Below are 72,089 nucleotides of genomic sequence, written 5' to 3' on the forward strand. Positions count from 1 at the left end.
AACAAAAGCAAAAATTGACAAATGGGATCTCATTAAACTAAAGAGCTTCTGCACAGCAAAACAAACTACCATCAGAGTGAACAGGCAACCTACAGAATGGGAGAAAATTTTTGCAATCTTCTCATCTGACAAAGGGCTAATATCCAGAATCTACAAAGAACTCAAACAAATTTACAAGAAAAAAACAAACAACCCCATCAAAAAGTGGGCAAAGGATATGAACAGACATTTCTCAAAAGAAGACATTCATACAGCCAACAGACACATGAAAAAATGCTCATCATCACTGGCCATCAGAGAAATGCAAATCAAAACCACAATGAGATACCATCTCACACCAGTTAGAATGGCAATCATTAAAAAGTCAGGAAACAACAGGTGCTGGAGAGGATGTGGAGAAATAGGAACACTTTTACACTGTTGGTGGGATTGTAAACTAGTTCAACCATTGTGGAAAACAGTATGGCGATTCCTCAAGGATCTAGAACTAGATGTACCATATGACCCAGCCATCCCACTACTGGGTATATACCCAAAGGATTATAAATCATGTTGCTATAAAGACACATGCACACGTATGTTTATTGCGGCACTATTCACAATAGCAAAGACTTGGAATCAACCCAAATGTCCATCTGTGACAGACTGGATTAAGAAAATGTGGCCCAGCTACTCGGGAGGCTGAGGCAGGAGAATGGCGTACACCTGGGAGGCGGAGCTTGCAGTGAGCTGAGATCCGGCCACTGCACTCCAGCCTGGGCAACAGAGTGAGACTCCGTCTAAAAAAAAAAAAAAAAAGAAAGAAAATGTGGCACATATACACCATGGAATATTATGCAGCCATAAATACGGATGAGTTTGCGTCCTTTGTAGGGACATGGATGCAGCTGGAAACCATCATTCTTAGCAAACTATCACAAGAACAGAAAACCAAACACCACATGTTCTCACTCATAGGTGGGAACTGAACAATGAGATCACTTGGACTCGGGAAGGGGAACATCACACATCGGGGCCTATCATGGGGAGAGGGGAGGGGGGAGGGATTGCATTGGGAGTTATACCTGATATAAATGACGAATTGATGGGTGCTGATGAGTTGATGGGTGCAGCACACCAACATGGCACAAGTATACATATGTAACAAACCTGCACGTTATGCATATGTACCCTAGAACTTAAGGTATAATAAAAAAAAAAAGAAGAAGAAGAAAAAATAAAATTAAAAAAATAAAATAAATTATTTTTGCTATGTACTTAAGTGTGTGTGCTTTTGTGGTAGCAGGTATTGTTCTTTCATTTCTTTTTTGAACTCTCATAATGATCCCTTATAAGGCTAGTCTAATGGTAGCAAATTCCCTTAGTGATTGTTGGGAAAACATATTTCTCTTTCACGTATGAAAATTATTTTGGTGGGTTATGAAATTATTGGTTGGACTTTCTTTAAGAATGTTGAGGCCATTCATAGTGACTTACACCTGTAATCCTAACACTTTGGGAGGTTGAGGTGAGACGGTCTCAAGGCCAGGAGTAAAGGACCAATCTGGGTAATATGGTGGGACCCTATCTCTCCAAAAAATTTTAAAAATTAGCCTTGTGTGGTGGTACTCACCTGTGATCCTAGCAGGAGGCTGAGGTGGGAGGATCACTGGAGCCTAAGAGGTCAAGGTTGCATTGAGTCATGATGTGGCACTGTACTACAGCCGAGGTAACAGAGCAAGATTCTGTCTGTAAAAGAAAATATAGAGGCCTGCAATCTCTTCTGGCCTGTGAAATTTCTGCTAAGAAGTCTGCTGTTAGCCTGGTGGACTTCTTTTTGAGTGATCTGACCCTTTTCTATAGCTGCCTTTAAAATCTTTTCTTTGCATTGACCTTGGGCACTCTAGTGACTATGTGCCTTGGTCATATTAATCTTCTATAATATCTCACAGATGTTCTCTGGATTTTTTGTATCTGAATATCTACCTCTCTAGCAAGATTAAGGAAATTTTCTTGCATTATTCTCTCAAATCTTTTTCAGGTGGATTACTTTCTCTCTTTCTCTCTCAGAAATGCCAATAATTTGTAGGCTTTGTTGTTTAACATAATCCTATATTTCTCAAAGAGTTTGTTCATTTTTTAAAATTCTTTTTTCTTTAGTTTAGTCTGACTAGGCTAGTTCAAAAGAGAGATCTTCAAGCTCTAAAATTCTTTCTTCTCCTTGGTTTTGTCTTTTGATAGAGCTTTCATTTGTATCTTGAAATATCTTAAGTGAGTTTTTCAATTTCAGAAGCTCTGTTGATTTTTTTTTAAAGATGTTTATCTCCACCTTGACTTCCTAGGTTTCTTTAGTAGTTTCTTTGTGTTGATTTTCAACCCTATGTTGGATTTTATTAAGCTTCCTTGCAATTAATGTATTTAATTCTTTATCTATCATTTCTGAGTTTCTATTTTGCTTAGGTTCCATTGTTAGAGTACTAGTGTAATTTTTGTGGTGGTGTCATAAGATTCAGATTTTTCATGATGGCAGAATTCTTATGCTGATTTCCTCTCATCTGGAGAGTCTGGTACTTCTAACTTTTATAATTATTTTCATGCAGATATGATTTCCTTTTCTTTCCTTATATATATATTTTATTTACCTTTACCTCCCCTCTCTAGGAAGTGTGACTGTAGAGTATGTTGGGCAGGATTCTTTGGTTTTGCTGCTACAGCCCTGTCCACTTCTGTCCACAGGTTTTATATTGGGCTGTGGGGTTCCACCTATAGGCTAGTGGTTGGCACTTGCTCATAAGAGCCAGTTGTGGCACAAGCAGACGAATCCATATCTGATCTTTGCTTACTGTGAGGTTCTCTGTTGTCTCAGGTGTTGACTGGGACAGTGGAGTGGCCAGTGCCCTGAGCTCTTGTTCCTTGGCGATGGGGGAACACCTCTGGCCTGAGCTGCAGCCCCAGGCTTGCCCACGAACATACCAATGGTGAGCACAGACACCAGTCCTGACAAGGGTGGCTGGGAGGCGCTCCTGGTGAAAGGCACTGAGGTCTCTGCCACAGCATGAAGTCATTGCACTGACTCCCCATCCTAGATAGGAAGTAGCATAATCTGTTTTCCGTCGCACCCCAGTTCCGTATGACTCCTCATTCAGATGCACATTGTAGTCTACCTCTGGACCCCAGTGTGGATGAGAGCCACAGAAAACGCTGTTGTGTGACTATCCATGGGAGTGGTTTTAGGGCAGAACCTTGTCAGTCAGTCTAATACAGATACCTTTATAGCTCTCTTGTTTTCTGATGTGGAAGGCTGCTGTTTCATGTAAAAGGGAGCGAGGGAGGTATCAGTTGTGCTGTCAGTTGCTTGGGTCAGCCTGACCTCAGGCTCTGTTGGAAGTGGTCAGGTGCCAGAAGAGTTGGAATAGGGTATGTACTTTTCCAGTCTCCAGGCCCCTCGATTACCCACTGGACAGTATGTATGAGTGCTGAAGGGGCTGGACCAGGTTTGGGCTAGCCCAGAGTTCAGGTGCTGGCTGTGATGAGGAGGGGCAGGCTTGTTCCTGAGTCACCAGCTGAAATCTCAGGCAGGCAGAAGGTTTATGTAGTGGGAGCCTAAAAGAAGGTCGCAGACCTGTAGGGTAGGGTTTTTAGAAGGGCTTAGACTTCAGCTGAATTGCTCAGGTCGGGGTAGGGTGTTGGAGGTGTGCGAAAGCCTTCAGCTTCTCTGTTCCCTTCCTAGCCTGAGGACAATGGTGGCAGGGGCCTTCCACAGTCACAGCTGCACTGCCCCAAAGAGTTCAGGCAGGGGTGGGGCGGGCACACTGGGAGTCCAAGCCAGTGGGCCCTGCCTGGTGAGGAGCAGGGGTCACACCATCTGTAGTCCATCTGCTCCCCAGCACCCAGCTGCAGCCTCTGACCTAGGGGTGTGTGAAAGATCTAGTCCTCTCTTGTTGGCAGGTATACGGCAGCTGGTACTGGGCTGCTCAGGGATCCAGGGCCTGTGGGGCTTCACGTGGGCTTGAGCGGTGCCTCTGCACAGACTCCAGGTGGTTCTTGGTGTTACTCTGGAGGCCTGGGGGTGTCAGGGGTGTTCTTCTGAACCCGGCATTGCAAACGTTTGTGGCAGAAGTATGGGCCCCAAGGACTTTCATGCACTCAACCATTCCCCATGTTACAGAGATTCCCCTGGCTCCACAGCAGTCCCAGGAGGGTGGCTGTCTGGTTTCATTGTGCTCTATTCTCCATAAGTCCTATCACTTCCTTGGTGAATACCAACGTGATCGCCTAGAAAGTCCACTTTAAAAGCTAGCGTTTATTCTCCACTTTGTTTCCTCTCCATGAGAGCCTGATGCCCTGCCTACTTCTAGTCAGCCATCTTGAACCAGAACCTCTGTTTCTTTGTTTGTTTGTTTTTTTTGTTGTTGTTGTTGTTGTTTTCAGCCATCATGAGGAATTGTCTCAAATTCATTGCTAAAATCAAGGGGAACTATCCATCCATTGGTGATATTTAGTATTAGTAATATTACTTATGGTATGATTTCAAGGGAGCTCCTAGAAAGTAACAGTTCCTTTAAATATTTTTTGTAATATCATTTTATTTTATTACACTTTCTAGAATATTGTTGAAAATTGATATTGTTATCACTTGGTTGTTTCTGTAATTTTTAAATTTTCAACCTCAAGTTTCACTTAAACAAACCTCAGTCTGCTTACTTTCAACTGTTAATGTTAGAGGTACATTTTTAGAAACAACGAAGTATTTGCCCATTCCAAGTTAGATGGGACTGAAAGGAGGGACTGTCCAATTCTGAACATTAGAATATATGCTTATCTTTATGCTACCTTCGCTCCCTTTCCCTCCATGAAGTCCCAGAGATTTATGATGATCTGTAATTAATTAAAGTGGCATTGACTTGATTTGAGAGATTTGAATTTAGAGACAATAATCCTCTTTTACTACTCTCCTTAACTTCATCACGTTTCATTTTTTTCTGTTAACTGCGTTTATTTTACCGTTTTTAATTTTAAGATAATTATTTTGAATTAAAAAGTTCTGAACAAAACATAGTCAAATAATGTTCTACATCTGTCCTTTATTAAAAATGCAACTCACACCACAGCAGTACATTTTTCAGGCTTTTGATGAGGCCAAACCAGCTGCTTTCCTTTGTCCTTCACTTTCCTCAGAAGTTTTCTTTAATTCTGGGCTTTAACCTTCCTGACTACACATACTCTCTGCTTCTCTTTCAATTATTATACACTCCTCTAAGTCAATCTTCAATTTATAACATTGTGCCCTTCATGGTTAGATCAGTTTAAATATCCAAGTAAAACATGTAAAGTGTTCAATTTGAATACATAAAACAATGCAGCAGTAGTTAAAAGCACATGTACCATATAAAAACTATGAGCCTTAAAGTATCACCCCATTAGGAAAGACCAATTAAAAAGTATGGCGCTTTCACTCTTCCCTGACGGTCATTAGAGCAAAGGTTTGACAGATTGAAAATTTGGTCTGAATTACTTATATTGAATATTTCTTAAAGAACTCTGGTTCTTTTTAATCACACTACAACATTCAAACTGATTTTTAAACTATTATTTAAATTTTTATAATTATATAGTCATATACTTACTAATCAAAAATCAAGAAAGGAATCTACACTTTCTATTAGTCCATTCTCATGCACTATAAAGAACTGCCCAAGACTGGGTAATTTATAAAGATAAGAGGATTGATTGACTGACAGTTCCACAATCCTGGGAAGGCCTCAGGAAACTTACAATCATAGTGGAAGACAAAGGAGAAGCAGGTACCTTCTTCACAGGTGACAGGATGGAGTGAGTGCAAGTAGGGGAAATGCCAGATGCTTATACAACCATCAGATCTTGTGAGACTCCCTTGCTATCACAAGAATAGCATGGGGTAAACTGTTCCCATGATCTGAGTATCACCACCTGGTCTTGTCCTTAACATGTGGGGATTATGGGGATTACAATTCAAGATGAGATTTTGGGTGGGGACACAGCCAAACCATATAAGTCAGCAACTGGCCCCTTCCAAATCTCATGTCCTCACATTTCAAAACACGATCATGCCCTTCCAACAGTCCTCCAAATTCTTACCTCATTCCAACATTAACCCAAATGTCCAAGTCCAATGTCTTATTTGAGACAAGACAATTCCTTTTGCCTGCTGACCTGTAAAATCAAAAGCAAGTTAGTTACTTTCTAGATAAGATGTGGTTACAGACCTTGGGTATGTAAATATAACCATTCCAAGTAGGAGAAACTGGCCAAAACAAAGGGGCTACAGGCCCCATACAAGTCAGAAATCCAGTAGGGCAGTCATTAAAACTTAAAGTTCCAAAATAATCTTTTTTGACGACATGTCTCACATCCAGGTTATGCTGTTGCAAGAGGTGGGCTCCCACAGCTTTGGGCAGCTCTGCCCCGTGGTTTACCGGAGTACAGTCCCCCTCCTGGCTGCTTTCATGGGCTGGCATTTAGTGCCTGTGGCTCTTCCAGATGTGCAGTGCAAGCCATCGGTGGATCTACCATTCTGGGGTCTGGAGGATGGTGGCTCTCTTCTCACAGCTCCCCTAGACCCCAGTGGGGACTCTGTGTGGAGGCTCCAACCCCAGATTTCTCTTCCACACTGCCCTGGCAAAGATTCTCCATGGGGCCTTTGTCCCTGCAGCAAACTTCTACCTGGACACACAGGCATTTCCACAAGTCCTCTTAAATCTAGGCTGAGGTTCTCAAACCTCAGTTCTTGACTCCTCTGTACCTGCAGGCTCAACACCATGTGAAAGCTGCCAAGGCTTGAGGCTTGCATCCTCTGAAGCAACAGCCCAAGCTGTACGTTATCCCCTTTTAGGCACAGGTGGAACTGAAGCAGCTGGGATGCAGGGCACCATGTCCCGAGGCTGCATATAGCAGGGGGGCCCTGGGCCAGGTCCATGAAACCATTTTTATCTCCTAGGCCTCTGGGCTTGTGATGGGAGGAGCTCCCATGAAGGTCTTCAACATACCCTGGAGACATTTTTCCCACTGTCTTGACGATTAACATTCGTATGCAAATTTTTGTGGCTTGCTTGAATTTCTTCCCCAGAAAATGGGATTTTTTTTCTGTCACATTTTCAGGCTGCAAATTTTCTAAGCTTTTATGCTCTGCTTCCTCTTGAACAATTCACTGCTTAACATTTTCTTTTGCCAGATACCATAAATCTTCTCTGTCAAGTTCAAAGTTCCACAAATATCTAGGGCAGGGACAAAATGCTGCCAGACTCTTTGCTAAAGCATAGCAAGAATCATCTTTGCTCCAGTTCCCAACAAGTTCCTCATTTCTATCAGAGACCACTTCAGCCCAGACTTCATTGCCCATATCACTGTCAGCATTTTAGTCAAAACCATTCAAGTCTCTAGGAAGTTCCAAACGTTTCCACATCTTCCTATCTTCCTCCGAGCCCTCCAAACTGTTCCAACTTCTCTCTGTTACCTAGTTCCAAAGTCATTTCCCCATTTTTTGGGTATTTTTGCAGCAGAACCCCACTACCTCAGTACCAATTTACTGTATTAGTCCATTCTCACATTGCTATAGAGAACTGCCCGAGACTAGGTAATTTATAAAGGAAAGGTGTTTAATTGACTTATGGTTCTGCATGTCTGGGGAGCCCTCAGGAAACTTACAATCACGGTGAAAGGCAAAGGAGAAGCAGGCACTTTCTTCACAGGGTGGCAGGATGGAGTGAGCGCAAGCTGAGGAAATGCCAGACACTTATAAAATCATCAGATCTGGTGAGATTCACTCACTGTCAAGAGAACAGCATGGGAGAACCTGCCCTCATGCTCTGATTACCTCCACCTGGTCCTGCCCTTGATACGTGGGGATTATTGGGATTATATTTCAAAATGAGATTTTGGGTGGGGACACAGCCAAACCATATCACACTTCTCTGTGTATGTATCTTCGGAATGCTTAGATTTGCAGCAGCAGCTCTTCCCAGGCCATAGCTTTCTCTTCTTGTTTCCACAAATCCCACCATCAACTTTCCAAAATGAATAGATATTCTCCTTCCAGGCTAGACTCTGTCAGACTGTCATGACTGCTTTCAGAAACAACTGTGCTTCTGGTTTTGGAAGCAGACTTTTCTGTGTTTTGATGGAGGATGTTTATATCATGAAGGTTAACTTATAGGGACTGCAGAAACATCACACAGCATAATGGAAGAAAGAGAAACTGGATGAAGACTGAACTGGAATCTATAAATAAGGGTAGCTGCTTTTATTCTATTTACAAGGCAACAAGAAAAGGCAGGACAAAAAAAAAATGAAGGAAGAATAGATGAAGTCGGAATTAAAATTTAACTTTTTGCCAAATGGAGTTCTTAAGGAGAATGAAGCAAAGATGATTAAAACTTTAATGTTTTCAAATCTCTCAGTTTTGCCTAAATCCCATTTCTTACATAGACACTAGATTCTAGCATAGGTGTCCAATCTTTTGACTTCCCTGGACCACATTGGAAGAAGAATAATTGTCTTGGCCACACATTAAATACACTAACACTAATGACAGCGGATGACCTAAAAAAAATTACAAAGAAAAGCCCTATAAAGTTTTAAGAATGGTCCATGGGCAATGGGGTTGGACAAGCTTGTTCTAGACTTGAGAATGGTATTGCCTATCAGCAAAGTTCAAATGATATAAATGCTAAACTTGAATCTTTTTAGAAACTCTGTACAATAAGTTGATGTAACTGATATTTAGCACAGGTATCACATCCCGTCCATTTCATAATGCCTTTAAAAATTATTTTATGTATGGCTTTTTTGTGTGTAATGGAGTTTCACTCTTATCCCTGAGGCTGCCGTGCAATGGTGCGACCTCAGCTCACTGCAACCTCTGTCTCCTGGGTTCAAGCAATTCTCCTGCCTCAGCCTCCTGAGTAGCTGGGATTACAGGCGTCCACCACCATGCCCAGCTAATTTTTTGTATTTTTGTAGAGACAGGGTTTCACCATGTTGGGCAGGCTGGTCTCGAAGTCCTGACTTCAGGTGATCCACCCACCACAGCCTCCGAAAGTTCTGGGATTACAGGTGTGAGCCACCACACCTGGTCTTAAAAATTATTTTAAATAACAGCTAAGTTGTGCCTTTGTATAAATTCGAGTGATTGTTACTTTCCTGGGTGCCAGGAAAATCAAAATTGGCTGGTTGACTTTCAGAACCTTAAGAAAAGTCTTTCACTTACATGTTCCACTTGAAGTGAATATCGAAGACATTTGCTTAGCAATAATTATGTTGTTTAAGTTTGATCCAGTTTATGATTATTTGTGCTTATAACCATTTCCTGATTTAGTTTCATTAAATTCCTTTCACAACTTTCATCCTTTCAACAATCAGCTGCCATACAAACAGGTATGTCTAAAAGGCAGTTTCCTCAGAAGCCGACCCTGTGGGAGAGATCCTTATATAAGCGATCTTCAGGGGTTACTGGCAGGAGAAACCTACAGGGCAGTGAAAGATACATAAACAGGGAAGAGAGCCTACGCTAAGATATGGACTCAGGTGAAGGGTAGCCTCATCTGAGCTCATGAGTAGCTCTGGAGCATAAACTCCAATATCAGATTTTCCCAAATATTAGGGAACTGAGCTCAGTAATTGTCTAGAAGCTGCCCTAAGAACTAGAGAAGGGTATAGCATCCCAGGCATTACCCAAGAAGATTCCTATTGGCTATGGGCAATTTTTGATGAAGAATGCAATTATGAGTTGCTAGTTTCTAACACTTGCAGCAGCCAATGGTGAGAGTCATAGCCTGGTTAAAAAAAAAAAAAATCTGGGTGGAACATCATCAATATTGGCTACAAGGAAGAACAGAAGCAATGAGCAGTAAATTAAGTTGAGAAAGTCTTCAGAGTCATTTTCCTTAAAGATCGTAATTACTCTAGTGAGCAGTTGAATCTTTGAATTTATAGAAGCAATAATTTGCCACTACAAAAACCCCCAGATGGATTGAACCAAGCATTCCCAGAATCTTGTTTCAAATGATGATTTTTTTTTTACATTCATTCATGACATTCCCTTTATCCTGCATCATATAATATCATGTAAATGTCAGACAAACAAATCATGCTGTAATTTCTCCATAGAACTAGGGGGAAAATGAACAGGGCCAGCTTGTTTCAAATGATGTTTTTTTATTACATTCATTCATGACATTCCCTTTATCCTGCATCATATAATATCATGTAAATGTCAAACAAACAAATCATGCTGTAATTTCTTCATAGAACTAGGGGAAAAATGAACAGGGCCAGCCTTAGTTATCTAATTACATCTTAATCACCGAAGAAGATAGTAAATACCTTGCAAGGCAAAAGGCAATGCCATGGACTGCAGAGGAAAAAAAAGAAAGAGAAATGCAAATCAAGTTAAATTTGAAATATACTCTGGTATTACCTGCCCCTTAAGTTGGAGATAAAGTCATTACTAAATATTCTTCCTTAACCTTAAACAATAATCTATATGCCTTATATATATGGTAATTGTCTTCCAAGAAACCGATTATGTAATAACTGCATGTATTCAAACCTTTACTAATAACTCAGAAAACGAAGTATATAGTCACTTTAGTATAATGAAAAATATACATCAGTATTCAATACAGATAATATATGTAAATGCTAAATTTAGACAAAATATTTATAGACAACACATGAAAAGTAACTAACAGTAGAATAATAATTTTTTGTTGTTTAAGTTCTTCTGGGGAAAGTATAGACTATTTTAAGCATGAATCAACAATGAAGTTCATATTTCATTTAAATTTATATACACGACACATGCATGTATGCATATATATATATACATACACATACATACGGTTTTTGTTTTTTGTTTGCTTTGTTTTGTTTTGTTTTTGAGATGGAGTCTCACTCTGTTGCCCAGGCTAGAGTGAAGTGGTGCAATCTTGACTCACTGCAACCTCCACCTTCTGGGTTCAAGCAATTCTCCTGCCTCAGCCTCCCGAGTAGCTGGGATTACAGGCGCATGCCACCATTCCTGGCTAATTTTTGTATTTTTAGTAAAGAAAAGGTTTCACCATGTTGGCCAGGCTGGTCTCAAACTCCTGACCCCAAGCGATCCGTCCACCTCAGCCTCCCAAAGTACTGGGATTACAGGTGTGATCCACCGCGTCCGGCCGTATGTATACATATAGTTTTAAAAGCTGATTTAATCATGTCCCTTCTGTCAAGAGAATGGAATAAATAGACTATGTGTGGAATGTGTTCATGGTATACTTTATTGCTTTGAGGCTGGTTACACTTCTTATGTTATTACTGCTCATTCTTGAATGGGCAATTAATCAGAGGTTTTTAAAATAAAAGAACACAGCGAAGGTTCTGCATATAGAGTTTTCCCAGTTTCACAACATGGAGCTATTTAGCATAGGTGTTTCTATAACTGTTATAACACTGCCAGCTTTTGATTTTGTTTATAGTGCCGTGGGGATCCACTGCAGCCTGTGGCATCACAGGCAAGGCAGCATCTGGCGCCGTGAGATGGGAGAGGAGAATTCTACTTGTAGAGTACTAAAACATTTGCTAGCACAAATCTGCTCAGGATTTCCTTTTCTCCCTCCCCATGGTAATTTTGTTTTTCTCCATTTATACAAATTGTAAATAGATCAAAAAGCCATTTATTGAAGAATCACAAACAGCAAAATGAGAAATCTAACTTAAATGAATAAGCCCATTCTTTGCCCAAACACAATAATTTCCCCTAAAGTGTGTTTAGGGGAAATCATTTTTTTGTGTGTGTTCTTTTTTTTTAATCCATGCAGTTTGGCATTATCTAACGTTTCGTTTTTCCTTCATTATACTGAGAAACATTTTAGTAATCTTATATAGTTCTCTGATAATTTCCTTCTTTCTTTTTTTTTTTTTTTTTGAGACGGAGTCTCGCTCTGTCGCCCAGACTGGAGTGCAGTGGCCAGATTTCAGCTCACTGCAAGCTCCGCCCACCGGGTTTACGCCATTCTCCTGCCTCAGCCTCCCGAGTAGCTGGGACTACAGGCGCCGCCACCTCGCCCGGCTAGTTTTTTGTATTTTTTAGTAGAGACGGGGTTTCACAGTATTAGCCAGGATGGTCTCGATCTCCTGACCTCGTGATCCGCCCGTCTCGGCCTCCCAAAGTGCTGGGATTACAGGCTTGAGCCACCGCGCCCAGCTGATAATTTCTTTCTTTCAGTGGTCATATTGAGAAGCTATGCCTTTTTCATCCTTTATAGAAGTAATATTCTTTGAATACACTATTCTTGCTATTCTAATATTTATAAAAATATACAAAAGTGGTAATGAAATATTTATAATAAAACATTGTACTACAAATTTTCATTGGCGTGAAATAGAAGCCTATCTCTGAGTATGATTCCATTGAACAATATGGTCATTATATATATATCTATTTTCTATATTATTTTGCTCTAATTGTACTATGATTTATTTCTATAATTTCACATACTTAATTCTTCCACATGTAAATTATATATGTTACATTTTATATTTTGAATATTTATAAATAAACACTAATCTGTAATTTTCTTTGACACAAATTTTTTCCAGTTATAAAAACACAAATACTATGAAATAAAGCAGAATCACTTCAGTGCCAGTTCAGTAGATCCTTCTCAGTGGCTGTAAGAGGCATTTTCTTGTTTATTGACACTTTATGGCATAAGTTTTTGGCTTAGATTCTTTATAAAAGGGATGCAACTGTCAGTCCAAGAAACATGTCTTTTCTACAGACATGTTTAGTTTGATTTTACAGTGTTTAAAATAGTCCAACTAACATTCAAAAGTTGCAAGATTTCACTTAAACATGTGAAAATAAGGCTTCTCTTGAAAAACAAAATCGGAAATGCTGGTGGTAATAGATCCTGATTTTAACCTGGTAACGCTTAGCTGCAGTTGGATGACAATGTTTACTTTAGTTAGTTGGCAGTACCCACCATATTCTCTGGTCACATAGTGAAGGCTTACAAACTTCACCTCAGCCTTTTGAAGGTTTTTTAAATTTTTATTTATTTATTTATTTTTCTATTTAAACAAACAGCAAGGCCCCATTAGAGACTTGAGTTTGGGCATCCTGTCCAAACAGATTTTGTTTATTATCTTTTTTACTTTTTTTTTTGCTTTTGCTTTTACATAGTCTAAGATAAGTGTCCTTCAGTTCGAACAATCAGAGGTATTCTGGTCAAGCTTCCTGAAAAGTTAGATGAAACTTTTATTCATAAGATCATAATTCACTCTATTTTTCTTTAATTTTTATACAATTATTCTTATACAAACCATTCATTAATAAAAATATACTGTAAAAAATTAAAATTTAAAAATACTGTTTCATTCACAAAGAACATTTTGATGTAATATATTCCAGATCACTCATATAGGATAAAAAATATTTAAAACAGACTTTTACCAGTCAGTAGCATGCTGATAATATTACATATATATTTATGTATAAATGAATATTTATTTGTTTTTTAAAGTGATTATAGTCTAGTGACTAATTTACAACATATGTTTACAATGAAAATGTAAGCCCATTCGATGCCAAAATAATACATGACTACATTATCATTTTAATGGTTATATAATATTCTATTTCATGGCTATTAAAAAGAATTACTACTATGGACTACAACGGGTCTTCCATTATGGGCATTCAGATTCCATGGACTTTTTTACTATGACAAACATTGCTTCCTGGACATCACTAATGCAGAAATTTCCAGCTGTGCTTAATTATTACCTGGAGATAAATTCTTGATGAAATTTAGCCAGATGAAAGTATCCATATTTTTAAGACTCTAATGTCTCTTATCACACTGCACTTAGAAATATTATAACGATTCATACTTCTACCAACAGCATATGAAGAAACCAATTTCTCCTCACCACATAGTGGTATTAGCATTCCATTAACAGAGATGTATTCATTTAATGAGGTTTTAGAATACAGAAAACTAATTTGTAAATAGCAGTCCCAATGTTAGTTCAGCAGAGGGATGTGTCCATTAAAGTCCATGGTGTCCCATCATTCATTTTGCATCAGTGCTATGGCAGAGTGATCAATGCCCCGTGACCTAGGGTGAGTTCTGGAGACAGTCTGCCTGGATTTAAGTCTAGCATTACTGCTTACTAGCAGTACTATTTGAATTGCAGACTACTTATTTTGTCTCTTTTTTGTGGTTTTAGAAAATGCAAAATATCTTACAATAAGAGTAAGTAAAATGGAAAAATTTTATAAGATTATATTATTATATATCATTTACTTTTCAATGAAGTAGGTAAGGACTAGTTTGCATATCTAAAACAATATCATTCAGAATTATATTATTAGCAAACATGAGTTAGATTCAAACCAAGGTCTCCATGCTTCAGAAGCCGGTTCTATTTTTTTATTTTTATTTTTATTTTTGAGACTGAGTTTCGCTCTGTTGCCCAGACTGGAGCGCAATGGCACAATCTCTGCTCACTGCAACCTCTGCCTCCCAGGTCCAAGCAATTCTCCTGCCTCAGCCTCCCGAGTAGCTGGGATGACAGACATCCACCACCACACCCAGCTAATTTTTGTATTTTTAGAAGAGATGAGGATTCACCATGTTGGCCAGGCTGGCCTCCCAAAGTGCTAGAATACAGACATGAGCCACCATGCCCAGCTGCCAGTTCTATGTTTTGCATCTGCATTGATGTTTCTCCTTGTAATATTTAGGACTTCATTTTTAAATACATACACAATTTCAACAAAACTAAAGAGAGTTTCAAAAGATTTACAACAGATTTTAAAAGTTCCATCATATGCTGGTAATATCGCCTACTTAATGTTAACCAACAATTAGTGAGTTATTTTGCATTAATTTATAAAAATGTGAAACATTCCTAAGACTTTTTAAAGCAATTGCTTTAAAAGTTGTCCTCAGTTTTAAATTTTCAAATACATTCAAACATTTAATTAGACATACTTAGGAACTCTAGAGTCTGAAAAAGAAAGAAAGCAATCAGTAGTGCATCTTTGAAAAAAAGGAAAAGTTAGTAAATTGAATACAAGATAAAGACTTAGTAGAAGAAAAAGATTATAAGTATTCCTTAGAAATTCACTACCATCATGTTAGCCCCTAATCAGGTTTAGTTTTTTAAATTTACATTTACAATAATTAAAGTTAAATTAAATGAAAGCTTCGTTTCTCAAATTCACTGGCCATATTTTAAGTTCTCAATTGCCACATGTGGCCAGTATGTACTGCATTGGACAGTGCAATTACAGAATATTTTACATAATTGCAGGCGCATTTTATGAGAACACAAAACAACATTTAATGGGGGAAAAGTATCACACCTTTCATTGTCAAAATGTCATTGCCAAATCATCACTTTTTTCAGAGTTCGTTTCTCAAGAAAAGTGCAAGAAATAAAACAGCGACGTAAATACAGGGCACATTAGAAAAGCAGTTCAAGGTGGTATAGATAGGTAGACAGATGATGGATAGAGATAGATAGGTAGAAATATGAAATTACAGTGTAGAATAGTTTCGATAATTAAATAAAATCAATATAATAGTGCACATAAAATGTAGCTGGTATAATATAACTATTTAAAAAATGGGAATTCTTTTTAATACTATTTACTGAAAGTGACTAAAATACAATTATTGAGATTCAATTAACTAGATGAAATGAAAGTTAAAAGAAATTTATTCTAGGCCTAAAGCTCCATTACCATGTGACAGCAAATGCCATATTTATTTCCATAGTATTTTATGGGTAGAAAATTCAAACCTGTAAGAAAATGTGACTTCTATCAAAGATTCTGTATTGGAAGGATGGAAAGGGCATCCATGGCTCTGATTCACTACTGGCTTCAATGGTAGCATCAATACTGTAGATGAACTAATGCAAACTGGCTTCAGCTAAACATCCGACTTAAAGTCAGAATTAGGCCTAGATCCCAGATTTTCTAACAAGCTCTGACAAATAAATACTCTGACTATATTTTTGGCCTCTGCAACATTATGAATAATTTGTCAATTCTACATATATTATTTGTCTAGTATATGATAAGCATTCTGTGGAAATGAAAAATATCTGTCCTTATGGGGCTTACATATTTATGGAGCAGCAGTCAAACTGGTAAGAAAAATTTGTAAATAAATTAATGAGATAATTTTAGATTATAGTCTATAATGCACTTTCAGATATAGTAACGTTAGGAACATACAACACTTAACCTAAGGCTAATAAACCTTCAAGGATTTGACTAAGCTCACATGTCATTCAATGGTAGATCTGAGGATCTATCCTGAGAGTTTTAACTGCATGCATGCATGATACTTTTCTTAGTCTGTTATAACAAAATGCCTATACTGAGTGGCTTATGCACAAGAAAAACTTATTTCTCACAGTTCTGGAGGCAAGGAAGTCCAAGATCAGGATACTGGTAGGGCAGATCTGATGTCTGGTGAGGGCACTGTTTCTTTTTCATAGGCTGCACCTTCCAACTGTGTTCTCACATGATGGACGGGATGGGCTAGCTCCTTGGGGTCTCATTTATAAGGGCACTAATCCTACTCATCAGGGCTTTGTCCTCATTACCTAATCATCTCCCAAAGGCCACACCTCCTAATACCATCATCTTGGTGGTAAGGTTTTAACATGAATTTTGGAGGGACACAAATATTGAATCTATAGCAGTATTGTAGTATGATAATATATTTAATTTCAAGATAAGGCATCTGAAATAAATCATTAAAGATCCAATTCATATATTAATAGTTTGATTTTCTTTTTTGTTGTTGTTGAGACAGAGTCTCGCTCTGTAGGCCAGGCTGGAGTGCAGTGGTGTGATCTCGCTCACTGCAATCTCCGCCTCCCAGGTTCACGCCATTCTCCTGCCTCAACCTCCCGAGTAGCTGGGAGTATAGGCACCCGCCAGCCACCACGCCTGGCTAATTTTTTGTACTTTTAGTAGAGACAGGTTTCACCGTGTTAGCCAGGATGGTCTCGATCTCCTGACCTCATGATCCACCCGCCTTGGACTCCCAAAGTGCTGGGATTACAGGCGTGAGCCACCGCGCTGGGCCTAGTTTGATTTTCTTAAAGGAAGATAAATATAAGTTACACAAATCTTTTCTTGTTCAGTGCCTTCAAATCTCCCTAAATGAAGATTTATAATTTAACTGGGTAGTAAACTTTGTGATTTTGCAACTCCAGCATTCAAGGCAATACTATATCTAAGGAAGAAAATCAATTTTAATGTAATTTTATTCTTTTGGCTTATTTCTGAGGTCTTTAGTTGCATAGCACAAGATTGAGAACCAACCCACACTAGGGTTTCGTTTTGTATTACTAGGTTTTGTGTTTCTTTGACATTGTTGTTTTTTCTTTATGCTCTATTCCTGATTTCATCTTTCTTTTCTGAGATATGTCCCAAATGCACTGATGTTTTCTTTCTTCCAAGTCATTTGCTACATATATATGTATATATGTATCCTTGAAATAGACATTATTTTTATTAAAAAATACATTCTTGTAGTTATAACTAAATAAAGAGTATTTTGTTCTTCAGTATTAGGCTTAGAGGGGCTTATTTTATTCTAGGTATATTATCTCTAAGAAATACCTAAAATATAAGAAAAAAAGTGTCATGGGCAAAAGACAAAACACCCTGCCTCAGTCTGAAGCCCTGAAACTGGATGCACATCCACATCTATTGACAAGGTTCAGTCTTTCGGTGTTTCTGAGAATAACAGAACACACCCAGTTAGCTTCTGCATTAGTTTCCTATTGCTGGCATCACAAATTATTATGTACTCAGTTGCTGAAAATAATACATATTTATTATTTGTTCCATTCCAGTTCTGTAGGTCAGAATTCTGACACTGGTCTCAGTGTGCTAAAACAAGGTGTCAATAGTGCTGTGTTCCTTTCTGGGGACTCTAGAGAATCTGTTTCTGGTTCTTTCAGGTAGTTGGCAGAATTCAGTTCCTTGTGGTTGTAAACTGCTGGTTGTTCACAGAGTCCAGAAACATCCCACATCCCTTGGCTTATGGCTCCTTTTTCTTTGAAGCCAGCAGAGGTAGGCTGAGTTTATCTCATGCGTAGAATCTCTCTTGCCTCTTATTCTGGGGCATCTCTCTAACTCAAGTTCCAGAATGTTCTTTGGTTTTGAAGAGTTTTTGTGATTATGTTGGAATCCATTGTATAACCAAGGATAATCACTTCATTCTCAAAATCCCTAATCATATCTGCAGAGTTGCTTTAGTCATACAACACATTCACAGGTGTCAGGGATTAAGGAATTGACATCTTAAGATTGACGAGTTCATTATTTGGCCTACCAGAGCTGCTGCTTCTTATTTGTTTATTAATAAGTAAACAGACTTTAATTTTTAGAGTAGTTTCGTATTTATGAAAAATTGAGGAGAAAGTACAGAGTTTCCATACATCCTTCTCCACTCTACCCTCCTCCTCCCCAGTTTTTCCTGTTACTAACATTTTGCTTTAGTATGGTACATTTGTTAGCATTGATGAACAAATATTGATATTATTAACTGAAACCCATAGTTTAACTTAAACTCTTTGTGGTACACAGTTCTATAGGTTTTGACAATTATATAATGTCATGTATACACATTGCAATTATAAAACAGAATAGTTTCATTCCCCTCTGCTCTAACTAGTCATCCCTTCTTTCCTTTCCTCAATTTCTAGCAACTGCTGACCTTTTTATTGTCACTTTAATTGTGCTTTTCCCAGAATCTCATATAGTTAGAAACAAATAGCATGTAGTGTTTTCGAACCTGTTTCTTTCACTTGGCAGTAGGCATTTAAGATTCCTCCATGTATTCTTTGTGGCTGGATTGTTTATTTCTTTTTATGGTTGAATAATATTCCATGAAATGTATGCACCCCAGTTTATCTATTCACCTATTAAAAGACATTTTGATTGCTTCCAAGTTTTGGCAATTATGAACAAAGCTGCCATAAATATTCATAGATAGGCTTTTGTATGGATGTAAGTTTTCAACTCATTTGGGTACATACCAAGGAGCACAATTGCTGGATCATATGGTAAGACTATTTTTAGCTTTGTAAAGAACTGCCAAGCTGCCTTACAATGTGGCTGTAGCATTTTGCATTCCCATCAGCAATTAGTGAGAGTTCCTGCTGCCAGCATTTGTTGTTATCAATGTTTTGGATTTGAGCCATTCTAATAGGTGTGCCATGGTATCTTGTTTTAATTTTCCATTTTTTTAAATGTCATGTAATGTTTAACATCTTTTCATATGCTTACTTGACATCTGTATATATTTTTGCACCGCCTCATCAAGAAATAAAACAATTCACTTATTTTCTGAAAAATAAGTAAATGTAATTTTATGTGCAGATTAGTCACACATACTTGTTAGAACCTACATGGGGATTTCAAAAAGACAGAATCCTGAATCATACAAACTTCTCCCAAATACATCACGACCAGCTTTAAATCAACAGCAAAGAGTTGCTAGAGGCAAAAGCAGGAAGATTGTGAGGAAGGCTACACATTTGACAAACTCCACAATAATAGAAGAGAGAGTGACAGGAGAAGATGCATGGAGCACCAAAGAAGAGGGTAGCAATGCCTGGATGGCTGGTGCTGGAATGTTTACTGTACAAAGATCTGCACGAGAACTCAGCAGGTAGTGTGGCTTCTCTCTACTAAGGCTGGAGGCACTAGCTGTTGCACCAAAGCAGACTAGAGAACACACAGGCTCCCTGGCTCATCACTTACCACAGAAGTATATACTTATAAAGTTGATGCTGCTTTATATACTGTTATACAAAAGCTCTGCCTGAAAAGAAACCAGAGATTTGAAGAACAATACCTAAAATAAGTAACCTAAACTTAATAGCAATTACTGAAGGAGACAGGTGGAAATGTTAACAGCCATCACTACATAACAGCAACGCTGAAGGACAGTCCATTACAGTTTCTTAGACATCTTTTCTAGTACTACAGCAATAAAAGGTATGATCATAATTTAAAAGTCCAAAAGAGGAATTGAAAAAGAGAAAACATAAGGACTTGGAAGTTCAGGTGGAAGAAATATATTCAAAACAGCCAAGGTATGAAGAGTGAGAAATCTGAAAGAAGAGGAAATATACAAGACTTGGAAGACTTCTTGAGAAGACTTCATATATGTGAATTTTTGCAGATACTAGAAAATAAAGAAGAGAATGAAAAACATAAAATAAAGAAAATGTACGTGTCATCAGTGATGTCAGATCTGCATCTCCAGAGTAAAAGTTCGCATGTGCTGAAAGGCAGAATTGATGAAGTTATACACCTCTTGGCATATTTTGGTAAATCCTCTAGTTCAAATTTTACAAACTTTCAGAAGAAAAAAACACAGTATTTGTGAAGGAAAAATAATTGGACTGGACTTGAACTTCTTAACTAAAATACTGAATGCTATAAACAAGTGGACAATGCTACATATTTTTGTAGTTACATTTAAATTGAGATGACTAGGCTGATGAATGATGTACCTTATTTGCTAACTTTTCCTAATGGAAAAGATAATATATATATGACAAGGAAAACATAGTAATGGTCAATTAAAAGAACTATGCTTCCAAATAAAAAAAACTTTAAAGAGTCTTCTTGGAGTGGGAGTGGGGAAGCTTATACACTTAACTATTCACCTCTGGGCAAACAAAGAAGAGAGTGATAAAAATCATTAGAGAGGCTTAAATGTGAATATTTTTAACCTTAAACATACGTTTTAAATTTAAGCTTGGACACCTTGGTTCAGTTGTTATGAAACAAAGCAAATAAAAATATCATGCAAGATATGATTAGCTATATCAGAGAATAACTAACAACCAGACCTCACGACAACTCACACACTGTGACGAGAACAGCAAAGGGGAAATCTGACCCCATAATGCAATCACCTCTCATGAGACCTCTCCTCCAACACTGGGAATTACAACTCAACACGAGATTTGGGTGGGGACATAGAGCCAACCACATTAGGGCATCTGTCTAAGGACAACAATAATAACAAAATTGTTGGTTCTGTTATTAAGAGACACATGGCAATTGGGTAGACAAGTCATAGCCTCTGCCTTACTCGATATGTAAGAATCCCTTTTAATTAAGACAGAGAATGATAAAGAGTGCCCCAGTTGAAATTTTGGGGGATATATCTCCAGAGAAAATACAATAACAAAATTTAAAAATGAACAATAATTACGCAAGTCTATTAAAACAGTGGTAACTAATTTAAGATAGCTTTCAGTGAATTATGCACAAACAATTAAAAAGTGATAAAAATTCATTATTGGGGAAGGTCTGAGTGTAGTCAGAACAACTTTCTGGAGAGCCACTTGGCACTATCTAATGAAGTTAAACAAGATACAAATCATATTTCCACTGATGATTTGATCCCCTAAGATATAAATCAAATAATATTATGAAGATACATTTACTCCAAAGTTAATCACAGCAATAACATACAATAGTGAAAAATTTGAAAAAAAATTTATAATTATTAAAAGGCATTAGTAAATACATATAAAGAAGTCATTGCAAATATATACATGTACATGCATCTATGCATATCATATCAGATATATAAACTTCTGATTACAGTGTACTGTTAAAACAAAGAGTACAAATTGTATATATGATAAGACACTATATTTCTTTAAAGCATAAATTTATGTTTTTATTTATTAATGAAGAATGTAAGTCTAGAAAGTGTATGTGCCAAAATGTTAACAATATTTAATTTCTTTTTTAAGCATTTTATTGTCTGATTTTTAAATTTATATTATGTTTGTAACAATGAAGTATAGATATATTCAGGGTAAAATTACGCTTGTTTAATATTCTTGGCATGATACTAGAAGAAATTTACAAAAAGGTAAAAAGATATTTTTCTTCTATTTGAAAAATGTTTCATAATATTTTGTCTTTTTCTTTTTTGGTACTTAAAAAAGAATGTCTTAACCCTAATCTTCTAAGCAATGGAAATAAGCTATCTAAATATAGGAAGACAACTATTTTGATAAATCAGGCTATCCTGTATTTAAAGCAAAATTAAATAAAGACAAAAACTTTTTTTATTTTATATTTAAGTGGGTTTTATTTTGTATTAAAATAGTTATACAAAGTTACATTTTCAAACTTGGTGTCTGACAGATACCTATTTTTTCAGAATAATCATATAACTGACATATATTTGATAATCACCTAAATGTTCTATGATTGAAAATTTGAAGACATGGAAAAATAGACTTCAAGTCCAATAATTGTATTTTGAAAGGTATAGAAAAACATAGATCGAAAAATCTTTTTATTTAAAAATATTCTTAATTAATATTTTATGCCTTAGCCTATAATTAGTCGATTTCCCAACTCAAATGACCTACACAACTTTTTTGGTCTAACCCCACACGTGTATCTCTTTCACTGTTTACACTATAGTGTACTGCATTCTTAGTTAACTTACATACAAATTTTACTATAAATATATGGCCATAGGCCCTGCTTTAAGCACTTCTCCACTGAAAACCAACCTATGCTGAAAAAAGAAAACAAAGATTCAAATTTTAGGTAATTCTTTTCTTGTTTTTCATTAGTTTGTTCTAAAATAAATTTTGTTGTATACATTAAGATATACATGAAGCTGTGGGATGCACATAAAGAGTAAAAAGGTGACTATAGTGAAGCAAATTAGCATATTCATCATTTCACGTAGGAACTCTTTTTGTTTGTTTTTGTGGCAAGAGAAACTAAAATCTAATCATTTAGGATTAATCTCATATACAGTACAATTTTTGTCTGTTCAGATGTTTCTATAATGTGCACAGGTAATACCTTCTTCTGTTTCAAAGTCAACTCTAAAAAGGGTAGACAGTTAATGTTTCCCTGTTCATATCGGCTTCCAAACCACCTGGTTTCCTTCCTTTCTGGGGAATTCAAATTATCCCTTTTTTAAAAAGTAAACTTTCAGAGCTATCTTATGCAGCAAGGAAACACGCATACATATTTTTTCTCCTCTTTCAAGAAAACAGTATCGTTCACACTGTTCTGCACCTTGGTTTTTAACTTAATATTCATAGGAAATCATTCTATATCAATACCCAAAGGACTTGCTCATTCTTTTTCATAAACACACTTTATCTATGTGAGAATGTATCAAATCTGTTTCACCAGATCCCTAAAAATGACATTTAGTTTGCTTCCAATTATTTGGAAGACATATTTGTTTCCATTACAAATAAATGCTACAGTAAATAGCCACATAAATAGTCATTTCCCACATATCTTAGTATATTTATAAGATAAATTTCTGGAAGCAAACTTTCTGAGTCAAAGGATACATTCTTGTTACTTTAAGCTTTAGTATAAATTATCTTAAAAGACAAAAAAAAACTTTATTCTTTTAAATGGAAAAATAATTATTTTCCTTTAGCAGCATATGACTTTTATCAACCATTAATGCAAGATAATGTACACATATCTCATAGCTACTCTCTCAGTTTCACCCTTGTTTTACTTCTTGCTTCTTTAAATATGGAGTCTTGGAGTGGATTTTGAAATTTATTTATACATGCACAAATAACTGAATAATCTGATCATGGCTTAAAATTCAGAAGAAAGTCAAGATGGAAGTATCTTTCAACAAGTCAGAAACCTTAAATTAAATAAACTATTTGAATTCATTGCATCTGTAATGCATCATCAAATGACGGAAAATAGTTTGTTTTGGAGAGGAAAGAGCAACTGAAGCAGAGTCCTTTTGCCAGACATGAATTCCTAAGGGATGTATTCATTACTTTGTTGCTTATACAAGGCCATAGAAACCAACTCACCTATAACAAAGATCTTTGCAGCAGGTTCCTGTGGAACATTGGCTTTGCAACGTTTGGTCAAGCTCCCATTCCCTGCTCATAGCTCATATCACACAACCAGTCTTTCAATTATATTTGTACATGTAATAAATAAGTGAAACACATGCATTTTTCTTTATGTTATTTTTCATTCATAAGAATATTTCTAAGGCATTTATTATTAGTATTTGGTTCCCAATAGTTTACTAATAAGAAATCATGTTGTATTTCATGAAGCTTCTTTGATTAGCAATTTTATTTCTATTCCAGGGTGTCTATGTCACTTATAACAGAGCTACCCAGTAAATAACCAGATGGAATCATCTGGTTATTTGTATATTAACCAGTGTCAGAGTTTTAATAGTAAAATGATTTCCTTGCACAATGTGGCAGTAATAGAGTCAAGTTGTGGCTTAAATAGCCTTCCTAATGAGCTTTCAAGAGAACTGAGAGGATTTTTAAAAATTTAGTTTGTGACATGCCTAATACATGTATTATGTGTGTTGGTCTTTCCACTGCAACAGAAAGAAAGGCCAATACATTTCTAAATTGTATATTAAATATTTATAAACTTTTCTAAAGTTGTGAAATAAAAAGTATCTGGTCAGTTCCCTTCACTGTAAATTCAGCTTATGTTCCTATTTATGGTGCTACTGGAGCACCACAGCCCCAGGTCTCACACTAAATGCTTACTTGCAGATCCACCTAGGTAGATCCCCATAGAGGGAAGAGCTTCCCATGGTCTTCTCCACAAGCATTTCTTTCAAAGTCCTGGTGCAGGAGTCACACATGATTGCCAGTGTTCCAGATAATAAACTTCTTATTTCCATTACACTTAGAAGGGAATACATTTATCATCCTAAATGATACTAAGTTACTAAATGATACTGAGAACATTTATCATCCTAAATGATATTAACATTAAGCTTTTATAGCAATTCTGTAGAGGTCAGTAGTAAGCATAGTTCGGAATATATATGTATACATTTAGGTGTGTCAGTAGAAGGTTTGTGACAATATCGGTTTGATTTTAGATGATGCTGATGTGAATCAGGAGATAATAGGAAGAATTGCAGTCATGTGTACGTTATTTTCAAGGTTATATTCTAATGCTCCAATTTTGAAAATAGTCACTAGCGTCTGGTAATTCTACTTTTCATGTGTTATCAACCAACATACATTTAAATTTTACAGAATTATCAGCAACACACACAGACGCGTACAATTAGTGTAAAAACAATGTTGATGGTTCCTGGTAACTCATTTGATGTTAGATCATTTCTTTTCAATTATTCTTCCCTATTTTGACAGTTGCTTTATTTTTACCAGGAAACAACAATAACAACAATTCATTATCATTTGCTCCTTTCTCCTGCCATTTTATTCCCATTTTAAGGAAACTTGCATGGGAAGGAATGGTACAGGTGAAAAACAGAGGAAGAAAAAAATAAAGGAAGAGAGATAAGGCTTAGAAGGGGCACGAGGAAGAAGGTTATAAGAATAGAAGACAAAAGAGACGAAAAATTTGACATAGGAAATTTTCTACAATCTCCAGAAAGTAGCATATAACTTATTGTGGGGGGAGGGGTTGCATTATTTTTTAACAGAAAAATTTTGAAAATGTTTAATATAGGAGAAAAAATACTGAAATAATTCTGCGAGTCTAAAAATAGTTATGAAAATATGGATTTTACAAATTAGTAAAACATCATAATTTAATACTCTGAATAGGAAGATAATCTAATGGAGAACATAGACATTAAAACGAAAACAACTAAAATAAGGAAATGGTAGAAATGCTTGGGGTTAATGAGAAAGATATTTAACAAATATAAAATAAATTCTGTATGTTGAAGAAAGACATAATTTGCTAATTTATTGATTTATTGAAAGCCAAACAAGATTAATTTCAAGAGAAAACACTTAAATTAATTTAGATAAAATGAATGCATTTAACTGTGCCAAGAATTCCCATTTCTCAAGACAGCCTCTAAATTAATATGGAAAGAAAGAAAAATGTCTTAGGTTTATCTTCCATCACATAATGTGTCAAAGGACAAAAGAGAAATTGCTACATTATTGTGAGAGGAAAGGTTTACAGTGTAAAAATTTTTAAAAAACCCACTTTGCTCTTCCCACGTGAAGGTAATCAAATGGTACTCTTTACATATGCAGGTCTCAGAAAACGTATCATCCACATCAATTTCATGAAAAAGCATTCCATCCACAAAGTTATATTCCAGTCAAGTAAGGTTTTTAAAAAAAACGAAAACAAAGGCGTAGTATAAAATTACTGTTGGAGAATATTGAAAGCAGCTACATATATATACAAATACAACATCTAAATAATCATTATATATGCCTACAAATGAAAATCCAAAATGCTAGATGTCAACACAACCTTGAAGCTGATAAACTTAAACTGGGAAAGACATTTAAATACAGTACCATTTTACCTTTACATAAATGATAGGCAACAGTAATTTTATTGTATTATGGAAATATTTAAAGAAACATAAATTTAAGTAAATATTTTTCTTTTTTGTTGTTTTATAGAATTTTTTTTATTTCCAGAAATAACACATCATCAGGCAAAAATTCAAATACGTCATGGTGTGTAAAGACATGGTTAGTAATCTGTCACTCACACTCACATAATTTCACACCCAACCTGTAATAAATACGCATCTATCTTTATATTTCTTTTCATAAATGTGCATAAAAAATTGAAAGTGGAAGTCACAAGAATAATCTTATTGGAGTTGATGTTCTCAAATAACACAACAAAATAAATGTTTTACGAACATTAGTGTATTGGTAGGAATTCCACTCCAAGTGAAGTAAGGTCCAGGAATTTCTCCTCAGTGATACTGAATCAAGCTTGAAAGGCCGAATTGATAACTCTTCTTCATGAGAAGTCTCAAGAGAAATTAAAAAATGTTGTAAACTAAATAAAAATAAAAATATGGGAGATTCCAAAATGTGTGGGATGCAACAAAACAGTGCTTAGGGAGGAATTTACAGCATTGAATGAACACATTAGAAAAAAGGAAGATCAACATTCAGTAACCTAAGATTCTGCCTTGGAGAAGAGAAGGAAAGAAAGAGCAAGTTAGGTTACAGAATAGAGAAGAAATAATGTGAAAAAAACAACAGAAATCAATGAAAGTCAAAATAAGAACACCAAAAACTGATTCTTTGAAAATATTTTAAAAATTGATAAAACCCTAGCCTGGCTAACCAGACAAAATGTGAGGAAAAAAAGGAGTCTTTACTCCTTAAGGCATAGCTCGTGCAATGGGACAAGAAAATTAAATTCAAAGTGTACAGATTTGAAAAAAAGAAATAAAATTTTCTTTATTTGTAGATAAAATGATTGTTTACATAAAAATCTTAAAGAATTGCATAAAATCACAAACAAACAAAGAAATCTTGGAAATAATAAGTGAGTATAGCAAGGTTGCAGAAAATAATGTTAATATAACCAAAGTTGACCACTTTCCAATGTACCAGCAATGAATAATGGGAATTTTAAATTACAAACAAAACAAACAAATCCAACGGTACTATTAACACTGGCACCAAAAAAGGAAATACTCAGTTGTAAAGCTAACAAAGTATGTACAGAACCTGTATGTGGAAAACTATTATACAAAATTCTGATGAAAGAAATTGTAGAAGATGAAGCCAGGCATGTTGGTTCACGCCTGTAATCCCAGCACTTTGGGAGGCTGAGGTGGGTGGATCCCTTGAGGCAAGGAGTTTGAGACCAGCCTGGCTAACATGGCAAAACTCTGTTTTTACAAAAAATACAAAAATTAGCTGGGCGTGGTGGTGTGTGCCTGTAATCCCAGCTACTCGGGAGGCTGAGGCAAGAGAATCGCTTGAACCAGGTTGCACTGAGCTGAGAGCACACCACTGCACTCCAGCTTGGGTGACACAGAGAGACTCAAAAAAAAACAAACAAAAAAAAGTGGACACCAACTTGATCAGGGAGACCCTAACCCAGCGGCACTGGAGGAATTAAAGACACACACACAGAAATACAGAGGTGTGAAGTGGGAAATCAGGGGTCTCACAGCCTTCAGAGCTGAGAGCCCCGAACAGAGATTTACCCACAAATTTATTAACAGCAAACCAGTCATTAGCATTGTTTCTATAGATATTAAATCAACTAAAAGTATCCCTTGAAGGGGTGGCCTGCCTCTCCACACTTGTGGGTGTTTCTCATTAGGTGGAACCGAAAGACTTGAGAAAAGGAATAAAACACAGAGACAAAGTGTAGAGAAAGGAAAGCGGGGCCCAGGGGACCGGCGCTCAGCTTACAGAGGACCCACGCCGGCACCGGCCTCTGAGTTCCCTTAGTATTTATTGAGAATTATCTTAGTCATTAAAAGGATAAGGGAGTGGCTGGACAATAGGATTATTGTAGGGAGGAAATCGGCAGTAAGACATATGAAAAAATCCTTGTAATATGAACAAGTTTAAAGGAAAATGCTGTGCCTTGAGATGTATATGCGACATCTCCATAAACCTTTTAGCAGCATTGCTCCAGCAAGTCCCACCTTATTCCTAAAGGCGGTTTCTCCTCACTCAGTAAACAAGGCACACAATGGGTATTACCCGGAGATGTTCCATTGCCCAGGGAGGGGCAGGAGACAAATGTTTTTCTCTTTCTTGAGATTTAAGAGAATGGTGATGACTTTTAACCACAAGCAGCCTTTAGGCACTTGTTTAACAAAGCACATTCTGCACAGCCCAAAATCCTTTTAACCTTAAATCACCTTCGCACATGTCTCTTGCAAGGACAAAGTTGAAGGTAAGGTCACAGATTAACAGCATCTCAAATACAGAACTAAATGGAGTCTTTTATGTCTACTTCCTTCAATATAGACATGGTAACAAGCTGATCTCTCGTTCTTTTCCCCACAATCCCTTATGGGAAAAGAAAGGATGGGCCGAATTAAAGGAATAGGTTGGGCTAGTTAAATGCAGCAGGAACATGCCTGTAAGGCACAGATCACTCATGCCATTGTTTGTGACTTTAAGCGATTTTCCGCCCTGGGTGGGCCAGGTGTTCCTTGCCCCCATTCCCGTAAACCCACAACCTTCCAGCGTGGGCGTTAGGGCCATTATGAACATGTTACAGTGCTGCAGAGATTTTGTTTATGGCCAGTCTTGGGGCCAGTTTATGGCCAGATATTGGGGGGCTTGCTCCTAACAAAAAAAAGAAAAGAAAAGAAATTGTAGAAGATTGAAGATGTAACTACATAAAGATTTTCCATGGAGGTACCTGTTCACATTTCTGAAAACACTATATATACGAAATGAACAATTAAGTGATAGCAGATGGTAGAAGCTATGATTTTCTTTATTGGAGTAGGAAGTGGTGGGGGCTCGAGTGAGCCATACTGATATAATTTGGTGGTGTGTCCTTTCCAAATGTCATATTAATATGTGATCTCTGTCATCTCCAGTGTTAGAGATGGGCCTGGTGAAAGGTGTTTGGGCCAACGGAGGTGGATCTTTCTTGAATGGTTTATTGCTATTGTCATGGTAATCAGTGAGTTTTTCCTCTATGAGTTCGCCTGTGATATGGTTGTTTAAAAGAGCTTGACACCTCTTCCCTCTCTCTCTTTGTCTCTCTCAATATGTGGTATGCTTGCTCCCCCTTCACCTTCTGCCATGATTGTAAACTTTCTGAGACTTTTCGTAGGAGTAGATGCCAGCACCATGCTTCTTGTACAGCCTGCGGAACTCTAAGCCAAAATAAACTTCTTTCCTTTGTCAATTAACCAGCCTCGGGTATTCCTTTAGAGCAACACAAATAGACTAACACACACATGGTGATAAATTATGGTTGGATAAATTACTATGAATCCATTTTAGTTTAATTAGCTGATTTCACATATAAGTATTTATAGATATGTGTATATATGGTTTAATAGAATGTATTTTAAATACTTTTCAATTTTCTGTATGTGATGTTTTGACATCTTAGAAACCTTTTTGGCTGGGGAGAGACTGCTCTTCCCAAGGCTAGCCAAATTCTAAAGTTAACAAAGAGCTTAGCCAGAGCATCTAATTGATAGCAAATTAACCAATGCAGAGACATACCTCCTCTAGCCTGTTCACCTTAGAAGGCAATATTCCTGTCTTAATCATCCCAAGGCAAACCAGGCAACTAGGAACCACCTTTAGAGTTTAAAGAAAGCAGAAATCATTCAAACTAGCCAAACCTAACTGTTCATCTTGCCCTGACCTGCCTTGCCCCAATAAAATCAGTGACCTAAACCTTCCTATCACTCCTGTGTCCTGCCTCCTGACCACCTTGGTGTCCTTCCCTTGTTGCCTTGTGTGACATGCCATGTCTCCTGTTTCGTTGGGCTCATGAGTATAATAAACATTTTTTCCCCAAGTCTCCCCTGTGTTTCTTTTTTTGGCCATACCTGACAGATCATCCCATAAATAAATACAAAACGTATACATGCATCTATTTCATCACTGTCAGCTGAGAGGTCCTAGAAACAATGACATCTCAGTAGTCCTGAGTACACCCAGCTCCCAGATCATGGTTTGTAACACAACTTTCTAATAAACGAAACCAGGGATCTTCGGAGACATGGCTGATTCTAGAACTCATAGGATATTAACAAGATGAGCAAGGAGAATCCGATAGTACCAGAAAGTGAGGAAGTGTTCAAAATAGATAAACACATTACAAATAATAATAATAATAAAAATAAAAACTACAAAAACTGTAATATGTCAAAAGACCAGGAACCAACTGAAATCGCCTTCAATGGCCAAAAATGAAAAAACAAAATTGAGCAATAAAATAAATAAAATGGCACTGAATTATAACTCAGAGTATAGAGCATATATGTGAGTCCATACTGACAGTAATACGTAAATAACTGAATACGTAAATTAAATAAAGGAAAATACACAAATCTGTGCCGAAGAATTGCAAGTAACTTATGTAGTTACAGCACCTTCTAGAAGGGGAGTGTAACTGCCCACTTCTTACATGCAGGCTATGGATAGTAACTTCCTTCCAAAGAGTACAATACTCCTCATAGTGGAGAAATTTCACCAACACTATTTAGTCATGTTATCAAGTTTAACTTCAGTAATGATAAGTCATATTGAAAATATGTACCTTTTATATATCATGGTAAAATTGCACTTTACCTCTGTGGCCTTCTAAAAAATACATACAACTTTAATTTAATCATGAGAACACCATTAGACAAATACCAATTAAGGCAGTTGCTATAGAATCCTGGCCAGTACATCTCCAAACTGTCAGTAATTCTGGTAGGTTGAATAATTGCTTCCAATATCGTCCATCTTCTTATTCCAGGAATTTTGACTATGATATCTTACATGGTATAAAGGACCTTGTAATAAAATTAAAATAAGGATTCTGAGATTGACAGATTATTCTGGATTATGCAATATTTTATATAATCACAAGAGTCCTTACACTTATTATATAGCAGTATAATCACAAGAGTTCTTTTTTTGTTTTGTTTATTGAAATGGAGTCTCACTCTGTTACCTTGGTTGGAGTGCAGTGGCGTGATCTCAGCTCACTGCAGCCTCTGTCTCCCAGGTTCAAGCGATTCTCCTGCCTCAGCCACCGAAGTAGCTGTGATTACAGGCATGCACCACAATGCCGGGCTAATTATTGTATTTTTAGCACAGACGGGGTTTCACCATGTTGCCCAGGCAGGTCTTGAACTCCTTACCTCAAGTGAGCCGCCCACTTTGGCCTCCCAACGTGCTGGGATTACAGGCATCATCCACTGCACCTGGCCCACAAGAGTTCTTATACGAGAGAGACAGGGTAGTCAAAGTGAGAAATAGGAGATCTGGCAATGGAACTGAAATTGGAGTGATGTGAAGAAGAGGTCATGAGCTGAGGATTATAGGCAACACAGAGGCTGCTGGGAAATGGAAGGAATGGGAGCCTCCAAGAGGAAATGTCCCTGCTGAAACCTTGACTTTACACCAGTGAGACTAATTTCCAGAACTGAAAGGTTACTTTGCTGAGGTTTGTGGTAGATTGCTAGAGCAGCAATAAGAACCTAATACGGTTATAAAACTCAAGAATATCCTGAGACATTGACACAAGCAAGCAGAAGCTAAGGAGATATGAACACTGTGTAATGTGGTATTCTGGATGAGATACTGGTAGAGAACATAAGGACATTAGGTAAAACTAAGGAAATCTGAACAAAGTGTGGACCTTAATAATAATTAAAAATATAGGTTCCTTAATTTTAACAAATGTGTCATAATATCGTAAGATGTTAATAAATGAGTGTGTGGTGCATGGGAACTCTGGATAATCTTCATAATTATTTTATAAATTTAAAACTTAAAACATGAACAAAGTGATTCTAAAGCAATATATTCTGATGAATAAGATCTAAAACAAAATGACTGAATGAACAAATTAACCACTAAAAACTGAATAAAAAAATAAGTTTATAATAAAAGTCAAACATTAGTAATGTGTCAAAATTGACAGAAATTAATATGCAGGGAAACATGAGTTTTTAAAAATTATAGGACAAAATTTAAGATATCATAGATACAAACTGAAGGAAAACAAGAAGAATTTCATTTGTGTTATTAGGCAAAGAAAATAAATGCATGAAAATAAATGTTACAGAACTTGGGATTTTACATAAAATGCTTTCTTTAATTATATTTTGGAGGAAGAAAATTTAAACTTAATGAAAAATATATTTAGAAAATGATCAATCGGAACACTAAATATCAACATTACATGTCACTCCTGACTTTTAAATTTAAAGTCTTATGTGCAACTTTAAAGTAAATTATTAAAAATTTAAATGAAGCACATTATTTTTAAAACAGTAGAAATCTCCAATGTTTACTAAAAAGTTAGACAAATAGCTATAGATTGATTTTCTTTTTTCTTTTTTCTTTTTTTTGTAATCTGGCAAAGGACTACTTTGAACAAAGTTTCCAGTACTAAGTGCTTTTGTGGGAAGTCATTTCAAACACTTATGGAATAGATAGGTTACAGAAATTGTTCCAGAACAAAGATGGGAAATATCCAAGGTCACTTGGAAGCTAGAAAAACTCTGATAATCAAACCTAAAATAGATGAACTAAAAAGAAGATCGACAGACCATTTAACTGTTGTCTTCTATGAAGATGAATGTTGTATTGCTTCTCAGCCTTTTGGCTAAGATCTAGTGAGGATGAATGCTGTAATATTTGTGGTAGAATTTTGAGATGGTCCTCAAATTTTCCACTCACCTGCTACATACATAATCCCCAAGACTGTTATCATGATGAATTGTTCCCTCATAATTAGCTAATGTTATATGGTACAAATATTTAAATATAGATTATACAGGTGTTCCTGAGCACATCACAAAATCTCCTTAAAGCAGAAAGGGTTTTTTGTTGTTGTTGTTGTTTGTTTTACTGGTAATAGAAAGGTGAGTCAATGATTTGAAGTATAAGAAGGATCTGACAAACTGAAAATGAGGAAGCACACAGTAAGTGTATTAGTCAGGGTTCTCCAGAGGAACAGAACTAGATGAGTAGTTCTAGAACTAGAACAGATAGATGTATATAGGAAGGGGAGTTTATTAAGGAGTATTGACTTACATGATCACAAAGCAAAGGTCCGCAGTAGGCCATCTGCAAGCTGAGGGGCCAGGAAGCCCTCCCAGATTCCAAAACCTCAAAAGTAGGGACGCTAACAGTGCAGCCTTCAATCTGTGGCCCAAGGCCTGAGAGCCCGTAGCAAACCACAGGTGTAGGTCCAAGAGTCCAAAAGCTGAAGAACTTGGAGTTCATTGTTGGAGAGCAGGAAGCATCCAGTACAGGAGAAAGATGGAGGCCAGAATACTCAGCCAGTCTAATCCTCCCACGTTCCTCTGCCTGATTTTATCCTAGCCATGCTGACAGCTGATTAAATTGTCCCCACCTGGATTGACAGTGGGTCTGTCTCTCATAGTCCATGGACTCAAATGTTAATCTCACCCCCACAGACACACCCAGGAACAATGCTTTGCATTTTTCATCCCATCAAGTTGACACTCAATGTTAGCCATCACAGTAAAGACTCTAGAAGCTGAAAGTGTCTAACAGCTGACAGCAAGGAAATAGAGACTTCAGTCCTACAAATGCAAGGAACTGAATTCAATCAACAAAAGGAATTAACTTGGCAGATAATTTTTTTCCAAACCCTCAAATGAAAGCTGAGTTTAGCCAACATCTTAATTTCAACCTTATGATATCCTAAAGAGAGAAAACAGATGCAAAACTATTAAGAACAAAGAAGTTTTATGCAGCATGATTAATGAGCTTGGAATAATTAACCTTGATATAAAGCAAAGTATAATTGCAGAAATTCACTTTATATTAGCCATACAGTAAATATGAGCAAATTTTACAGAATTGTCATATACATCAAATCCTATGGTCCCAATGCAATTAAATTAGACTACATTAACAACATGTTAATAAATAAAATCTTCACCCAATTGAAGATTGAATGTTTTTAAAAACCTATTTTCCAATAACTCATGTTATAAATAATGAAATGATTTCAGAATTGATCTTAAAAAAATTTCAGCATACAAATGTTTAGATAAGAAGGAATATTTAGAACCGACAAGGTTGTATATGTAAACAAGATGTGAAGAAAACTCTGGTGCCATGGAACCCAAATGAGAAAGTGTGGCAACTGATAATCACTCTTAGAAATAATACTGTATTGTGCAATATCATCAACAAACTTAATGCTTTTTTGTCACCTTAAAAAATTAATTTATGATGCTTTAGTTCAAATGGGTCTTCAGTGATTTTTGTTTTTTTCCAAAATTAATGTATGTTTATTAAATGGGGAACCTAAAACCCATGGTTGTAAATTGCTGTTTCTGACTTGAGCTGACATTTAAATCCATACAGTATATGAGATACGTGATCTGTTTTCTCTGAAGCATCACTGTGTTACAGGATCTTTGGAGTGTTGGTGTTCTGGCTGGAAACCTCAGTGGCCAGTGGTGCCTTTGCCTGAGTTCCTGTCTTGTATCCAGAAAGCATGATGTACACAGACAAGTGGAGGGTGAGCAAGGTGAAGAGGAGCTTTATTGAGTGTTAAAACAGCTCAGAGGAGACTCACAGTGGGTAACTCCTCTCTGTAGCCAGTTCATCTTAGCCAGTGTTCAGCTCTCAGGAGAGAGGAGGCCCTGGAGAGGGTAGCTCCTTTCTGCTGCTGGTCGTCCCAACATCTGCCCAGCTTCAAGCAGAGAAGAGGCCTTGGAATGGGTTGTTCCTCTGTGCAGCTGGTAGACCTACCTCTCTTCAGGTCTCTGAAGCTCTCAGTGAAGGGTAACTCCTCTCTCCAGCTGGTCATCCCATCTGCTCAGCTCTGGAGGATCCTGGAGCTTTTATGGGCCTCAGAGGAGAGAAAGTTCATGCCCATTGGTCCATGGGTGGCCATGGACAGGCCTGGAAAGGGCACCACAAGTTCTTACGTCAACCATGGGACTGGCAACCCAGCCCCCCACCTTCAGGCCCTCTCTGGCCTGAAGGTGGGGCCTCACTGGGGACCTGCCCGCTTCTGTGCTGGAATCTGTTTGCCTCCTGCTGCCTTCATGGTACCAGGGCTTGGCCAGATTTTGCCCCAAGATCAGAGCAGGTGCTGACAGCAGGGAGAAGCCAGGCAGTGGGAACAGGCACTTCACAGCCTGCAAGGGCAGGAGATCCTTCCTGGGCCCCCAAGAGTACAGAGATGTCTGAATCTGCAGCCCTGGTTGGGTGGCTGCAGCTGTGCCTAAGAAGGCAAGGCTCCTGCCTGCTCTGTGGAGCAGGAGGCCTGGGTGTGGAGCCGCAGTTTGGGCAGCTGCAGCGGCACCCAGGGAGCTCCTGCCCCAACTCAGAAGGGGCAGGGCTCCTCCTTGTCCCCAGCTCCTGCCAGCTCCATGGAGCCTGCAGCCCTGGCTGTGCCTCCCTGCTATAGCAGGTGTGATGGTAGCCAGTAGCTGCTGCCATCAGTTGCTCCCAGGAATCTTTATGGTCAATTCAGAAACATTACTTGAATCCTGGAATATATATGATGATTCAAAGCAATCTTAGGCATTTCCTGAAGTCCTTTAATATCACATTCCAATTTCTAACTCATTGGATCTCATTTCCATTTTACAATAGTTTGCCTAAATAGTTACCATCAGGAAATGCTTCTTCAAGCTTCATTTCCACGTATGCCCCGAGCTTTCTTCCCGGCTTTGTTTCCTTTGGGCCAGAAGATGTTCTTTCGTATTTTAACATATTTAATTTTCATTATATAAGATCTACACCATAGAATTTATTTTTAAAATTTCACAAATTTTTTTTTTTAATCTTCCACCCTTAGATTTTTTCCTTCATTTGTTTTTATTTCAAAGAAAAAAAATAGAATGTACCAATCCTTTTGGACCAAAGTAACTTAAGTGCCTATTCTTCTCATACTTTCTTATGAGTCTTTAAACCCTTAAAATAATTTCAAAATTTATCCTAAAATCCTCTTTGGAATAAAAATTCTTGACAATTTACTAAAATATGTGTTATACACTTGATAAAAGCAGGTTTCCCAATCCATCTCTGACCCTTACGACCAGGTCGTTTACCAAAGTGGCCCAATAACAGAGGTGTAAAAAAGTAGGGTTCATGCCTAGGCATTAACTGGCATGAACCTAGAACCATCCTGGCACTTTTCTCTCTTCTTTATTTTCTACCAGTTTCAGGTGGCTCCTTTTCCTGGATTTAATTTCCAAGCTTTATCCTCTGATGTCTTTTTATAATTGAATCAGCCACTAAAGATGACTTCCATCACTCTGAACCCCAGACACTCTACATAATTTTCAGTTTTGCTAGCCACAGCCACCTAGTCAAGTATTTACCAAACATCTACAGTGTACCAGGAATAGTAAAGATACACTACTTTAGTCACAAGTTATGTTTTGTCATGAAAAGTTCTTGTGTATTAATCCACAGTGGCAAAATGCACACACACACACACACACACACACACACAACAAAATATTCCTAAGGTGATGAAAGAAAAACTGTAAAATCTTAAATAAAATAATAAGTATATTTTAAGCAGTGTTGCTGGCTGGAATTTCCATACCAAGGAGATGTATACTCTAAAATGTCCAGATATAACTCACAGAAGCTCTTGGTCCACTATTTTCTCTCATTACTTGAGAATCATTTTGCTTCATATTAGAAAAACTATGAGTTCCTATGAATGATCTGAACTGGTTTGCTAAGAAATTTGGTGGAAATTTGCTAAGACTGATTTTCAGAGTATTTTATTGACTGATATTGGTATAATTGGGCAAGAATAGTCTAGAAAAAATTCACCACCCTTGAACAATTTTAGCTCTAAAAATATTTAAACTCTCAGTAAGACTTCTGAGAAAGCAGAGTAAAATAATGTTATAAAGCTCTTACAATGCACTAAGCTAAAATTGTTCTCTGTATGGATAATTATACTCAATTCCTTGCATTTATTATGAAAGTCAAGAAGATATTTGCCTGGGGCTGAAGGCATCGCTATATTATTACCCTTTATCAGAACTGTGGTCATATACTTGAATTTTTTTTAGTAAGACAATGAGGTAAAAAATTATCTTAAAAGTCAGTGCCTGACTAAAATTTGAGGCATTTTTTAATAATAGGAAATCCATGGCTCAGCCCAAGTTCCAGATGTACACTGAAGAGACTGTTTACACAGAGCCAGCTGATGAAATACACTGATGCTATTTTAAAAATTAAATGGTGCTAATAAAAGATATTTTTGAGCCACTTCAAAGTAAACAAAACACAACAGAATCAGACCATATAAACAGTTCTTTCCTCGTTGTAGGTCACGGTTTTGGCAATCTCACTTCTTAATTTTTCTGTCTGCCTAATTTTTTTCATCCGGTCAAGAGCATTGCCTCTCCTGTGAATTAGACAAAAAGCAAAAATACTGACAAATGTAATTCCCAGTGTCAATATTTTTTCCTGTATTTCTCTCCTTGAAGTTCTAATCTTTCAGCCTGCTACTGTGAAACTTACTCCTGGATCATTATTTTCTTCCTTTAATTTTGACATTTCCACAGAACAAAGAGTTCAATTCTCATTTCCCACAAGTATGACTCAGGCCAGTCCCATATCTATGCTATCACTTTTCAGAAAATATGGACTTCCACTTTCAATCACAAAGAAGATTATTTTTGTCCAATTCAATACATATTTTGAGAGTTTCATCCAATAGTGAGTTTCTTTTTTCTGGAATGCTTTAGGGTTAGTTCATCAAATATTTCAACCATTTTAGCCTTCTTTTCATTATCTGTTTATAAATAAGCTAAATTAGGAAAAACACTTGCTGATGGCCGTGTTTTTAGGCCTTCAAGTTAACAACATAGGGAAAGACACCAAGCCAAAAACATCAGCCAATAAAGATTATTTCTCCTGATACTATTTTTAATTTTTAGTGAGTGAAGCATATACATATACATCTATACACACATATGTATATGCATTATATAAATAAGTATACATGTGCATGTATAATTTACATGCAAACAGACTCCTTAAATTCATATGATTCTTATCTTAGACTATTTTTGAATAGAGAAAATGAAAGTAGAAAGATAGGTTTAGGGAAACTTTCACAGCAATCAAGACAAAGACATTATTTATTTAAAAGAATTATTTTCTCTTTTATTCTGTTATCCAAAATTATAGTGGACATTTTAAACTGAGTAGAAATATTCAGTCTCCCCAAAGAACATTCTATTGCTTAACACTGGTGCACCCATTTTAATTCATAGGTATACCAAAGAAATATGGACTTTGGAGTGATAGAAGGGTAATAAAAACAAGAAATACGCATTTTCCAAAGTGACGTTCCGAGGCCTAAATTTTTAGTTGTTTACTAAAGCTCTTTTTCCATAATATATGGCTTCAAGTGAAAGCCCACAGAATCTTAATAGCCTAAACCCAGCAGTGACTTCCCTATTTATTTTGGACAACAACAAGATTGGTCAATTTTTTTGGCCTTTAATATTGTCAAGAAAGAAAAGAAATATTTTGGTAGTAAGACAACGCCTTGAACAAAATTCGTATCCCCAGCTCAACTTTTTTTCTAATTTTTAATTTAATTTTTAATCTCGTAGTAAAGTATTACATTCTTATGTAAAAGTACAAAAATAATAAATTTTTAGCTCAGTCATTTTTCATAAAGAAAACTCAGCTATGTAACTATCATCCACATTAAAATATAGAATGCTATCAACAACCAGAAGACCCCTCAACCTCCTTCTCAGTCACTATAGCCCTTGACTAGCATCCACTAATCTGTCTTTCCAAATACCATGTTGGTTTGCTTGTCTTAAAACTATATAAATAGAATTGTAGAGTAGTTTTTGTTTCATTTCTTACTTCCACAAGGTGAAGCCTCCAGATCTGTACATTGTTATTTCATATAGAAATAGTTTGTTAATTTACACTACTGCATATTGATTTCTATGAATTAATATATCCATTAGTGATGGATATTTGATATCTTCCATTTTATAGCTTTTATGAATATTGATTTTATGAACATGTGTATACATATATTGTGGTAAATATACATACTCATTTCTTTGAGTATATACCTAGAAAGTGGAATTCCTGTGTCCTTCAGTATGATTTTAAAGAAATTGTCAGTTTTTAAAAGAGGTTTTAACAAATTTTTCTCTTCCATCAATAATGTATGAGTGTTCCAGCGGCTTCATAGCCTCCTTAACTTTAGTGTTTTGTTTTGTTTTTCCAGTTTAGTCATTCTGATGGTTGTGAAATGATCATTCATGGTAGAGGATAATGAATTTGGCTATTTTTTAACATTCATATTAAGTATTTTGTTATCTTCTTCTTAAAATGACTTACTAAATTTTTTCTTTTTTTCTTTTGAGTTGCCCGTATTTTTCTTCAATGATTATAAGAGTTCTTTCTACAATATGAGTGTTGAGACTTCATAAGTAATATATAATAATATATAAATATTTTCTCCTATTTAGTGGCTTGCTTTTAACTTAATGGTATCTTTTCATAATCAGAAGTTCCTAATCTTAATGAAATCCACTATATATATTTGTACTTTTATGAATAGTGATTTCGTGTCTAGTTTTTTAAATTGTTGCCTATCTGAAAGCCAGGAAAATATTGTCATATATTTTTCTCAAAAATCTTGCTTTATGTATCTTTCACCTTTAGATGAATGACCCACTTGGAACTGACATTTCTTTATGTGAGTTGGAGTGTCATCTCATTTTTTTCCATATGACTACCCAATTAATCCTTTTTATATAGCTCTACATGCCATCTTGGTCATGAATCAATTTGTGATATATATGTAAATTTTTGGTGGATTCTATTCTGCTTCATTAGACCATGAATATGCGTGTACCACACTGCCTTGATTATTTGGCTTTATAAACCTCAATGTCTGAGTTTTCTCAAATTTTCTTCCTTAACCTTTCTTTATTAGTCTTAGAATTGTTTATTCTAGGCCAAGTGTATTTCCATGTAAATTTTATAATCAGGTTATCAATTTTTACAAGAAACCTACTGGAGTTTTTATTAGGGTTTAATTAAAAATGTGAATCCGTTTTTCGTGAATGGACTTCTTTGCAATGTACATGATATATTCTATGTTTAATTATTCTGCAATTTTTGAAACTAAATTACTTCATCACATTCTGAAGGAAGTCCCCATAGCAGTTTAAATTTCAAATTACCTTACCTAAATTAGAGACCTTAAAAATATATTTCAAATGAATATACATGAGAGATTGGGCTTTCAGGAATCAGGACTATCATATAAGTAGAAAGGCTTTTGCATCCTATTTCGTAGTTTATATGAGAAATATTTGGAAGTTCGCATAAACATGTAAAATTCTTTTCCAATTCCATTGTTTAGTTTTATTCTTATCTTGGATTTAATAGGTACATTAATTGTCAATCAAACACAAGGATTCCAAAGAGATATTGAGAGAAGACAGAATATAGGAAAACCATTCAGCTACTTTCCATTGTAGTGGGCTCTACTTTTTATTAAACTGTATTATTGAATTGTATATGGAGACAAAGGCAAAGTTAGTTACTCCAGAATACAGAGTAATCTATAACACGTTAAGAAAGAAAAAAAGAAAACTAATAAATTTTTTGAAAACTGAAACTCCTCTATTCAGTCCAAATCAGTCTCAAGATTTCAGGTCAATATTTCATGTCAACAAATTACACAAAAGATCTCTGGTATAGTAGACTATAAAAAGCAGCCGAGCAAGCCAGTTGTAAAAAACTGGGCTTTTTCTGAAAACTGCTATATTCTCTTTTACTGTTTCATAATGTATTTTGAATAATATTTTCATTGTACTTATATCTTGACAGAGTCTGATCATATATGCATAAATCACTGTTATTGAAATCGGGTATTGTAACTCAACATATCAACCAAAATTGCATCTTTCCTTTTGCTAAGATAAATTGGGCTAAAGAGATCATTTTTAGGTCAAATTTTCACTTGAAAGGGAACAAAATGTACTTTCTAATTATATTTAACATTTTCTTAATTTATTTAGTTCCTTAGATAAATTAGATGCCTGCAGACCAGCTATGAACAGACAAGAACAATGCTGCTCTCTTTCTAAATGATATTATTTATTTTTTCTCAACTGTGAATGTCCATTGTGAACAACAGAGCCTATTATTAACGGAGGAAATATTTTAAGATCAAATACAGTAACATGAGCGTTGTTGAATTTGACCAACACAATCATGCAGTCAAATGTATGATACCTGATAATCTTATTCAGTCTCTGAACTTGCTCAGCTATTTAAGGGAACGTTTTATACTTTTGTATCTTAATTGGCTTACCAAAAAGGCAGATTTTTTTCAAAATTAGGTCTTACATTAAAAACACACAAATTGATTTTTCTTAATGTGGTTTCTCTTACTAATATACACCTTAAATATTTCAAATTAAAAAATGTCTCTTGCATGCTTTTTGGAACAAAATATTGGATCTCAGTTATATACTTATTAAATTACTTAGATTTAAATTTCTCTTTTTGAAGAGAAAATAAAATACGTGTCCCATAGTAGTAAGCATCCGTGATGACCATATGTCTAATGATTCTGCCACATATGGTTAAGAATAAATCACAAGATTCTAAATCTCCAGAAGTTCGTTTTCTGCCCTACTTAGATTGAAAGCACATTTAGCACTTGAGGCACTTGTTCTCAGGCATCAAAAACGAACATATAGTTACAAATCAACATGGTATAGAGGAAATAGCAACAAACAGGGAACCAGAGGATGTGCTGTTTGGTCTAGTAGATTGTGGACAAGGTGCTTAACCTCTCTGAAGAGGCCATATTTGAGCAGAGTGTTGACTGACAAAGCGGAGACAACGAAGGTCTGTGTCAGATGCTGAGGAACTACATCCACTGCCTTCTGTTCCCTCCATGACCACGTGCATGGGATACATAGGACGTGTAGCTCTTATGCTTCGTGGAATTATTAATATGCTGTTTCTTTTTTTCCATACATCCCTTCAATTCTCAGAACATGATGTTATAAGTAAAAGATATTGGGACCAAATTTAGAGAGGTAGAATTATTAATCAGGTTAAAAACACAGTACTTCAAAATTTTGTCTTCCTGTACAATGTATTTCTTTTCTTCTTTTTATTTTGCTTTAAGTTCTAGGATACGTGTGCAGAATGCGCAGGTTTGTTACATAGGTATACATGTGCTGTGGTATGATAGTACAATATTACAAAATTTTGTTTACTTTAAATGAAAGTTGTACATAAGCCATCCAGTGTTTGAAGAAAATTCTTATTTCTATATCTCAGAAATCCCATAATAAATCTTATCCTTGTACCCAGCATCATCAGTATAAGGGTTTGCTTATCTAAAGATCCATCTATTTCTTTCTCCTTCATGATCTCGAATTCTCTGAATAATCATGAAAATATGGCATTGAGACATTTAAGCCCTGACTCTGAAAAGATCATCGTCTTCCTGAGGACAGAGTTTTTTGAGAAATAATAGCTTATTTACCAAGTGGAAAATTTTCACTTTTATTCATCAAGCATGTATGTTAGAAAACTATTAGAAGAATGCAAAGAAGAGTGAATAGATTATGTGATTTTATTTAGTGCACATTTGTAAGTTCTATCAATTTTTTAAAATTAATTGAAAGTATAAAATAGCTTAAAGATCTTAAAATTTAGGTTCTCTTGTACATAGGAAAATATAATGCTATTCCAAGTCTTTAAAATGCAAATTAAAATTTGTGGCTTCTTTTTCCTCCACCTAAAAATCCCATTGAATCTGATGACCCAGCCTAGATTTGCTTGCCAAGAAACTGATAGTTTTTAATTTTCATGAGATTAATGAGTAATAGCAGAAAACATATTTATACAGTAATATGATGAGGTATACCAGCTTATAAATAGTTAATTTTTTTATTCGTTAAGAAAAATATTGTTTTCCTGTATTCAGAATAGTGGAAACACACAATATTAAAGTTATAATTTGATCTACATTGTAAAAGGTACACTAATTACATTTGCCAAAACATAAAAGTGGCTTCAAGAACATTTGTGCAATTCAAGATTTTCAATTCTATTAGCTGTATTGAAAGTTCTCTCAAATCACAAAGTAGAAATTACAAAGTTGGCAGAATGACTTTGATTAGGTCAAGTACTTTGTAGATGGGGTAAGATTATAGTGATAAATCCTTTTGAAACAGAACAACCTATTAAATGTTACTTTTAACAAGCCCTTCTTACATCTCACACATGATGATGAACTATAGAAATAAAAAGGTAAATGATGTTAAGACCTTTGCTCTCAAAAGAAAATAACAAAAACAAAAACCTAGAGCCCTTTCTAAGGTTAAAATCAGCTGGTTTTTTTACAGAATTCATTTTGGATTTTCATTCTGAATACTTCCAACCAATAGGGTAGCCTTTTGCCAGAAATTCATTATGGTTGTATACGTAAATATTATTTATATGAGCCAACTGTGCTGTGATCAATGTTAGTAAATTATTTACATACTTTCAATGTTTATTTTTAATTGAAATATGCCAGTGCTTTTAGAGTTTGCTAAATTCATAAAAAAGTATGCGTGTATACAAGGGAACTTGACTATATCTTATTAATTTAATGAAGTTTGATACAAGGCAGACATTTTTGACCCTAGTCAAAAAGTGTTAGTTACAGAATTAATAAAGCTCCATATTATTACATATTATGTTTCACATGTATATTTTTAAAAATAATGTGAAGTCCCTTTGAAAACAATTTTGTTTTAATTATAAATTTGTTTTAAATGCATTTTGGAAAATGCACACTGGGACAACATTCCAATCATTTTAATGACATTTTTATTTTTAGAATAAAAAATGTGCTGGATCTTGACTAGATCAATATTCACTGTATAAAAAATACTAAATTAAAGTGGCTATATTATGGACCCAAATAAAAAAGGTTAATTTGAAACAGATTTTGACCTCCATATTGGTACCACCACATGAGCCAAAAGCATACCACCAAGGCATAGTTCACTATTTTATTTTTTTTTTCTCGATGTAACAAGCTTTTAAAAAAGAATAACAAAATGGAAGGAACTAGAGTAAGAGTGGGATAATCCCTTTTTTAGTCCAATAGGATTTCGTCTGGCATGCAAAATATTTCAATTGCTTATGGTAGATAGCAATTCAAATATGTGAATATAGGAGCTATTTACTTAAAGACTGTGAAGACAAAAATGCAAACCCCACTCCAAATTTTACTGATCTCTAGCCTGGAACTTCTCACACACTTTAATTTTCGAAAGAACATATCAGCCCCACATCTCAGAGTCAACAATAGGTATCTTTATCATGAATGGCATTAAAAGGGATGATTTTCTTTGTGTGTGATCTCATTATGAACTCTGTTGTTTGAGGATAGCCTCTTCATTTCTTGGAATGTATAACATGGGCAACTAGCATTTGGGATGCATGTGCTCCCAACATCTCTGTACTATATACATATATACATGTGTGTGTGTGTGTGTGTGTATAGCTATATATGTATATCTTAATCACTGCAATATTCTAATTCGGGCCATGCTGATTTAAGAATAAAACTATAATTATATATACCCTATATGGAAATGTAGTGGGTTTTGAAAGATTCCAATAATAAGTACAAATATGGAATTATCTATATAAAAACAAATGCTTAATGCAATACTATGTTGGTAGGAGTTATTCATTGATATGGTTTGCATTTGTGTCATCACCCAAATCTCATGTCAAATTGTAATCCCCAGTGTTGGAGGAGAAGCCTGGTGGGAGGTGACTGGATCTTGGGGGCAGATTTCCCCCTTGCTGTTCTCATGATAGCGAGTAAGTTCTCAGGAGATCTGGTTGGTAAACTCCCCCCTTCTCTCTCTATTCTGGCCTGTTCCTCCTGTTCTGGCCATGTAAGATGTGCCTGCTTCTCCTTTGCCTTCTGCCATAGTTGTGAGTTTCCTGAGGCCTCTGCAGCCATGCTTCCTGTAGAGCCTGTGAAACCATGAGTTAATTAAACCTCTTTTCTTCATGAATTACCCAGTTTCAGGTAGTTCTTCATAGCAGTGCAAGAATGGACTAATAATTCATTATAAAGGAAATATCCAAGAGCCAAATGGAAGCAGACTACAAAGTAAACTGAGGGGGCAGGTTTGTGATAGCAACCAAAAAAAAAAAAAAAAAAAAAAAAAAGCCCACAACCTGTAGTAACTAAACTTTCCATGGAGAAATGCAGAGCAAATAACACTGAAATATGTGTGTGCTGAACACTGGTCTTTGCCACTTCTACTCCTTGACAGTACAGATCACCCCAACTCTTTCTCTATATTGCTCTTCATAAGCCTCCACAACAACAAAACTCTGAACATGCTCCTAATATAAACTAGTCTGGGATTTCCATGAGCTAGAGATTTGAAAGATTATTAAATATAGCTGTGCTTTTATTTATGAGCAGCTCTTGGCCCTCTTTTCCCCCTACAATCCAAAACCTCTAATAGGGAAAAGAAAATTCCATATTTCACATCATGGATTCATTTACAGATAACAATCACTACATTTGCCCCAAAAACATACATCTAGCTTGCTTTTTTGTGATTTATAAAAGCCTCATGGATTATTTTTGAAAAGAACTATGTCACTGATATTAAAATTGGCAGACTTAAAGGGATTTCTTTTATTTGACAAAACATATTGTGTTCAAGGTTAATAATACATTTCAGCAATGTACATAGTGCTCTTGGCAGACATGCGCTCCGTTTCATCATTTTGATAGGCAGATCCCATTCTTTTCTTCTTCATAGTAAGTAAAATCCTGCCAAAAGTTAATGCTCTGAATTGCTTTAAAATTCATTTTAATGTAAATTTGGATAGAACTCTCCTTCCTTGCTATCAGACTAGCTTGTCAGTGTAAGAAAACTGGTTGGCTGGAAAGGAAGTTGGTAATTTTAATAGGAAACTCATTACAAAACAATAAGTGGGATAAAATTACACTTCTATGTTTGCTGGGAAAATCTGAAAAGTGTTGTTGCTTTCGGGGAGACAGAAAAAAGACTATTGAGAAGATTATGTCTAAAACCAAATTCCAAGCCACATTTTATCAATAAAAACATAATACTAAATGTTGATATTTTTAGCAAAAAAATAACAAAGTGCAAGTATTGAGATTCTGGAAGGACATCACACAAGTGTTGTTGAAACATATATATATTAAAGTAATCTTACGGTGCTTTGTTACTGGAGTTCATTATAAATATGGTCTCTAAACGTAATGTTTAGGTCAACCGGCAGTTAAAACAACGTAGAATTCCAACATTTTTTCTTTCATTAAAAAAAAAATTTAATTGCCCTACTTTGCCCTACTTTGCAAATAAGAGTCTTGTTTTGTTTGGCATCAAAAACTGCAAAAAAAAAAAAAAAAAAAGTCTGCTGTAAATTAACAAATATTTATTGGGCCTTTGTGATGTGCCAGCCTCAGCCAGTTATGGGAAAACAGATTCAAATATGTCTCTTGCTATTATAGGTCTTAAAGTATACCTGGAGAGTAAGTCAATGAAAGTAGGATAGCACCTCCTGCTGTAATTGTTTGTGTGACTGTTTTGCATAAATTTGGGGGTATAGGCATAGAGAAACTGACAATAGTGACTTTTTCAGAAAATTTCTCTGCAGGCAGTGTGGTTCATAAGGAATACATAGGGATTACCTATACCATTTGAAAAATAGAAAGGAAGGCTTTTTGTTTAGAATGACCAATAGATTTGAAATAGTATTAACCTTAGCGTTATGACAATTATGACCATCTCACAAGCCTAGAGCAAATACTACCATTGGAAATTAGATGGAGGAAGCAAGCAAAAACTAGATGATGAATAACTTGTGTGCAAAGCTAATTACTGTGCAAATTGTTATAAATATAGAGAAAAAAGGAGTTAAACTTCCTTTTGTAAACCCTGGAGAGGACATGTGTACTATTGCAATGTTGTATGCAGGTTAGAATATGCTGTCAGGCCTTGAGTTAATTGAGTTGCAACTTCCCAGGGAAGTTGAACCTGTCACTCTGACTCCTCCAAATTATCTAGTGATGCTATCAACTCAGGGCTGGCTAACAGGACACCCTGGCTGAAGAGTTAATGCAGCTTCCTAAAGTGTTTACACTCAGTTTCTCACTGGAAAATCTGGCTCATCACACATCCAGAATGTAGGAAGCAATTTAGATCTACAGACAATAGCCAGATGGGCTGCCTTGAAGAAAAAATGTCTCTTGTTTACAGATAAAATAAGTAGAGAAATGCCGCCTAAGACCAAGTGCCCAAAAACTGCCTAGGCAAGCTTCAGGGGGCTAAATTCCCAAACTCAACCTGCTGTCTCCAGAGGGTAGATTTTTGTATTAGAATGTATTACAGAGTTCATGATAATTGATTGTATTCTATGGAATAGACAACTCATTTTGCATGGATTAGGAAGTCCTTTGCAGAGATATGCCATGAGGGAAAAAAAATTGCCTTTGATATCACAAATAAGCAGAATTAACCTTGAAATGAAGATTATAATACATTATAATGCTATGTAGAAAATATCAGAGAAGTCAGAAGTAACTCTGTGCAAACAGTAAAAACCTTTACAAGACTAATTCTTTATCATTTTTTTCCTAGAATAGAGATTTGTTTTTATTTCTCACTTTAAAGGATGTAGGTATGAAAATAAATCTCATTTTTATATACTTAAAATCATATACTTTTTGTCATTGAATTGAGACAGGTACATAACAAGGTATCTTACCCTTGTTTCTTTAGAAAAAAGAAAAACAATAGCATCTTACAAGAGCAGGGATAAAATAATAAATGGCCTAGATGATGACTTGGATTTGAAAAATATTCAAATTTTATCTTGCTTCCTACATAAATCTTTGAATGTCCTGCTCCATATCAAATTCTACATTGGTTTCTTCTCTTTCCATTTTAATGCATCTTTTCTAGAAAGTCAAGATCTCTTGAGTTTGGGGAAATGTAATAGACGAAAAACTGTTCAACAGCACAGAACATTGCAACATTTACGGAGTGAAAACACAGCCTCCTGGGATGAGTAGCATCTGTAAAAAAAAAAAAAATTAAACTTTGAAAATCCGTAAGTCCTAGCCTAGGGGGTACAAGCATGTGTGTGTGTGTGTGTGTGTGTGTGTGTGTGTGTGTGTGTGTATTTTTACAGATACAAATATGTCTGTTAAATGTGGCCTATATATCCAAAGTATAAGCTAGGTATAAGCCCTTCGGGTCTATAAATAGGATCTAGTAATGGGTTACAAAATGTAAGATATCACTATTATGAACTTTTCTGTTTTTGAGAAGAAATTGTCTACATCTGAGTGGAGGCTGTGAAATTAATCATTGTAAAAACAACTAGTTAAAAGGCGTTTACCTTTAATTATTTTATTTAAATTTCAACCCATGACTGGTAAAGCAGTGAAGAAAAGGTATTTTAAAATTAAAGTGGATACTATTCCAATCTCATTAGGAAAAATAATCTGCATGCCTTGAGAAGCCTTAATCAGCATGTATTGAGCATTTACCAAATGCAACATTTCTGTTAAGATCCTGTTAAGGATAAACGAAGAAATAAAACAGCATCTCCAGGAAAGGTGGCTCTAAACGTTCCCTGAGCATTAGATTCACCTGGAAAGTCTTTCAAAATACCAATTTAGGTTCTCAGTCTAATGATTCTAAATCAGAATCATGTGGGTGTGGAAGTCAAGAATCAGATTCCCCAACTGATGGAGGTAGAGCCCAGCTAGAAAAACACTGCATCAGAGAGGTTTTTCCCAAATATCAGTGTTCATAAGAATCACTTGGGGATCTTGATAAACTACATTTTCTTATGGAGTAGGTGTGGCTTCCACACAAAATTCTGTGAGAAGCTACATCCTCAATCAGCTCTACATGCTGATTTGAAGTTGGAATTTAAAATTTAGATGACGGAAGAAACCACAAAGTAACCAAGTTAACTGAAAGTGATTCCAGACTAATAGTGCACTAATATCTGGCAGATGAAATAAACATTCCCTCTGTAGGAATCCACCACTATTTTGGCACTTGAATGATTCCCACAAATAAATTGCTAAATAAAACAAAGACTTCAGGAATAACATTCTTTTAAAGCAGTGATCTCCTTTGCTGAAGTAAGGATAAACTGAGCTTTATTTTATGAACAGACCGTTTTGATGGTATTGGGGGAAAGGAATATTTAAAAATCTAGACTACAAGTCTGAACTGAAAAAATGACACTGGAAACTGTTCATAGTAAATGTTAAGTGAAAAAGAGAAGGCTACAAAATTATATATATATATATGGCGCAGTCCTATTTGCTTAAAAATACGTATATATAAAAAAGAGGTAAGAGCTAAAAATTAACACACCAAATGTTAACTTGTCTCCAGGATAAATAAGCGTGTACTACTTTCAATCAGAAACAAAAACCAGTGTGTTTTCAAAAAGTGGAGAGCTAAGTCCCTGTTCTAACTTCTTGCTATCACTGTTGACAATATGTTTACATTAATTCAGCACATGTATGGCCTCTTAGTCAAGCATATCCTGTTTGTGATAGCATAATTCATTGTAACGGAAAAGATTATGATGCACTGGCCTGATCTAAGACTTCACTGCATTCATCAGCCACAGGAAACAAAGACATGCACTTTTTTTTCATAATTTTTTTAGTAAAAATTGACAATTTAGAGGAAATGAATGGCAGAAAATAATTACGGGCAGACAAGACGGTCAGCAAATCAAACTGGGAAATGCAGTCTCAGCTTTATTCATGCGGTGATTTCAGAACATTACAAAGATACTATTGTTTTGTTCTGTCTACTCCTGAAATCACTGCTTTTACCAGAAGTTTCACAATTCTTTGCTGACAGCAATGACCCCCAATATGTTTTTAATTCAAGAATCCAGTAATCCTACATCAAGGTTTTGGTGCTGAGGATTTTATGTTTAATAATATTCAGGGTCATTTTGAACTCCTCTCTGCACACATATCCAGTAATAATGTCCGGTGATATTGCGGTAACTTTTCCTGCCTCTGACTAGCTGCAGGCTGCCCAGGCATAAAATCGTAAAAGTTTTATTTTCCATTAAACTTGAAACATCAAAAAAAAAAAAGTCAGGACAGAGACACTGACACATAAAAGACACCAAATTGCATAGGTCACCAGAGGTTCTTAAGAAAACTGCAGATGTTGGAAAATGTCTTTTAGAGCCTACACCTAAAGCCTTTCCTCTGATTCAGTGTCACAGGCGGAGTGCTTTTGCGATTTCACGGATAAAGACTCAAGTAGACAGAATGCAGATGTAGATCCTGAAGCACACATGACTGGGTTTCTCCACTTTTTTTTGAATGGTGTTAACCAAAAATAAGAAATTTATTACACAGGCAAAAACTAGAATGAAAATTAGTTCCATTGCCAGACTTATAACACCAATCTGTGCATTTTGAAGAAGGCCAACAAAAATAAAATAAATCTTATAATAAATTGTTGGCTTTGAGAAAACAAAACATGGGAGTGACCCTACTGCAGTCACTAAATACATTAGGATAGATGGTTCTCTTGGGAAATATTCTTATAGATCATATAAACAGAAAGGACTTTGAAGAAAAAGACCAACTTACATTAATAAGCTAAAATTTACAAATCGAGCAATGGAAGTGCTCAAAGGTAAAATTAGGAGCCTGATTTCTTGTTTTACCCTTAAACTCAGAAAAATACATCTCTCTAAATAATAAAGGACAATATTTCAAAATTATTGCTGATACAGATAGACAAATAAAACTTACCATTCCACAGCCTTTCTCTAAGAGTCAACAGATTATTCCCCTGCTAATAATCCTCAGATGTTTTTATGTCCCAGCCTGTAAATATCACCTCTAACCTTTAATCTGAAAATATTAATTCTTCCCCTGTGAAACTACACCTAACTTAACGGGAAGGAATCCATCGTACAAACAGAATTGCCAGAACAGTGTTCTTATAAACATTTCTATTTTGAAATCCCTATCCAAAACAGCTCATAGCTAATTTTGAAATGAACTTACCAGTATTTTTGTACCTAAATCAAGCCCCAATTAAAGGTTTGAAGTTGATGATAGACTTCTTACAGGCAAAAAATTATCCCAATATAGGCATGAGTATTTGGGCTGAACACATCTAACTCCAGCTTGATCTAAACTTCTAACTCAACTCACAAAATAACCTCTTAAACCAGAAGATAAAGAAGAAAAAACAATAGTTGAACCCTTATTAGTTAAAAGATTAATCATCCCTTGTACCAGGCCTTGTAACGCTTGAATCTTCCTATTCAAAAACCCCAGTGTGCTCTTCTCAGGTTCTCAACTAGAACTTGTGAAAAGGATTTTAAATTTTCCTGTAATGTGTGGATTTTATCTAATGTGTGGATGAACTTCTGTAGTATTCTACAATTGTGGTGAGACTAATTCTCACTGAGACTAATTCTATTTTCCTACTTACACTTCCAGCTCAGAAAAGACAAAAGATTTCTAAAGACAAGTGCACATGTTGTTCAAAGTTCAAACCTAGGCCATAATTTATCTCAAGGACACTTTTTTTTTCTCTTGAGAGAATATAAACTATTTATAAGTTTTCCAGGCCCAATAACTAAGAGAAAATTCGGAGTATCCTGGCATCTGACTAAAACCTACAGGCAATGAGGTCCTAGGGTTTTCTGAAATATTCATAGTACGCTATGACAGCCAAGTATTCAGATCCTTAGTGAAACTGTAATACAAGTTGTGATATAATAAGTGTGGTCTCCATTCCTTCTGATGGAAGCTAACTTGCACTTCGTTTTCTCCCCGAGCTAGCTTCCTATTGGCCACTTTTGTGTGTTCATGCAGTCAAGAGTAGCTCATCCACAATCACAAAAATCAATGTGAAAGTCTGAACCTAGCTCACTCCTGGACCCCAGAGAGAAAAATAATTTTCTTCCACTTTCAATTTAGTCCTGCCTCAGTGAGCCCTCTGATACTGCCTCAGAATTAAATCTTCCCAGCATGACATATATGTTCGAGAAAATTCTAAACACTCCGCAACCTTAAAGCTCAATCAAGATAACAATACAATAGTTCAGCACTTCCTTTCTTAAAGTCAGTATTAGGGACTATTTTTTAAATCTCAGGTTATGTATTTATTTGCTCAGACTTTCCTTTATTATAGACCAAAAATGATGTTTATGCATGAATTTGCAATAATTTCCATCCAAATATCACCTCTCTAAATACCTGCTTATGGAATTATACAATTTAAACAAAGTTTTATAAGAACAGGAAAGACTAGCTCCAGTATTATAATAAAAGTATTTATTTATTTGTTTATTTATTTATTTTTTGAGGCGGAGTCTCGCTCTGTCAGCCGGACTGGAGTGCAGTGGCCAGATCTCAGCTCACTGCAAGCTCCACCTCCCGGGTTTATGCCATTCTCCTGCCTCAGCCTCCCGAGTAGCTGGGACTACAGGCGCCCGCCACCTCGCCCGGCTAGTTTTTGTATTTTTAGTAGAGACGGGGTTTCACCGTGTTAGCCAGGATGGTCTCGATCTCCTGACCTCGTGATCCGCCCGTCTCGGCCTCCCAAAGTGCTGGGATTACAGGCTTGAGCCACCGCGCCCGGCCAAGTATTTATTTTTTTAATTTTGTGGGTACATATTAGGTGCATATATTTATGTGGTACAAGAGACGTTTTGATACAGGCATGCAATGTGAAATGAGCACATCACAAAGAATGGAGGTATCCATCCCCTCAAGCATTTATTCTTTAGTTACAAACAGCCCAGTTACTCTGAAGTTATTTTAAAATATGCAATTAAATATATAATTAAATTATTATTGACTATAGTCACCCCAATGTGCTATCAAATAGTAGGTCTTATGCATTTTTTCTAATTTTTTGTACCCATAAAAGGAGTATTTTTTCCTTTAAAACTGTATCTGTCAAGTTTTATATAAAATTTATTAGTGGATATGGTTAGAAATGGATTTTGAGGCTGGATGCGGTGGCTCACGCCTATAATCCCAGCACATTAGGAGGCTGAGGTGGGCAGATTGCCTGAGCTCAGGAGTTCGAGACCAGCTTGGGCAACATGGTGAAAACCCGTCTCTACTAAAAAATACAAAAAATTAGTCGGGCATGGCTGCCTGCACCTGTAATCCCAGCTATTCGGGAGGATGAGGCAGGAGAATTCCTTGAATTTGGGAGGCGGAAGTTACAGTGAGCTGAGATCATGCCACTGCACTGCAGCCTGGGAAACAGAGCAAGACTCCGTCTCCATTAAAAATAAATAAGGCCGGGCGCGGTGGCTCAAGCCTGTAATCCCAGCACTTTGGGAGGCCGAGACAGGCGGATCACAAGGTCAGGAGATCAAGACCATCCTGGCTAACACGGTGAAACCCTGTCTCTACTAAAAAAATACCAAAAATTAGCCGGGCGAGGTGGCGGGCTCCTGTAGTCCCAGCTACTCGGGGAGGCTGAGGCAAGAGAATGGCGTAAACCCGGGAGGCGGAGCTTGCAGTGAGCTGAGATCCGGCCACTGCACTCTAGCCTGGGCGACAGAGCGAGACTCCGTCTCAAAATAAATAAATAAATAAATAATAAATAAAAATAAATAAATAAATAAATAAAATGGATTTTGACACCCCTCCCCAAAATTGATCTGTTAGAATACCATATACACAAGCTAGGCATTAACATGAAGGATGGTAAGAGGAAAAAATGATGATGATAGGAGAAGGATATTTTATCAGGGAAGGGGAACCTGTGGAGGATTTGGAAAAAGAGAAGCAGAGAAACATAATAAACAGGTATTTAAAAATTTATGTATATATATTTTTTTCTTTCTTATTTTTTCCTTCTCTGAGTTTAGATTTTGCAAGTTATGGGGTGCATTGATAATAATAATTGTAACTCTTTTATAATTCTGAGGGAAATGTCAACATCAGACCGTGCTCTCTGTGCCTACAACATGGACTAGTCAACTGGATGGTGCAAATTCAGACCCAAAGAGTGCAAGCATGAAATCTAAGAGTACATGAAGACACCTTGCCATGGCTTCAGGGAACCCATCTCAGATGGGTACTGTGTGAGAGTCAGAGGATCTCCTGAGCGACCACCATCTGAGGTTGAGTTATACAATAATGTGTGCTACTGGGGGATAGTAGCATCAGCAAGTTGGATGGGAACACAGGAGAAATTCAGGATCTGCTTCTGTCAGGGGAGATGAAGTCAAATCAGTAAGCAAAAGTTGCCAGGTTTTGAATCAACTGAAAAAAACAAATTAAATTATGAGTTCAGTCAAACATGGATTTCAGCTTGAGCTGGGTATTTTAGACCCAGTGAGGGAGGCATCGGAAAACAATGCAAGGACATTCTGCAGAGCCAAGTGCCCTCTCTTTGCCAAGCACCCAACACTTATGTAAAGGAGAGAAGCAGGTGCAAGTGTTAGAGAGGTGTAGGTGGTTGAAAGCCTGGATACTTTAGCTAATGAAACAAAGCCTTATATACAAAGACTGTTTAAATTAGTATCTATGACAAATGTCACTAATGAAAACAGCTAGGGCGTTTCCGTCTCCATTCCGGTTATGCAGCAGCATGCTGGAATCCAATTAACCATCCAATTGTAGTTTCTGAAGAAATCAATATAACAGGTTATAATAAGTTGAAAATGCTGTTTTCTCCACATATCAGAGTTGTCATGAACAAATTTTGATACCCCTCTCTACATGCTTTCATTATTGTTGTTTTTTCCAACTCCTACAATGAAAAAAATCTACATAATTTAAATTCTTTGTCTAATTTACTAGACAAAGTAATTAGACAAAGTAAATATTGCCAGCATTTAAGTAACACCTAAGATATAATGGTACAAAATTAACATTGTTAACTAAACTAATCAATATTTATTGAAGATTTTTGCTCCTTCTCTTGTAACTCATTCCATTTAATGCAGATACATTAAATAAAATTCATATTTTTGCATTAAAATATGTCTCTTTGGTAGAAAGTTTCCCTTTTTTCTAGCATATGAACCTTGAAAATCAACCAGAAAAAGAATATTTCCCCTAAAACTAAACACAGAAATGGAATACACATAAGGACACATATGACTCAAAAAAAGTTTTCACAAAATAATTATCAATGGACAAAAATCCACAAATAATTTCTAAATTTGCTCTCTCTATAAATACTAATAAATGAGAAAAATTTCAGGCACTTATAAAAATGGAAAAAATGGATACTTTAAAAAAAAAAATTTCAACTTTTATTTTAGATTCAAGGAATACACCTGCCGGTTTGTTAATATGGGTATATTTCATGACACTGAGTTTTGGGGGCACAAATAATCCTGTCACCCAGATGGTGAGCGTAGTACCCAATAGATAGTTTTTCAGCTCTTGTCCTCCTTCCTCTATTCCTTGTTTAGTAGTCCTCAGTGTCTATTGTTCTCATCTTTATGTCTATGGATACCCAATGCTAACTTTCCACTTATAAGTGCCTCCAAAACTCAGTGTCATGTAATAGAGCCATATTAACAAACCTGCACATGTACTCCTTGAAACATCCACTTATAAGTGTGAGGTTAGCATTGGGTAGCCATAGACATAAAAATGAAAACATGGAGTATTTGATTTTCTGTTCTTGTGTTAATTCACTTGGAATAATAGCCTGCAGCTGCATCTAAGTTGCTGCAAAGGACGTGGTTTCCTGCTTTTTATGGCTGCAGAGTATTTCGTGATGTGTATTTGCCATATTTTCTTTATGCATCCATAACACATGTTATTTTTAAATCTCAAACAGCTTATAATCTGCACAGTGTACAATATATATGAGTAAACACTTGTGTATTGATAATTATCACTCACAGATTATTTAATACATGTTCTACATTGTTCAGGACATTCATACATATTTCCTCATTTAATTATTAATATACTGTGGTTTGTTATTATTACTCCTACTTTTTAGATAGAAGCACTCAACAGTTGAGAGCCAAATAATCTGCTAATATTACAGAGTGTAGAAATTTCACACCTGCTACTCAAACCCAGGCCGTCAGACCTCAGTGACCCTCCTCTTAAAGTCTACCCCAGGAAATCAAAGAGAAAACTGAAAATCGGCCACGAGCTAGAGGGAATATTACACACAGTGCAACACTGTCATATGGCTGACTTCTTAGAAGTAATGGAGACTAAAAGATAACAAAATAACATATTTAGAGTTCTAAAAGGTTATTTTGTAATCTGTCAACCCAGAACTTCTATCTAGTGGGACAATCCTTTCAAATGAAGCTGAAACAAAAGCATTTTCAGACAAAAATGCCTGAGAGATTTTGCACTCAACAGATAGGAACTGCAAAAAATGGTCAGTGAGAATCTTCAGAATGAAGGGAAATGATATTTGATGGAATGCAGACCTTCAGAAAAAAAAGATTGCTAGGAAAGTGAAAATTGAGCCTGACTATACATTACCTTTTAATTATTTTTATGAGTGATTTCATGTGTGTGTATATAAAAATGAAGCTGAATTAAAAGATGAAGAGAAAGAATTTAAAATGAATACAAAATAGGTGAAACAAATACATTATTTGTGTATGTTAGATATATGTTCAAATATGTCAATATTTACATTAAAATTAAATATTAAAATAGGTTTAAAATAGATGGCGGAGAATAATAAAGGTAAATTATGTTCATAAAAGAGATCAGAAGCAATGCTGGAAAAGGTAAATTGAAAGTTCCCTAAAAGGTAAAATTGTTTCAGTTCTAGCTGGATTATCAGGGCAGTGCTATATTGAAATGTGTATAAGGAAAAATGAACTATGAAAAAGGAACTAGGAATTATAGACTGCTTTTTCAAATAACAGTTTTTTATAATTTTTAGTGGAGAGAATAGAATTAATATAATAGTTGAAGTAGATAATATGCTCTAAATAGAACATTTTATAAAGTAAAATTCCAGAATGATTTTATATATAGATTTATTTTCTTAAAGGTCTGGCCACAGTGTCTCACACCTGTAATCCCAGCACTTTGAGATGGTATAACTGGGAGCATCACTTAAGCCCAAGAGTTTGAGACCAGCCTGGGCAACATGGAGAGATCCTGTCTCTACAAAAAATAAAAATTATCTGAGGATGGTGACACACACCTGTAGTCCCAGCTACTTCAGAGGCTGAGACAGGAGAGTCCTTTGAGTCCCAGAGTTCAAGGCTGACATGGCTATAATCAAACTACTGTACTCCAGCCTAGGTAACAGAACAAGGCAATGTCTTAAAAAAGAAAAAAAAGAAAAAAAAAAAAAACGATTGGAAAACGAGTAATTGGATATACAAATATTGAAGTAGTAATAATTGTTAAAATAAATGATTAAAAAGTACAAGATTCTTTTTTTTTTTTTTTTTTTTGAGGCGGAGTCTCGCTCTGTCGCCCGGACTGGAGTGCAGTGGCCGGATCTCAGCTCACTGCAAGGTCCGCCTCCCGGGTTTACGCCATTCTCCTGCCTCAGCCTCCCGAGTAGCTGGGACTACAGGCGCCCGCCACCTCGCCCGGCTAGTTTTTGTGTTTTTAGTAGAGACGGGGTTTCACCGTGTTAGTCAGGATGGTCTCGATCTCCTGACCTCGTGATCCGCCCGTCTCGGCCTCCCAAAGTGCTGGGATTACAGGCTTGAGCCACCGCGCCCGGCCACAAGATTCTTTACAATGAAAACTATGTGTAGAAGATATTTAACTTGCTGATAGTTGAAATATTTCTTTATGTTAGCAGCATAAAGACAGGTAAAAAATAATCATTCATTTGGAAGTGCAAGAGAGGAATTCAGAGAGGTTTGATCCTAGTTTCTTAAAGTCATGAGATATTGGGTCATCTGCTGAGAAGTTTTGAGCAGAGGCAAAAGGGGAAAACCTTGAGGTTATGGGAGGGATCAGTTTAGAAGCACTATTTTGACATGAGAGCAGCAGCTGTGCAAAATCATATAACAGAAATGACAGATGGAGAGAGAGAGAATGAGAGAGAGAAGCAGGCTGTAGGAAAAAAGCTAAAGACTATCCTATAGAAATTGTGTCCTTTATTCAACCTTCCAAAACTAAGGAAAATTATAGATAGAAGTGTCATCTAAACAATCATTTAAAATTTTTATTTGGATTTTGTCAAGAAATATCAATATCTGTAAGAAGGATTCTAAAATGGACAGATTTCAACACTTTTTTTGTCCCTTCATCATCTTATGTTACAAATGTCACAAATGTTAGAGTCCTAGTAATACTTTAGTCCAAAATGGATTTTCTTTTATCACAAAGAATATCATCCTAAAGGAGGTGTGTGCATAATATAAATTACATATGTATTTCATTTTCAATATGTTTAAATATGCTGAAACAATTCTTTGAAACAGTTACAATTAAACCCTACTAGGCCAAGCTCCAGTCTGTAATCCCAGAACTTTGGAAGGCCGTGGCAGGTGGATCACTTGAGCTCAGGAGTTCACGACCAGCCTTGGCAACATGTTGAAACCCCCTAAACCCTGTCTTTACAAAAAGTAAAAAATTAGTTGGGTGTGGTGTTGCGTGCCTGTAGTCCCGGCTACTGGGAAGGCTGAGGTGGGAGGATCGCTCGAGCCCAGGAGGTTAAGACCACATTGAGCCATGATTGTGCCACTGCACTCAAACGTGGGCAACAGAGTGAGACCCTGTCTTATAAAAAAAAAACAGTAACAACTACAACAAAACACAATTAAACCTCACTTGAAGAAAAAGGAAAGTGGAGCATAGAAAGGTTGAACGGTTTGTACAAGTTAACTAGAAAATAAGTAGTGGATTCAAGGTTTTGAACTCAAGACTCAATGTTGGGAGAGCCAGAATACAGGGTCTCTCTCTCTGAGTCATAGGCTTTTACCCAGACTTTCTCTTAAACCAGGCTGCTGGGAGAGAAAGCACCCTCTACTGGCATTTTGGGCAGATTAAGTCTTCCTTGTGCCAGATTGCTTCATGCCTTGCAGAATGTGTAACATCCCACTACATTTCAGAACCACCCTCTTACTCACTGTGAAAAAGACCTGAATGTTTTCTAAATTCTCTCCTTTTGGTGATATTGCCACGGACAGAAAATTATTCCAAATGTTTCTATAGCCCAGGGCCCTCTGCCCTCAGGTACATTCCTGAAGGCAGAGGAAGAAACAAGCCCCACTGAACCCGAACTTCTTAATTTACCCAACTCTCATTCACACATTTCTTTTTCATATCTTCTGCTTTCTTGAGGTGGCTTTTACACTCCTCCCCAGAAGGTAATTACAGAGCATGCCAGAGGAAACAGCCAGTAAAGGGATTCAAAAATATTATCCATACAGATACGGGTCTGGCAAATCATTGGTCATCCAATTGAAATATAATCTCCCCTACAAGAGTCTGGAAACATGTATGCCTCCATTCAATTCCTTATTATTACAAGTTGTACCAAGTATAGGCAAAATTACAAATGCTAAATATATGTAAGGCAAGAATGTTTTGCACATTCTGTGACATGCTGCCTGATTTTCATACTATTCCATGAAATACTCTATTTTGAGTTTTATATTTTCTTACTAGCTGCCTTTTAAACATCTGTCCTTGTAGTTCATACTGAAGGTTTTAAACTGAGGAACTAGTAACACAGTAATTGGGGACAAAACGACATTTCCTACATGGAGCATAAAATAGAATTCCTGGTTCCCTGTGCAGTACAATTTGATATCCATTCCACTCAACGCAGGCAGACATATACAGGCCATACAAATTGATGCACTCACCCTTTGGCCAAACAAAATCAGTTAATATTGCCCATTTCTCCACTGTTCAACATGCACTACACACTAATTTTTATGTGTCATACTCACCAGATTGTTTCTATTAGATGTTACTTCGTGTATCTACAGTGCCTAAGAAACCACAAAAATAGGACCTTGTATGAAAAGGTCTTGGTGCAATAGTAATTGCAGTTTTTGCCACTATTTTTAATGATGGAAACCGCAACTGCTTTGCACCAACCTAGTAACAACCATTGTAATGTGTTGGCGATTTTATGGACTAGAAATCTGTGCAAACCACCACAGAGAGGACTCAGCTCGGTCCCACAATGACTGAGCTTAGGTGGTTCAAACAAGTGGAAATGACTGTCATGGCTTACTGAGGGCCATATATGTGAAGTCTTAGTTTTGGCTGTCTGTTGATTCAAAATGTCTATTCAGTCACATGTCTGACATCTGGGCTAGACTAGCTGGACTAGTGGAGGTTGCCTGGGCACCTTTTTCTCTTTGAACAGTACAATAATCTCAAGGTTTTTGGACTCTTTACATCATGACAAGGTTCTCCCAGCAGCAGCATTCCAAGAGGCTTGGGTAGAAGCTCCAAGGCTTCTTTTTTTGTTTTTCGTTTTTTGAGACGGAGTCTCTCTTTCTCGCCCAGACTGGAGTGCAGTGGCACGATCTTGGCTCACTGCAACCTCCGCCTCCTGGGTTCAAGCGATTCTGCTGCCTCAGCCTCCTCAGTAGCTGAGACTACAGGCACCCGCCACCATGCATGACTAATTTTTGTATTTTTAGTAGAGACGGGGTTTCACCATATTGGCCAGGCTGATCTCGAACTCCTGACCTCGAGATCTGCCCAACTCGGCCTCCCAAAGTGCTGGGATTACAGGCGTGAGCCACTTCACCCAGCCTACACGACTTCTTATAAAGCAGCTTTGGAAATCTCAGAATGTCCTTTTCCACAAATTCAATTAATCAAATAAACAAGGCAAACCCAGATTCAAAGGGAGTAGAATTAGACTCCACCTCTTAATGGGAGAAGTAGCAATAATTTGAGGCCATCTGCAACATCCGTGGCAGACTCTGATGTGTCTAACTGGCTCAGAACACACAGTGTTGAAGAAAAATATAATCAGCTTGATTACACAGCTGTCATAGTTTAATTCATGCAAATCATACTAAAATACTTCCACAGGTTGGCTCCTTTTCTAGTCCCTGATTCCACCCTGGGTTTTGTGTTATCAAATTACTCACATCAGTCAACAATTAAAATTTTTCCCCTCCTCTCACTCCTCACTATTAAACAGGTTTTATCTCATGTAAAACTGGTAGTTAAATGTAATTCACTTTTATTGTAACTTTACACCCAGGGTTTTATAGGCACTATGTCTTTGAAACTATTAGTAGACATATATGATTTTCCTAAATTCCCGTCAAACGCTGTTCCTGTATCGTATCGTTTTCCTTCTTAATAAAATGGAAGAGATGCATAACGTCTCAATGAAAATGACAAAATTTAAGAGGCTGTAGGAAAATAAAAGCAAACACAGAAGCAGGAGAAAAAGAATGAGATAAATAAAGGAGTGATGTTGGGTGTTATGTTCTGTCATTACATGTCAATTTAATTAATTGGTTCAAAAAGAATTATTTTAATATCAACTAATTAAATGTATTCTGTGTATAGGACTCTGTTGCTCTAATTTTAAAAACGCATAGAGACAAAATTTATAAGAAACTATATTTTACAATTTTAACAGATTATAAAATACAAGCTCTTTTAAATGTTATTGTGAGATTACCTGCTTTTTAAAATCATCCAATTTCTTAATTTAAATTCCTCTGGGTGGAATTTAATGTATTAACAGCCAATTGATGGAAAGAGAAAACAAACGGAGCAAAGGCAGTGCAACATATTTTCCATTTAAATTTAAGTTTTACTTAGAGTTGTTATCAAGTTAATACTCCACAGACTTGTTAAACAATTATGGCAAAACAATTTGAGTAGCAGAAGAAGTGTATCCAGGATACTGAAAAACAAATTATATGGCTTTCCTATTGAGAATATATTAATAGGTTTAGAAGTGGTAAGCTCTAGATATATTGGGGCAAAAAGAAAAAAAATCATGATAATGATATTCATCCTCACGCACTTTAATATTTCATTTTGTAGAGATCAAAATGAATAAGTATAACCTAAAATTTATTTTATGAGTATTTCTTACATTACCAATTGATAAATGTCAAAATTATATAATTCAATATTTAGCTATCGCATAAGTTTTCTGGTAGTTTTTTCATTGGGAATTCAGTATTGATGTGCTCTTGGTCCATTTAACCCATATTTTATCATATAAAGGTAAAAAAATCAGAGAATATATGAAAAACAATACTAATTTGATAAATTGTCTTTCTCACTAGTAGAACAAAATGCATTTGATTCATAAACATGGAAAGGAATACAGATAGAGACAAATATGCATACACACATATCCATAGTTACATAACTAGGTAGAACTGATTATATATCTTGCAATTTTTAAGTGATGAGAGAAGCTCTATAATAATGTGCGCAACAGTTAAGAGATTCTTGTTTTGCTTTTTCTACTGTGAAATAAAAGACATATTTTTCAGCATAATACAACTCTTCCATTTACTTAACAATTTTCAGTTATTAGAAGCAGATGGTGTTTTGGTGGTAAACACAATTAATTTACATTTTAGAGAATTTACTTAATTAGAATTGGACTCCACGTCTCTCATGCATTGGATTTCATCGTTACGCATGCTGTTCATAATTTTGCCAGCTGTCTTAAATGTATACTTACTTTTTTGATTCATAAAAATATAACTTCCAAAAAGGAGATAATCTATCCATTTTCCTGAACCTGAAAATAAAATACATTGTTTCAAAATTTCATTTTAAAAGATGTTTAAGCCATCAATTTATCTTGTTTCAAAATACATGACGAATTCAAAGTATGTACAAATTTCAATACATATCTCCATTTTGCATTCCTTCAATGTTAATGTATCTTTTTCATTTCTAAAATGTTAACTGAAATATTTCATATTTTATAGATCTATAAAAATATTACTGATGACAAAAACGTATGCTTATTGAACCATGAAAACATTTCCAACTTATTCAGTTTATTTCCCCAAAATGTTACCAAAGTGAATTGATATAGTCTGATGAAAAGTAAACACTCTACCCAATTTCAGATGTTGATCCTACATAATGTTATTCATTGAAATGACTGATGTTTTACACTTTTTTTTTTTCTTTTTTGAGACTGAGTCTCACTCTGTTGCCCTGGCTGGAGTGCAGTGGTGCCATCTCAGCTCACTGCAACCTCCGCCTCCTGGGTTGAAGTGATTCTCCTGTCTCAGCCTCCCAAGTAGCTGGGATTACAGGAGTGCACCACCATGCCCAGCTAATTTTTGTGTTTTTAGTAGAGACGGGGTTTCACCATGTTGGCCAGGAAGGTCTGAAACTCCTGACTTCAGGTGATCCACCTGCCTCGACCTCCCAAAGTGCTGGGATTACAGGTGTGAGCCACCACACCCAACCAATATTTTACACTTTGGATGTGCATGCACGTATGTGCATGCTCATGCATGTGTCTCCTCCTAATTACATTTGGTATTCTAATATTAATCCTAAAATAAATCATTCATGATTGATTGATTGATTTAAAATAAATCATGATTAATTGATTTAAAATAAACTATGATTTATATATTTATTTAAAATAAATCATTCTTTAGAATAAATCTATGATAACTTTTATTTTGTAACCTTCTCATGGTTATAAGGTTCCTTTTACCTGTCATGCAACATCAGCAAAAGGTTATTTTAATACTTTGAGCATATTATTATTTTGCTTCATGTAAATGCAATTAATAGTTTATCTTGAATAATTTCCTTTAATAATGATCTCTACTTAGCAAAAAAGGCTATGGTCAAGAGTATGTCCCTAAAAGTAATTTTTTAAGAGACATCATCTTGTTTTGTTGCCCAGGCTGGAATTGAACTCCTGGGCTCAAGCAATCCTCCCAACTCAGCACTCCAAGCAGTTGGGACTACAAGCGTTTGCCACTGTGCCCCAAAGAGTTATGTATTTTTAATCTAATTAGAATCAAATTCTAAAGAGTATTTTGAATTTGTTTAAAACAGCTTAAACTTAATATGTTCTTAGAAACTGTTCTTAACAAGTTTCGGGGCTTAGGATTAGATTTGATTTTTATTTATCTTACATCTAAAAAATTAATTCTACATCATCTTTAAAAATGATGTCCAGACATTATGAATAATAATTTAGGGTCCAAAAGTAATAGTTAAGTAGTCTGACAACTTCCCTCAATAGTAAGATGTTACAATCAATAGGCTTATATTTTACATCTTGTTAGTAGGTTTTATTGAAATACCAATAAAGCATCAGTAAAAATAAATTGTCTTTGTCAGTGATTATTTACTTGGCTCTGTTATGTTAATATTTCAGACATCAGCTTTACATTTTTACCCCCATTTAGTGGAAAGCTTTTTTATTTTCAGAAAAAAATATGCCATCTATGTTTCCACTGAATATTAGGAAAGCTATCAAGTAAATATATCTGAGGTAATAATTAGTAATAAACTTTTTTCCTACTGCATGAAGTATTTTAGATTTGGGAGAAAGAGTATTTAGATGTCTATTTCAATATTCAGCTCCAGCTCACCCTACCTCTAACATTGTTAAACTTTTTATCTTCTCAGATTTATCATTTATCTGTTCTGATATCTCTAAACAGTCAAACTGCAAATCTATAAGGACTTGAATTTTGAAAAGTGTCACCATACCTCTGTCAATCTAAAGTGTGGAATGCATGTATTGGACTATACACACACCCAGAGAAGACCCAGAAAAGAGAAAGGCACTAGGCACTGACTTCCGGCTGCAAAAGTAGGAAGTAAAATCTAAGGCTGTGTTGTAAAGTGTCTGCAGTTTGAATGTGTGCCTTCTTGGTCCTCTTGTCAAAGGATGAAGAACATATCAACAAGGCATTTAAAGAAATCCGGCCAATCATCAGTCAGCTAATATATCATACTTTCCAGATGGGAATGCAAGGATGGTAAATTCAAAAAAAAAAAAAAAAGTACTTTAAGAAAAGTAGCAGAGATCTCAATGATCACACAATACAGACAATACACATCATTCCAGAAAAATTGTTAAACAAACACTCAGCAGCCAGGACAAAAATAATCTCTAAGGATGGAGGAATAAATAATGGTTGTTGCAATACATTATTTTAAATTGACAATGTCTAGCTTTTAAAAATAAATTATGTGGTATGCAAATAAATAGGAAATTGTGTAAATCTGCAGGGAGAAAAGGAGATAATTGAAAGTTTCTCTGAGGAAAGTTTCCCAGATTTTGGAGTTAACAGGCAAATAATTTAAATCACCAATATAAATGTGTTCAAAGAATAAAGGAAATCATTTAAAAAATGAAGAAATAAAAGAAAGTATGAAAGCATTTCTATCACCAAGTAGGAAATATCAATAAACAGAAATTACAAAAATGAGTCAAATAAAAATTGTACAATAGTTAATTTAAAAAATGAGTGATCACTAGAGGAACTCAATGGCAGATTTGCGCTAGAAGAAAGAATCAATAAACATCGAAGTAGATCAATAGAATTTACCCTGACTGAGGAGCAGAAAGAAAATGATGAAAGATAAATACAGCTTCACAAAACAGTGGGACGTATTGACTGTACCAACATATGCACAATGAGAATACCAGACGGTGATGAGGAAGGGGCATGGATTATGATGGAAAACTACCTATATTTGATAGGAAATATAAATCTACATATTCAAGAAATTCAGTGAGTTCCAAGGAGGATAAAAACAAATAGACCCACTCATAATCCCCATACTCAAATTTTTACAAAGACAGGAACATTTTTAAGGCAGTAGGACTAAAAAGACTCATCAATATGAGAGAACTCCAGTAAGACTGAGAGCTGACTTTTCTTGAGAAACTGTAGAATAAAATACAATGGAATGATACTTCCAAAATATTGAACAAAAATAATGTCAAGCCAACATTTAGTTGTCAACAACTAAATTCTTCTTCTTCAAAAAAAAATGAAGGATATATTAAAACTTTTCCAGATACACAAAAATGGAGAAAATGTGTTGCCAAGAGACTTTTCATACAAGAAATGGACAAGGAAGTTTTTTTTTTAATTTTCGATGGAATCTTGCTCTGTTGGCCAGGCTGGAGTGTAGTGGAGCAATCTCAGCTCACTGCCTCCTCTGCCTTCCAGGTACAAGTGATTCCCCTGCCTCAGTCTCCCGAGTAGCTGGGATTACAGATGCCCACCACCACTACCAGCTAATTTTTGTACTTTTAGTACAGACGGGGTTTCACCATATTGCCCAGGTTGGTCTCAAACTCCTGACCTTAGATGATCCGCCCACCTCAGGCTTCCAAAGTGCTGGGATTACTGGCATAAGCCACCACTCCTGGCTAGACAAGGGAGTTCTTTTGGCTGCAATAAAAGTAAACCAGACAGTAACTCAAGTCCATGTGAAGAAATAAAGAGCAGCAATAAAGCCATCTTCATAGGTATTAAAAAAGACAATATAAATATTTCTGAGTGTAACTACTTTTTCTTTACACTGTAAATACAACTGCATGAACAATTGTTATAAAAGTTTATTGATAGGCTTATAAGGTTTACAGATGTATTTTATCTGACAGTAACAGTGCAATGGATGAAGAGTCCAACATAAGACCACAGCAGAATACACATTCATGTAAGTGTATATGGAATGTTCTGTTGGATAGACTGTGTGTTTGAGTATAACATCAGCTTCAATCAATAAATTAAAAAAGAGTGTGGTCTATGATCATAGTGGAATTAAGCTGGAAAACAGCAAGATGAAGGAATTTAGTAAACTCACAGATAAGTGAAACTAAATAGTTAACTCCTAAGTAACCAATGGATCAAAGAAGAAGTCACAAGGGACATTAGAGAATACTTTGAGATAAATGAAAATAAAAACACAACATGAAATTCAAAAACAAAATAAACTAAAACTAAAGGGATTTAGCTAAAACAATGCTTAGTGGGAAATGTGTAACTGTAAATTCCACAGTTAAAAAAGAAAAAAACAATCTGAAATAAATAACCGTGCATTTCACTGGGAAAAAGATAGGACAAGAAAATCAGCGCAAGTATAAGGACGAAAATAAAAACTTTATTAAATAATAAAATAAATGAAATACAGAAAAGAAAAATAATTTAAAAAAATCAACAAAACCGAAGTTGTTGGAAGATCAACAAAATTAACGAATATCTAGGAAAACTGATCAAGAAAAAAAGAAAGATTCAAATTTATAAAATCATACATGAAAAAGAAAACATTATTATTGGCCATATAGAAATAAAAATGGTTACAAGGAAATTTTATGAACAAGTACGTATCGGAAAATTAGATAACTAGATGAAATGGATAAGGTTTAGACACAAAATACTAAAAGTAACTTAAAGAAATACAAAAACTGAAAATACTTTTAAAAAGTAAAGACAAAAAAAAAGTAAAGACATTAAATTAGTAATCAAAAACTTCTCACAAAAACAAAAGCCAGGAAAAGATGATTCACAAGTGAATTCTACCAAACATTTAAAGCGAATTAACAGCAAACTTTCTCAAACTATTTCAAACCATAGAGAAGGAAGCAACATTTTCTAAATGTGTCGGGCCAGTATCACTCTGATACTCAAATGCAACAAGCACATCAAAAGAAAAGAAAAATGTCAACTGATATTGTTATATAAATAAACCTTGGGCGTATGTTGCTTTTTTACAGCGAGTTAGAACCATGAGTTAGTTCAGACATCCAGTGGCAACAAATTCAAGTTTTTACCTGTCCAATTGCTTTACATATAACCTCAATAAGCAGATTTTTATCCATTTAGGGTCTACCTGTTTTGCACACTCCAAAAAACTACACCCCAAATCTGATATCCATAGATAAGAAAAACCCTGGGGCCATAAAAGACCACAAGCCACTGCTGCTCTTAGGAGTTCTCTGACTCAGAGACTCCCATCATGCTGTCCATGACATCACTTTAACATGTAAGGCCCTGCCTGTTCCCTTGTCTCTGAGGTACGTTTTCTTTCCTCTCCTTCCCAGTGGTGGCCTTGCACTTTTGTGTCTGAAAGGACTCATGCTGTGAGGGACTTACCCTGTCAAAAGTGCCATCCAAGGAAAACTCATTGTGTGCTACCGCCTCCTCGTGATCTTATCCATTTCCTTGATCAGCCCTGAAATCTCAAACGCCCTCTACTTAAGAATATAGATGCAAAAGTTCCTTACAAAATATTAATAAACCAATTTTATCAATATATTGAAAGGCTTATACCCCATGAATACATGAGTTTTATCTCCAGAATACATGAGAGGTTCAACATTTTAAAAAAATACATTTAATAGAACAGTTTAATAAAATAAATGATAGAAATGCTTTATCATTTCAATTGAAGTCAAAATAACATTTGAAAAATCCAGCACATTTTCATTAAAAAAAATAAAACACTCAACAAACTAGAAACAAAATGACACTTCCTCAGTCCAGGGTCATATATAAAAATCCCACACCTAACATCATACTCAATGGTAAAAGACTAAACACTCTCTCCCTAAAATCAGCGGCAGAGCAAGGATGTCTGCTCTTGCCACTTGTTTTCAAATTTGCATTGGTAGTTCTAGTCAGAAAAATTAAGTAAGACAAACAAATAAAATTCATTAAGGTAGAAGCAAATATGTAAAACTATCTTTATTTGCAGATTACATGATCTTGTATGTAGAAAAACCCTAGGGAATTCATAAAACAATGCTAATCAGTTTATCACGATTATAGGATACACCATTATAATACAAAATCAGTTGAACTTCATTATAATGTACCAATATTGTACTTCTAAAAACACTTAGAAAGTGAAAAGACTACTCAAGTAATAGAAGAAATTTTTTTTGCAAATGGTATGCCTGAGCAAGAGTCTATTATCTAGATTATGTATGGAACTCCTACAACTTAACAAAAAAAATGACAAATGAACCAAGTATACAAATGAGTAAATGATTTGAATAAATATTTCACCAAAGAATATATATAACCATGACCAGTAAATACATTAAAAAATCATTTATATTTATGAATATTCAAATAAAAATTCCAAGAGAATACCACTTCTCACACACTCATATGGCTATAAGCAAAAAAAAAAAAAAAAAAAAACAGGCAATAACAAGAAATGACAAGGATATCGAGAAATATGAGAAATATGAGCTGTTACATATTGCTGATAGAAAGGTCAATGGCATAGGACTTCAGAAGACACCTTGGCAGTTCCTCAAATAGAATTATTTGAATTTATTTTAATTACTTGAACCTAAAATTACCATACGACCCACCAATTTCCCACTTAGGTATGTACTGAAGATAATTTAAAAAATACATTTACAAAAAGTTGTATACAAATGTTCAAAGTAGCACTATTTAGAATAGCCAAAATGTAAAAAAAAAAATCAACCCAAATGTATATTAAGTGACGAGTAGATAAAATGTATTTTCATCCAGTGGAATATTATCTGGAATAACAGTAATTACGGGTACATATGAAAACGTAGAAAACATAGATGAATCCTGAAAACATTATACTAAACAATAAAAGTCATACGCAGAAGACCAAATATGTATAAATTGCTATGTATGAGATGTTCTGAATGGGGAAATTCATAGAGATAGAAAGTAGATACGTGGAATTCGGGACTAGGTTTGGAGAAGGTGGTAACAAGAATGAGTATAGATTGCTAATGGGTACTCAGTTTCTTTTGTGAGTGATGAAAACTTTTAAAAATTATATTATGGTAATGATTGCACAGTCTTGTGAATATACTAAAGTACATTGAACTGTATAATTTAAATGGGTGAATTGAATTACATATGCATTATATAAAACTGAAAATAAATCTTGATGTTTAAAATAAGATTACTTCAAGCATTTACATTCTATGATTAGGAGCTCTTTTCAACAAGGAGTCTTTTTGCAAAACGTATATGCAATTCAAAAATATAAAGAAATAAAATAATTTAACCAATAAATCAAACCTAACCCTATCAACCAAAAACTTCAACTGTTAAACATTTACTTTTTCTGTGCCCTTAGTGGTCTCTATAGCCAAATTGCCTAGAATTGAATCCTAACTCACTCTTTATCTTTTGTGTTACTTTGGTCAATGCATTTAACCTCTCTGTGCCTAATTATCCATCTTTGTAAATTCAGAAGGTTCTAGTGAAGATTAAATAACTCAATTTCCTTAAAGTGAGTATAGCAATACCTGGCATGTAATAAAACCGCATAACTGCCAATGTTATAACAATAACACAAACAAGCACACACACACAAATGTCTTTGCACATATAATTGTTAACATGTGTGTTGACACTTAGTACATACTGGATGTTATTATAAGCACTTTGACTATAAGAATAACCTAATTAAGATTTATAAAATTGATGGCTTTGAACTTTTTTCACTTAAATGTACATTAAGGTTAAACATAAATTTATATAATTTTATGTAACAATCGTTGCTTATTAAAATTCTAGTACACAGAACTTTATGCAGAAACAACAAAAGGATATAAAGGAAGAATACATGTAAGATTGAAAACCAAAGGGTAGATTAAATAGAATAGAGATGTTTTTGAGTTGCTTAATAACATTTCTTGAAAAGTGATCCTTGTAATAATATATCAATAAGCTTTATAAAGTATATTTGCATAAGTGTTGATTTTTAAATGAATAACAATTTGTAATGCTAACTGATCTGATTTTCTATAAGCCTATATCTCCAGCAAATCAGGACATTTTGAATCTGAGGAATTTTATTTAGCAAGGTAGTATCAGTTACACTTGGGATTGAAAATATGTTTCCAAATCATTAATAGATTTAATATCCAAAGAACTACAATACTACCTCAGGAAAAAATATCAAAATTTCTGTGGCCATTTATACATTTTCTTTTCTGTTTTTATATGCATGGAAAACTGAAGGCTGAGAGATAAGAAATAAGAGAAAAATAATAAAATAGACAAAGAGATAAACAACTATTAAAATGTAAAATATATACCAGTCAACTAACTAAAAGAAAAATTATTTATGTCCTTTCAATGTATGGACTCTGTCTAATACACTGTTTTCACTGTTTTATGTATATCAAATAAAATAGCAGTATTTTTATGTGTGTCTGGGTGTGTGTGTGTTAATGAACAAACAAAAGAAAAATTATCTGAATTATAAGCCATTTTAACTACATGATTTTGAACTTACTAAAATAGTGTATTTTTGAATTCTTATTGATTTTGTCTCTGAAGAGGCCACTGAACCTATCATGCATGAAGAAATTGCTTCGGAGGGCAACAGATTTGTCTGGGCAATTACTATATTGACTAAGGAGCCAAGGAGGCCGAGTCCCTTCTTAACACGATTGTTATTTCATTGACTAGCGTTACATGAGAGACAAGGAGAGTCAGAGCCCAAGGACACAGGAACAATGATGGTCTCCTGGGAACGAAGCGTGATGCTCCATAGAGACTTGAATTCTAGAATAAATCACTGGAATTGTGTTGGC

The sequence above is a fragment of the Trachypithecus francoisi genome, unplaced genomic scaffold (assembly GCF_009764315.1).
Source record: "Trachypithecus francoisi isolate TF-2019V2 unplaced genomic scaffold, Tfra_2.0 Lachesis_group14, whole genome shotgun sequence".
NCBI classification, from domain to species: domain Eukaryota; kingdom Metazoa; phylum Chordata; class Mammalia; order Primates; family Cercopithecidae; genus Trachypithecus; species Trachypithecus francoisi.